This window comes from Tachypleus tridentatus, unplaced genomic scaffold, assembly GCF_004210375.1.
Source record: "Tachypleus tridentatus isolate NWPU-2018 unplaced genomic scaffold, ASM421037v1 Hic_cluster_1, whole genome shotgun sequence".
Lineage (NCBI taxonomy): Eukaryota > Metazoa > Arthropoda > Merostomata > Xiphosura > Limulidae > Tachypleus > Tachypleus tridentatus.
In genome coordinates, this window is record NW_027467777.1 from 14,112,742 (window position 1) to 14,183,835 (window position 71,094).

Sequence of the window (71,094 nt, forward strand, 5' to 3'; positions counted from 1 at the left end):
CTTGTCTATCACTTCAAAACTAAGGACGATAAACGCAGATAGTTCTCGTTATTTGTGTGATTTTCTTGTCTTGACAACATTATGCTGTTTATATAGAATGTTTATTACTATTTTTAGTAATACTTACAATCGTTAATAAGCAATTCTGAGTAAAAGTAAATAATAATATATAATAATGGTCGTTCACACTACATTTCTTATATTCAGTTCCAACGAGATTTTTCGCCCAACACCAGAACTATTCAGTTCAGTTAGGATACAACAAACATTGTGATTCCTGGTGAAGAGAAACCAACTTGAAGTAAAAATGTATTTCAAAACAGCTGGTGTGGGTGTTAAACTTTTATTAAAATAGAGTAGAGAACAATGTTTCGACCTTCCGAGGTCATCTTCAGGTTAACAAAAAGAGTTAACAATAGTTGCAAATTTACAATCTGGTATTCTAAATCAGGTCATTCTGATGCCTTGACTGGATATATCCGATGCGTTGAGATTTCTAAAAAGACCTTAGTGATATGTTGGAGCAAGGGGTGGCCTATTGTCAGCGTGTACACCAACTTACATCTAACTCTTTACCTGTTTTACAACGCACTGCATACTAACATAAAGTATTACCTGTTTTACAACGCACTGTATTACCAGTATATTACCATGTGGTAAATATTTAAACGATTTTTTTCTCTCTAAATAAATCGTATCCAGAGGATAATCGTGTCTTTACCTTCAATTGTATCGTATCAATATGAAAGTATAAGACATTAAATCTGATATGATCTTGCTATCCGAATTTATGGTTTTTAGCCTTTATTTTGTGGAAGTTCTTCCACTAACCCTTCTTATACGTGTCCGACATATATATCTTATCATATATTCAGATTTTCACTTGTTAGCAAGTAAGGCCTATTTAACGTTTTTCTAACACATAGGGCAACGTCTGAAGTTTTCACAATTTAACACACAAAGCTACCTCCACAGTTTTCACACTTTTAACACGTAAAGCCACTTCTACAGTTTTCACAATTTTACACACAAAACTACCACCACAATTTTCACACTTTTAACACGTAAGACAACTTTTACAGTTTTCACATTTTTAACAAGTAAGACAACTTTACAGTTTTCACATTTTAACAAGTAAGGCAACTTTACAGTTTTCACACTTTAACAAGTAAGGCAATTTTACAGTTTTCACACTTTAACAAGTAAGGCAACTTTACAGTTTTCACACTTTAACAAGTTAGGCAACTTTACAGTTTTCACACTTTAACAAGTAAGACAACTTTACAGACTTTAACAAGTAAGGCAACTTTACAGTTTTCACACTTTAACAAGTAAGGCAACTTTATAGTTTTCACACTTTAACAAGTAAAGACAACTTTACAGTTTTCACACTTTAACAAGTAAGGCAACTTTACAGTTTTCACACTTTAACAAGTAAGACAACTTTACAGTTTTCACACTTTAACAAATTAGGCAACTTTACAGTTTTCACACTTTAACAAGTAAGGCAACTTTACAGTTTTCACACTTTAACAAATTAGGCAACTTTACAGTTTTCACACTTTAACAAGTAAGGCAACTTTACAGTTTTCACACTTTAACAAGTAAGGCAACTTTACAGTTTTCACACTTTAACAAGTAAGACAACTTTACAGTTTTCACACTTTAACAAGTAAGGCAACTTTACAGTTTTCACATTTTTAACAAGTAAGGCAACTTTACAGTTTTCACATTTTAACAAGTAAGGCAACTTTACAGTTTTCACACTTTACCAAGTGAGGCAACTTTACAGTTTTCACACTTTAACAAGTTAGGCAACTTTACAGTTTTCACACTTTAACAAGTAAGGCAACTTTACAGTTTTCACACTTTAACAAGTTAGGCAACTTTACAGTTTTCACACTTTAACAAGTAAGACAACTTTACAGACTTTAACAAGTAAGGTAACTTTACAGTTTTCACACTTTAACAAGTAAGGCAACTTTATAGTTTTCACACTTTAACAAGTAAGGCAACTTTACAGTTTTCACACTTTAACAAGTAAGGCAACTTTACAGTTTTCACACTTTAACAAGTAAGACAACTTTACAGTTTTCACACTTTAACAAATTAGGCAACTTTACAGTTTTCACACTTTAACAAGTAAGGCAACTTTACAGTTTTCACACTTTAACAAATTAGGCAACTTTACAGTTTTCACACTTTAACAAGTAAGGCAACTTTACAGTTTTCACACTTTAACAAGTAAGGCAACTTTACAGTTTTCACACTTTGACAAGTAAGACAACTTTACAGTTTTCACACTTTAACAAGTAAGGCAACTTTACAGTTTTCACATTTTTAACAAGTAAGGCAACTTTACAGTTTTCACATTTTAACAAGTAAGGCAACTTTACAGTTTTCACACTTTACCAAGTGAGGCAACTTTACAGTTTTCACACTTTAACAAGTGAGACAACTTTACAGTTTTCACACTTTAACAAATTAGGCAACTTTACAGTTTTCACACTTTAACAAGTAAGACAACTTTACAGTTTTCACACTTTAACAAGTAAGGCAACTTTACAGTTTTCACACTTTAACAAGTAAGACAACTTTACAGTTTTCACACTTTAACAAGTAAGACAACTTTACAGTTTTCACATTTTAACAAGTAAGACAACTTTACAGTTTTCACATTTTAACAAGTAAGCAACTTTACAGTTTTCACACTTTAACAAGTAAGACAACTTTACAGTTTTCACACTTTAACAAGTAAGGCAACTTTACAGTTTTCACACTTTAACAAGTAAGACAACTTTACAGTTTTCACACTTTAACAAATTAGGCAACTTTACAGTTTTCACACTTTAACAAGTAAGGCAACTTTACAGTTTTCACACTTTAACAAATTAGGCAACTTTACAGTTTTCACACTTTAACAAGTAAGGCAACTTTACAGTTTTCACACTTTAACAAGTAAGGCAACTTTACAGTTTTCACACTTTAACAAGTAAGGCAACTTTACAGTTTTCACATTTTTAACAAGTAAGGCAACTTTACAGTTTTCACATTTTAACAAGTTAGGCAACTTTACAGTTTTCACACTTTAACAAATTAGGCAACTTTACAGTTTTCACACTTTAACAAGTAAGGCAACTTTACAGTTTTCACATTTTTAACAAGTAAGGCAACTTTACAGTTTTCACACTTTAACAAGTAAGACAACTTTACAGTTTTCACACTTTAACAAGTAAGGCAACTTTACAGTTTTCACATTTTTAACAAGTAAGGCAACTTTACAGTTTTCACACTTTAACAAGTAAGGCAACTTTACAGTTTTCACATTTTTAACAAGTAAGGCAACTTTACAGTTTTCACATTTTAACAAGTAAGGCAACTTTACAGTTTTCACACTTTAACAAGTTAGGCAACTTTACAGTTTTCACACTTTAACAAGTAAGGCAACTTTACAGTTTTCACACTTTTAATACGTAAAACAACTTTACAGTTTTCACACTTTAACAAGTAAGACAACATTACAGTTTTCACACTTTTAATACGTAGGCCACCTCTGCAGTTTTCACACTTTAACGCTTCAGGATGCTTACTAGCACTTCTTCAGTTCTAGTTGGTGTGAAACAATATGACAGTTTTATTTTATATTCTAAAGTAGCGACCATCATGGCTGCCTCTCGAAATGGTTTGGTTTTACTTCAGACATTTCGCGAAAGTTCCAAAAGAAGCGTATCTTAAATATTCAAATTTACATGTTTTCAAAATCAGATTGTGACAGAATGTGTTTATGATAAATTACAGATCTGTTGTGATAGAATTATGAAAATTAAGCGGGCACCAATCTGTAAATATTTCATTATCATCTAGTATAACACAAGATGTCATTTAGTATCACACATGTAACACAAAAACGTCTAGTATTTCTTGTGTAACAAAAGCTGTCCTTCAATATCACATTTGTAAAAAATATATCTAGTACTTCTACTATAACACAACGTGTTCATCAGTATCACACGTGTAACACAAACATCTGGTACCTCTAGTATAACAAAAGATGTCCTTTAATATCACTTGTGTAACATAAAAACATCTATTACAACTAGTGTAATACAAGATGTCCTTCAGTATTACACATGTAACAAGAAAACATCTAGTACCTCTAGTATACCACAAGATGTCCTTCAGTATCATATGTTTAACACAAAAACATCTACTACCTATAGTATAACACAAAATGTTTTTGTTATCACACATATAACACAAAATGTTCTTTGTTATCACATGTGCAACACAAAATATTCTTCACAACTTTGTATAACCCAAGAAATTCTTCAGTACTGCAGTGTAACACAATAAAATTCTGATATTTATAACACCAGATAACGTCCGTTGTGATATTTATAACACAAGATGACTTCCATTGTGATATTCATAAACCGGAAAATGTCCACTGTCAAACAACAATAGAACATTGACCATTGCCCACGACTAAATATCTTACGTGAAAATAAGAGAAATTTTCTGTTTTAGTCTTAAAAACGTTTCGAGGGTTAAACAATTACCAGAATGCGTGTGGGTTGTTTGGTAAACAATATGGAATAGTCAATGACCACAATACTTGAAATTATTTCAGGCAAGATTAGAGCAAATTGATCTACGAAGCATTTTTTTTTCTTTTCATTAGCTATATTTTTGTGCTCCATTGATATCAAGTGTGTTGCCCGTGTTGTTCAGGTTAACCTGAAGATGACCTAAGAAGGTCGAAACGTTGTTCTGTACTTTATCTTAATTAAAGTTTTAATACCTCTACCAGCCGTCTTGAGGATACATTTTTAATCTCTGAGCCCTTGGGCGTGGTCAAGTACATCAATCGAAAGGGTTTGACCTCCTGAATCCAATGATGTAATTGAATTTCAAAGCAGCCAAGAGATGATGGAGCTGCGACCTAAAAGTTTGCACTTGAAAAACTCGGAGCCGTATATATAAGTCGCTAATAAGCAGCTAAAAAAACGAGAGAGAAAACTTATCAAGAGAGAATGTACTAGAACGATCTAGACATTACAATAAAACGGTTGATTTTACAAAAGATAAAACTAGCTTTAAGTTTCAGTTTTGTACGTTTAATTAACATCGGTGAAATTCATCTCATGTTCTCAAGTTTCGCTGCTTAATTAGTCGGGTTTATTCTGGACTTCATTAATATCAGCAAGTTTTTAATTAAGTTTATCGTGTGGTTTTATGAAGAGATATTAGATACCTTTCTCAAAGACATTAGGTTGGGTGTTGTAGAGTTGAATTTCTTAACACTAATTTATGTTACTATTTGAAATGTATTTTAAATTTATTATGAAAAGGCGAGTATCAGCATACGATTTCACGATACTATTTTTGTTTTATGATGACATGTTCAGATTTACTATTTTTCCAACTGTTTTCAAAACATTTTTTATTAATGATTTACAAAAAGTATCAGCTACTTCTCCCATACCTCGGAAGATCTGTTTATTCGCAATGAAGCACAAAGTTACAAAAAGGGCAACTGGTGCTCTGCTTATCACGGGTATCGAAACACGTTGCTCTGCTTATCACGGGTATCGAAACACGTTGCTCTGCTTATCACGGGTATCGAAACACGTTGCTCTGCTTATCACGGGTATTGAAACACGTTGCTCTGCTTATCACGGGTATCGAAACACGTTGCTCTGCTTATCACGGGTATCGAAACACGTTGCTCTGCTTATCACGGGTATTGAAACACGTTGCTCTGCTTATCACGGGTATCGAAACACGTACCGCTGTTCCACTGGGGAGAAAACTTTAAAATAAATGGTAAGAAGTTAATCTTACTGCTCTGTATTTTGCTAAGCAATCGTATCCGTATATTGTGGCACCTTCCTAAGCCAAATCACATTAATCATAGTTTCCTTATATTGTGGCACTTTGGTAAGCTACATTAAACAGAGTTTCCACATATTGTGGCACATTGGTAAGCCAAAACGCATTAAGAATAATTTTTATATATTGTGGGTTTTTGATAAGCCACAACATATTAAGAATGGTTTCCACTTATTGTGGCACTTTGGTAAGCAACAACATATTAAGCAAAGTTTCCATATATTGTCGTACTTTGGTAAGCCTCATTAAGTGTAATTTAAGCTTCTAAGTGTAATTTACCGAACATTATTGGTCAGCGTTTGTTACTCATTAGATGTTTTTAAATACAAGCTTACACGTTGATTAAAATAAAAATATATTCCTTATTATTTATCTGAAGTGTAAAGGTCAGATTTTATAAACATTTATCAAAACAATTGTCTTCCCCACCATAGCAATTAACTACATCGATTGTCAAAATGTCACGTAGTTTTTGCCAAGTATAAAGCTTTAGAAACTAGAACTTAAGTGCTAAAACGAATCAAGTGTATTACAAAGTGATATTTGATGAAAATGTTTTCATCTTTTAAAAGGGTCCAATATTTTATGAAGAACAGTGTTAGTCGTCATTAAGGTTGTTGCTGCACTTTGTTATAACATGTATGGTATAAGCCAGGCTATTTTTATTCATTCTCAATGGATGTGAAACACACAACCACTCAAGGTTATATTTACTTTTTACATGTTGCATGGCAGTAATGTTAACTGTAATGTGTTTCAGACTAACCAAATCATGCTACTCCAAACATCAGCTCCTTATATTTGTGCAGACAGCTGTAATATCACTAAACATTATGTGGAATAAGTGATTGATCAAGCAGATCTTTTGTGTTAATTTTTACAGTAACTGGATATTTACATTGATTCAATACAGTTGTTTGTTCTACGTATTTTGCCAAGTGTATCTATATTATTGGTATGCGACATGATTTATTCACCATTTTACGAAAATTACAGATCTGATTACTTAACAACTTTCAATGTGCTTTCTGAGGGAGAGATATATTGATGTAACTTAAGTAACCTTATCTTCTGCGATGTCGTGTTTATAGTATCGATAGTTCTTGTGTCATGTCAGTTACTCTTTCAAGAATTGTTTGAACTTGAACCATCTAATGTAATATTTCTATTGAGAATCACAATACCACATGAAAAACAAAAACACGTTCATGTGAACCCACTTACATAGATTATCTGTGGAATTATTCACTGATGATTGGAGCACTAAATGTCGGGATTATTTGTGTAGGCGTTTTTAACTTTTATAGTTATTAAATTGATTTATGTTGTACCAACAACAAAAAATAATACAAGAGATGTTATTTATAATAAAAACATGAGAAATTGATCCTTTGTCTAAGTAAGAGATTTAATTCGAACCTCGCTCTATAAGCCCTCCAACTTACCGCTGAATCAACCGGCAGAGGGCGGATGAAAGTGCAGTAAAGTATTTCTACCAGATAATTATAATCATTTCCAGGTTCCTTAAAAACTCTGCTAGACAAGTAAAGCAGTTTTTCCTGCTTATTATAAGGTTTACTAAAGATGTTTCATATTATTTTATGCTGTTGTCTCTATTTAACCACGTTCTTATACCATTTGAAATATTTTCAGATCTTAGATAAATACAGCAGTCAAAGACGTTTCAGTTACGTTCAGCCTCTTCAGCACAAATTTTGCAATAGAAATGATATAAGTATGTGGAATATATTAAAACGACTGGAGAGCCAGCCACGTGCAGCTCTACACGAGCTAACCTTGGGCCAAGTAAAACTCAAAATAAAGTAAACGTTTACATTTATCTGTCTCTAAAATTCTTACTATCTACTTAGATGCGACGATATTTTTTTATTGACGAATTCTAATTCTTTAACAGATAAACAATTATACATTATCATGTTTGATACTTATTTTAAAAAATCGTGTTAAACGTTTTGACTGACAATTTGAACAACAATAATACTGTGAACATGATAACTAGGTGTGAAATTCTGGATTCTTAGAAATAACAATTCTTCCGAACATTTTTTGGATGCTGTTCATTTATTGGTAAGCACAGAAGTAGGCCCATGGTGGATATTAAAACCCAATACTCTTACATTAAGGGGAAGAAGTTTGTTTAACGCAAAGTTAATCAACGGGATGACTGAATTATGTCTACCCCGGATGATAGAACCCGGAATGTTAATGTTATAAGTTCGGGGAGTTACAGCTGACCCACTGAGAGAAAACTTTTCGAGTTGTGACTGTAGATAATCTTGTTTGAGTTGTGACTGTAGAAAATCTTGTTTGAGTTGTGACTGTAGATAAACTTGTTTGAGTTGTGACTGTGGATAAACTTGTTTGAGTTGTGACTGTACATAAACTTTACTTAAACAATTTTTTGAACACAATTTTGAAAGCATTTAATTATTGGGCCTGGTTATAACTTTTTAAGATAAGTCGACACTGAAAGGTTTGGAATTGTGGCTGTGAAAACACTTCGTTCTGTTTTCGTAACTAAACCACAATTATACCCACATGTCTACAAACATGTCTGTAAAAACACTTCGTTCTGTTTTAGTAACTGAACCACAATTATACCCACATGGCTACGAACCTGTCTGTAAAAACACTTCGTTCTGTTTTAGTAACTAAACCACAATTATACCCACATGGCTTCGAACATGTCTGTAAAAACACTTCGTTCTGTTTTAGTAACTAAACCGCAATCATACCCTCATGACTACGAACATGTCTGTAAAAACACTTCGTTTTGTTTTAGTAACTAAACCACAATTATGCCCACATGGCTACGAACATGTCTGTAAAAACACTTCGTTCTGTTTTAGTAACTAAACCACAATTATGCCCACATGGCTACGAACATGTCTGTAAAAACACTTCGTTCTGTTTTAGTAACTGAACCACAATTATATCCACAGTCAACAAACATGTCTGATATCCTCACTGCTTCCAGATTAAACATGTCTCCCCGCTATTACAGCGGTAAGTCTAGGGATTTACTACGCTAAATTGAAGTGTTCAATTCATTTCGGTGGACACAGTAAATAGCGCGATGTGGCTTTGCTATAAGAAATCACACACAGATTAAACATAATGATGATGTTAGAACGTTGTTATCCGTTTAGAACAAAATATTAAAGAACATCATAAAAACACAAGATATTTCTACACGCGTTTCTACAGAACAGCCTTTTAAGACCAAATATAAACAAGACTGTCATTGTTCATGAATATACTCGTGCAAATTCAACGTATTCGGTGAAAAGATGTTGTTTGTATCATAAAATATCCTTAAAACTAAACAACAGTTGAAGCAATGTTATGTTTGTTTGTTTTTGAATTTCGCACAAAGCTACTCGAAGGCTATCTGTGCTGGCCGTCCCTAATTTAGCAGTGTAAGACTAGAGGGTTTGTTTGTTTTTTGAATTTCGCACAAAGCTACTCGAGGGCTATCTGTGCTAGTCCCTAATTTAGCAGTGTAAGACTAGAGGGAAGGCAGCTAGTCATCACCACCCACCGCCAACTCTTGGGCTACTCTTTTACCACCAACGAATAGTGGGATTGACCGTGACATTATAACGCCCCCACGGCTGGGAGGGCGAGCATGTTTAGCGCGACGCGGGCGCGAACCCGCGACCCTCGGATTACAAGTCGCACGCCTTACGCGCTTAACCATGTTTGGCCTAAGACTAGAGGGAAGGCAGCTACCGTGTTCAAGAATATAAAACTGTCCTTTACAAAGTAACCTGTCTTGGTATAGTAGTTTTTTTGTAATATACAGTTTGTTTGTGTTTCGAATTTAAGCAAAACGACACGAGGACTATCTGTACTAGCCATCCCTAATTTAGCAATGTAAGACTAGAGGGAAGGCAGCTAGTCATCACCACCCACCGCCAACTCTTGGGCTACTCTTTTACCAACGAATAATGGGATTGACCGTCACATTATAACGCCCCCACGGCTGAAAGGGCGAGCATGTTTGAAGCGATGGGGATGCGAACCCGCGACCCTCAGCTTACGAGTCGCACGCCTTAACACGCTTGGCCATGCCGGACCATCAATGTTATGATTATTACTACTGCTCGGCAGGATACCAGTGTTTTCACCTCTGCTTCAGTTTAATGGGTTTAATACGAATATAAAAGCTAATCCTATGGGACATGTTTTCCTGAGCTGACTACAAAGTAAATAGAAATGTTAGATATTCAGTGAACAATTCAGTTCAAGTTTTTATTATATTATTTGAAAGTCAACTTAGATAATTACTTGTTGTTCTTTACGTGACATGATATTAAATGGCGGAAACTTTTACAAAATAGGTTCAGGATTTGATTGTATGTATTTTTATTAATTTTAATTTCCATGCATCACATGTAGAAAATTGAAATAAGTTTAGAATATTATTAAGATTATCTAGTTGATAAGAATATGAAATACCAAAAAGAGAGTTACTTCATTCGTTAAGTTACTTTAAAGAATTGTGTCTAAATTATATCGATTGTCTCAGATGTTTAAAGATTAAACAGACCGATTAAGGTAACTTTATTTATATGTTATTTATTTGAAATATTTTAATATACAATAATCTTTTAGCTATTCTAAAAGATCTACCGGTCGCTTAACCTTGTTTTTTATCCATTAGTAGAATTGCATTGTAATAGAATATGTACTTTAGGTTGAAACTGATGGACAAGAGCTTACAACTTATAATATTGTCTCAATGATAGGTGATAAGTTCGAAAAAATAAGAATTTTTTCTTTTGTTATTTCTAACAATTCTAAGTGCCTTGCAATAAATATAAACTAATATTTTCATTCGTGAAGTTTCCTTTTATTTATATTGTTTACTACAAGTACATTAATTACTGAACATCATGGACTACAACAAGTACTTTAACAACTGTACATCGTGGACTACTGCAAGTACTTTAACTGCTGTACATCATGGACCACAACAAATACTTTAACTAGTGTACGTCATGGACTACAACAAATACTTTAACTAGTGTACGTCATGGACTACAACAAATACTTTAACTAGTGTACGTTATGGACTACTAGATGTACTTTAACTGCTGTACATTATGGACTACAACAAATACTTTAACTAGTGTACGTCATGGATTACAACAAATACTTTAACTAGTGTACGTCATGGACCACAACAAATACTTTAACTTGTGTACGTCATGGACTACTAGATGTACTTTAACTAGTGTACATCATGGACTACTAGATGTACTTTAACTAGTGTACGTCATGGACTACAACAAATACTTTAACTAGTGTACGTCATGGACTACTAGATGTACTTTAACTAGTGTACGTCATGGACTACTAGATGTACTTTAACTAGTGTACGTCATGGACTACTAGATGTACTTTATTTAATGTACTTCGAGTATTACTGCATTTGTGAAGAGGGTTATAAAAATATAAGACTGGCTTTAACTGTCCTGTCGCCATGAATGGACACAGAAGCCCAACGAGATGTTGGAGTTGAAAAGATAGTCTGGTTTCCTAAAAGTAATTTTAGAAAATTTTGGCCAAACAAGATGACAAACGAGGAATTACAAAGAACGTCGTATGAACTGGTTGGTTTGGTTGTATCGGGGAACAAAGGTTGACAAGAAAGGTTGAGAGATGTCATTGTATGACAAAGGATCGAGTGGAAGGCCAATAAGATGGTGAAAAGATGGAGTGAAGACAAGTCAGACTGAAGGACTCAGCTCTGAATTGTCAGAGGAACATGGAAAAGTGGCTGAGTGTGTAGATAACTGTCTAAATTACAAAATAGTACACTTCCTGTATTAACAGCTTCGTGCACTGACTTAATGTAAACTTTTTAAATCTATTTCTTGCTATGTTGATCTCTTGATTATACATAATCTGTGATACTAAAAACCAAGTTCATTGTTAACAAAAACCAGTAGAAGATCCTCGTGGAACGAATGGCTTAACCTTTAACATTTCTTCGTAGCGCATCAAATATCGATGTTACATTGCTAAAAGTTCTTTACAAATATAGGTAAGCTTAGAGTTACAGTTCGAGATGTGTTTGAACTCAGAGTTAAATTTAGAAATTTGGGTAAATTTAGGGTTGTAATGAAAATGAATTTATAAGTACGGTTAGGGATTGGATAGTGATATTTTAAGTAAATTTAGGGTTGTAATGAAAAATGAATTTATAAGTACGGTTAGGGATTGGATAGTGATATTTTAAGTAAATTTAGGGTTGTAATGAAAATGAATTTATAAGTACGGTTAGGGATTGGATAGTGATATTTTAAGTAAATTTAGGGTTGTAATGAAAAATGAATTTATAAGTACGGTTAGGGATTGGATAGTGATATTTTAAGTAAATTTAGGGTTGTAATGAAAAATGAATTTATAAGTACGGTTAGGGATTGGATAGTGATATTTTAAGTAAATTTAGGGTTGTAATGAAAAATGAATTTATAAGTAGGGTTAGGGATTGGATAGTGATATTTTAAGTAAATTTAGGGTTGTAATGAAAAATGAATTTATAAGTAGGGTTAGGGATTGGATAGTGATATTTTAAGTAAATTTAGGGTTGTAATGAAAAATGAATTTATAAGTAGGGTTAGGGATTGGATAGTGATATTTTAAGTAAATTTAGGGTTGTAATGAAAAATGAATTTATAAGTACGGTTAGGGATTGGATTGTGATATTTTATGTAAATTTAGGGTTGTAATGAAAAATGAATTTATAAGTACGGTTAGGGATTGGATAGTGATATTTTAAGTAAATTTAGGGTTGTAATGAAAAATGAATTTATAAGTACGGTTAGGGATTGGATAGTGATATTTTAAGCACAAATGCTTGACAACTTTATTATTCGTCATCAAATTCCTGTACTCTGTTTACTTATTTCTGCCTTTATACCCACGTGGTTTAAGATGTCCATTTTCAGAACCTTTACGTGACGCAAATACTCGTGAGTAAAATAAACGTGCGTTAGAACACAATCTCCATACTTAGTTTTACACTGTATTTATTAACTAGATAAACATATCTGAATTAAGCAAAGTCAATACTGTTTCGAAGAAACAGAATTCTGAGTGCCCGGATGTTTTCATAAACTTCATATAGTGGCGGCCTTTCTACATACGTTTACATTTTCTAATCATTATAAAGTATGTTTCGTTATGATGAAACTGTTTGTTTCTTTACTTTACGGACAAAGTTGCACAAAGGGATTTAGGCCACTAGACATTAAACCACGGATTTATTATAAAGTATGTTTTATTATGATGAAATTGTTTGTTTCTTTACTTTATGGACAAAGTTGCACAAAGGGATTTAGGCCACTAGACATTAAACCACGGATTTATTATAAAGTATGTTTTATTATGATGAAATTGTTTGTTTCTTTACTTTATGGACAAAGTTGCACAAAGGGATTTAGGCCACTAGACATTAAACCACGGATTTATTATAAAGTATGTTTTATTATGATGAAATTGTTTGTTTCTTTACTTTACGGACAAAGTTGCACAAAGGGATTTAGGCCACTAGACATTAAACCACGGATTTATTATAAAGTATGTTTTATTATGATGGAATTGTTTTTTTCTTTACTTTTCGGAGAAAGTTGCACAAAGGTATTTAGGCCACTAGACATTAAACCACGGATTTATTATAAAGTATGTTTTATTATGATGAAATTGTTTGTTTCTTTACTTTACGGACAAAGTTGCACAAAGGGATTTAGGCCACTAGACATTAAACCACGGATTTATTATAAAGTATGTTTTATTATGATGAAATTGTTTTTTTTTTTACTTTATGGACAAAGTTGCACAAAGGGATTTAGGCCACTAGACATTAAACCACGGATTTATTATAAAATATATTTTGTTATGATGAAATTGTTTGTTTCTTTACTTTACGGACAAAGCTACACAAAGGGATTTAGGCCACTAGACATTAAACCACGGATTTATTACAAAGTATGTTTTATTATGATGAAATTGTTTGTTTCTTTACTTTATGGACAAAGTTGCACAAAGGGATTTAGGCCACTAGACATTAAACCACGGATTTATTATAAAGTATGTTTTATTATGATGAAATTGTTTGTTTCTTTACTTTATGGACAAAGTTGCACAAAGAGATTTAGGCCACTAGACATTAAACCACGGATTTATTATAAAGTATGTTTTATTATGATGAAATTGTTTGTTTCTTTACTTTATGGACAAAGTTGCACAAAGGGATTTAGGCCACTAGACATTAAACCACGGATTTATTATAAAGTATGTTTTATTATGATGAAATTGTTTGTTTCTTTACTTTACGGACAAAGTTGCACAAAGGGATTTAGGCCACTAGACATTAAACCACGGATTTATTATAAAGTATGTTTTATTATGATGAAATTGTTTGTTTCTTTACTTTATGGACAAAGTTGCACAAAGGGATTTAGGCCACAAGACATTAAACCACGGATTTATTATAAAGTATATTTTATTATGATGAAATTGTTTGTTTCTTTACTTTACGGACAAAGTTGCACAAAGGGATTTAGACCACTAGACATTAAACCACGGATTTATTATAAAGTATGTTTTATTATGATGAAATTGTTTGTTTCTTTACTTTACGGACAAAGTTGCACAAAGGGATTTAGGCCACTAGACATTAAACCACGGATTTATTATAAAGTATGTTTTATTATGATGAAATTGTTTGTTTCTTTACTTTACGGACAAAGTTGCACAAAGGGATTTAGGCCACTAGACATTAAACCACGGATTTATTATAAAGTATGTTTTATTATGATGAAATTGTTTGTTTCTTTACTTTACGGACAAAGTTGCACAAAGGGATTTAGGCCACTAGACATTAAACCACGGATTTATTATAAAGTATGTTTTATTATGATGAAATTGTTTGTTTCTTTACTTTACGGACAAAGTTGCACAAAGGGATTTAGGCCACTAGACATTAAACCACGGATTTATTATAAAGTATGTTTTATTATGATGGAATTGTTTGTTTCTTTACTTTACGGAGAAAGTTGCACAAAGGGGTTTAGGCCACAAGACATTAAACCACGGATTTATTATAAAGTATATTTTATTATGATGAAATTGTTTGTTTCTTTACTTTACGGACAAAGTTGCACAAAGGGATTTAGGCCACTAGACATTAAATCACGGATTTATTATAAAGTATGTTTTATTATGATGAAATTGTTTGTTTCTTTACTTTACGGACAAAGTTGCACAAAGGGATTTAGGCCACTAGACATTAAACCACGGATTTATTATAAAGTATGTTTTATTATGATGGAATTGTTTGTTTCTTTACTTTACGGACAAAGTTGCACAAAGGGATTTAGGCCACTAGACATTAAACCACGGATTTATTATAAAGTATGTTTTATTATGATGAAATTGTTTGTTTCTTTACTTTATGGACAAAGTTGCACAAAGGGATGTAGGCCACTAGACATTAAACCACGGATTTATTATAAAGTATGTTTTATTATGATTGAATTGTTTGTTTCTTTACTTTACGGACAAAGTTGCACAAAGGGATTTAGGCCACTAGACATTAAACCACGGATTTATTATAAAGTATGTTTTATTATGATGAAATTGTTTGTTTCTTTACTTTATGGACAAAGTTGCACAAAGGGATTTAGGCCACTAGACATTAAACCACGGATTTATTATAAAATATATTTTGTTATGATGAAATTGTTTGTTTCTTTACTTTACGGACAAAGCTACACAAAGGGCTTTAGGCCACTAGACATTAAACCACGGATTTATTATAAAGTATGTTTTATTATGATGGAATTGTTTGTTTCTTTACTTTACGGACAAAGTTGCACAAAGGGATTTTGGCCACTAGACATTAAACCACGGATTTATTATAAAGTATGTTTTATTATGATGAAATTGTTTGTTTCTTTACTTTATGGACAAAGTTGCACAAAGGGATTTAAGCCACTAGACATTAAACCACGGATTTATTATAAAGTATGTTTTATTGTGATGACATTGTAAGCTTGTTGCTGTCATTTAAAGATGACATTATAGTTAACATTGGATATAAATATGACTCGATCTCGAAACATATTTATCCATAATCATCTATTGTGATGTGTATTCCATCAAATTGTTTCATTATTTATCTTACTCCAGGTGGAACTGTTGTTACACTTAGAACTGTCTGATACGGTTTTTCAAGAACGCCTTCTAGGAAGGGGTGGAAATCATTACTGGGTGTCTGTAGTACTGACCAGTGTGATTCTTATTCCATAACGGAAACGTCTCTTCTATAGCAGCGGAAAAACAGCTTGTTGATAAGGTTAACTGTTTCCGCGGTCAACATCCTCTTAACACTCAAAAAACTGTTGGTGTCAGCAGTTGATCCCTGGATCACTTGTTCAGTTTCTTATAATACCCCTTATTCATAGTGTGTTAACATATCTCTCGTCATGTTAATAAAGACTTTGATTAAAGTGTAATATTGTTAATAACAGAAGACTGAAGTAATCACGCCATGAATCATGCAGGTGGGTAAAACATTTCTAACTGTATATCAAGCTATGGCTCACCAGTAATTATGAAGGTGAGCGGAACATTTCTAACTGTAAATAAAGCTATGGCTAAGCAGTAATATGTAGGTGAGTGGAACATTTCTAACTGTATATCAAGCTATGGCTCACCAATAATTATGTAGGTGGGTAAAACATTTCTAACTGTATATCAAGCTATGGCTCACCAGTAATTATGAAGGTGAGTGGAACACTTCTAACTGTAAATCAAGCTATGACTAAGCAGTAATTATGTAGGTGAGTGGAACATTTCTAACTGTAAATTAAGCTATGGCTCAGCAATAATTATATTGGTGAGTGGAACATTTATAACTGTAAATCAAGCTATGGCTCAGTAGTAATTATGTACGTGAGCGGAACATTTCTAACTGTATATCAAGCTATGGCTCAACAGTAATTATGAAGGTGAGCGGAACATTTCTAACTGTAAATTAAGCTATGGCTCAGCAATAATTATATTGGTGAGTGGAACATTTATAACTGTATATCACGCTATGGCTCAGTAGTAATTATGTAGGTAAGTGAAACATTTCTAACTGTAAATTAAGCTATGGCTCAGCAATAATTATATTGGTGAGTGGAACATTTATAACTGTATATCACGCTATGGCTCAGTAGTAATTATGTAGGTAAGTGAAACATTTCTAACTGTATATCACGCTATGGCTCAGTAGTAATTATGTAGGTAAGTGAAACATTTCTAACTGTAAATCAAGCTATTACTCAGCAATAATTATGTAGGTGAGTAGAACATTTCTAACTGTGTTGATAAGCCATAGCTCTGCGATTAAACAGTTTCTAACCCAACTAACTAATACAATAAAGATATTCTATGTTGAACATGGTCACCTAAAATTATGTGGTTGTTAATATGTTTTCTTAGCCTAAAACTCTTTCCATAGTTTGAAACTGACAGGATCAAGATTGGCATGCGTTTTGTGGTGGGTCAGGAAGTTTTCCTATTTTATCTAACAAAATGGTACTAAGGGGGTTAAAACGCAGAAGAAGAATCACCCAGGATTGACAGGAGGTCAGAAGTGGGTTTTTAGAGTCACTGAACCAAAACTTGATTTTGGATTATGTATTTCTGGACCTCATCGGGATCCCAGGGTCATCATATTTTAAACTGTGTTCATATCTCTGACTCACAAAGTAGCAGAACCAAACAGAGTGCATGTGCTCGGGAATCACGGAGATGTCGTAATGAGTTTTGTTTTGGGTACAGATCATGAGGGTGTCGTAATGAGTTTTGTTTTCGGTACAGATCCCGAGGGTGTCGTTATGAGTTTTGTTTTTGGGTACAGATCAGCTGACTTCTTGTGGTAGCTTTTAAAATAATTGTGACTTTTAGAGGAGCTTCACAGAAGCGCGAGAACAAAAACAGACAACATTGAACAAAGAAATCAGCCATACAAATATTTTCCTTTCTTAAACTTTATCTTTGTATCATATATTTATATGGCTAACCAATGTATTCTTACTTCTTTGTTTCACACATATAAAATGGGTTGAGATTGGATAACATTACATTTTTGTTTTTGTTGCAGTTTTTAGCAACACAAAACTTGCATGCAATAAAAACATATTCCTCTGTTTACATAAAGCTTTTGTATTAAATTCGTTTAGAATTATATAATTGGTGCATAAAATATATGTTACTGTATATAGGATTAAAAACTATGAATTATTTCTATATAACAATACACATTGATTTGAACTGATTACAATACACATTGATTTAAACTAATTACAATACACATTGATTTAAACTGATTACAATACACATTGATTTAAACTAATTACAATGCATATTGATTTAAACTGATTACAATACACATTGATTTAAACTAATTACAATACACATTGATTTAAACTAATTACAATACACATTGATTTAAACTAATTACAATACACATTGACTTAAACTGATTACAATACACATTGATTTAAACTGATTACAATACACATTGATTTAAACTGATTACAATACACATTGATTTAAACTAATTACAATGCATATTGATTTAAACTGATTACAATACACATTGATTTAAACTAATTACAATACACATTGATTTAAACTAATTACAATACACATTGATTTAAACTGATTACAATACACATTGATTTAAACTGATTACAATACACATTGATTTAAACTGATTACAATACACATTGATTTAAACTAATTACAATACACATTGATTTAAACTGATTACAATACACATTGATTTAAACTGATTACAATACACATTGATTTAAACTAATTACAATGCATATTGATTTAAACTGATTACAATACACATTGATTTAAACTAATTACAATACACATTGATTTAAACTAATTACAATACACATTGATTTAAACTGATTACAATACACATTGATTTAAACTGATTACAATACACATTGACTTAAACTAATTATAATACACATTGATTTAAATTCCTATTCCAAGATCTACACGTTCTCTATCCAAATCAATTTCTACACGTATATGTTTGTTTTGGGATATTACCAATTTATTTATATTCTGTTTTATTTCCACAATAAGGTGAAAAACAATAGTCATATAATTTCTTCTTTGAAATATTTTTCTCTTAATTTAAAATAGGTGTGAGGTAACTGCTTTTATTGTGACCTCAGATACACAAGAAAAAGTAGATTCCAACATTAGGAGAAGCTGTGGAAATTGTCCAAATATCGGTTTCTATGTATACAGTAAAGGGTAGTGTAATTTGACCTTTGCACCCGCTAACTTGGCAAGACTCATTACCATCCCTCTGGTTAGTTTACACCTAAAAACTAATAATTTTTGTCTACGTATGAATACTGTTAGGTAAACTACGAATACGTTTCTTTTTCTCAACAATCTTTGTCGTATTTCATACAAAAGTGGTTGACAAACATATTTAAGTCCCTTTAAGCATATCAAATTTACTACTGAAAAAAAGAACGAATAGAAAGACAAACTCCAAATCCAGCAATTTTTTTTCCATTTTTGTTGTTTATTTTCCTTCATCCATAGCAGATATAACGATTCTTAATATGATTTGTTATTTTGAAGGATTCGTACCAAAGTAATCAGAAGAGGCTATTAACAGGGCTTCCTAGACTATTAAGTTATTAATATTTTCTAAAGTTCTTATGTTATCTTAGGCCTTTAAGTAATTAGGCCTATTCTAGAGGTTATAAAGAGTAATTAATGACGGAAATTATTAGCAAAATACTTAAACAAAACATAATGCCACAGTAGTCAAGTCAGGGAACATTCTTTTGTTCAGAATAATATTTATCAGATTGCATATCTGTGTTTCGGGTTCTACTTTGTTATTTCAACAATGAGTAAAATAACAATCATGTCAATACTGTTAGAATGATTTTTTTTTAATGTAAACAAATATGAAACTGGTTTTTCAAAGTGCTATCAGAGTTATTAGGTTTATTCATAAAAGGTGAAGCGTTTAGAACAGCTGTGCAGGTATTCAAACCTTAATCCTGTACATAGATAGAATCACGGAATTACTCAGGCTTTCTATCGAGTCACGTATTGTAATAATATTTATATACTTAGCGCATTTCCACTGCTGTTTCTCTTTAAAATACAGCACTTTCATCTCAGTACAAACAATCAGTCGTCAATATGTTAATAAACACAAAATCATATCATTTTGATGAAACTAGGTGTATTGTGTGAAGACAAGCTACGCCACAAATGATCTTCCGTTAGATAGAAATATACACAAATATTTTAGAAGGCTGCTTATGACACCAATGACTGCTGATTGCATAACATAAATGTTAAACATCACCAGTTTATTACCGGTGGACTCAGTAGGGAGTCCAAAACAAGGATAGGAGTTGGTTTGTTAAATAGGCACACACTCCATGCAGATGACAGAAAAGAAAATGTGGTTCAGTTATACAGGTGACAACTCAGTTCACTTGTACTTTTGTAGAGATTACCAAAACTGGCAGCACTCTACGTTCTTCGTTCATTTACCAATGAGTGGTGAATTCGTGGACACCATCACTGAACATCACCTTAGATCTAGTAACACACAATCACTAAATATTGCTTTAGTTTCAGTAAACCACCATCACTGAACATCACTTTAGTTCCAGTAACACACCATCACTAAACATCACTTTAGTTCCAGTAACACACCATCACCAAACGTCACTTTAGTTTCAGTAACACACCATCACTAAACATCACTTTAGTTTCATTTACACACCATCACAAAACAGAACTTCAGTTTTAGAAAACCACCATCACTGAACATCACTTTAGTTCCAGTAACACACCATCACTAAACATTACTTTAGTTTCACTAACACACCATTACGAAACATTACTTTAGTTCCAGTAACACACCATCACTGAACATTACTTTAGTTTCAGTAACACACCATCACTGAACATTAGTTTAATTCCAGTAACACACCATCACTGAACATCACTTTAGTTCCAGTAACACACCATCATTGAACATACTTTAGTTCCAGTAACACACCATTACTAAACATTACTTTAGTTCCAGTAACACACCATCACTGAACAGCACTTTAGTTCCAGTAACACACCATCATTGAACATACTTTAGTTTCAGTAACACATCATCACTAAACATTACTTTAGTTTCAGTAACACACCATCACTAAACAGTACTTTAGTTTCAGCAACACACCATCACTAAACATTACTTTAGTTTCAGCAACACACCATCACTAAACATTACTTTAGTTTCAGTAAACCACCATCACTGAACATCACTTTAGTTTCTCTCACTCACCATCACTGAACATTAATTTAATTCCAGTAACACGCCATTACTGAACATCACTTTAGTTCCAGTGACACACCATCATTGAACATACTTTAGTTCCAGTAACACACCATCATTGAACATACTTTAGTTCCAGTAACACGCCATCATTGAACGTTACTTTAGTTCCAGTAACACACCATCACTGAACATCACTTTAGTTCCAGTAACACACCATCATTAACGTTACTTTAGTTCCAGTAACACACAATCATTAACGTTACTTTAGTTCCAGTAACACACCATTACTAAACATCACTTTAGTTCCAGCAACACACCATTACTAAACATCACTTTAGTTCCAGTAACACACCATCATTGAACATACTTTAGTTTCACTAACACATCATCACTAAACATCACTTTAGTTTCAGTAACACACCATCACTAAACATCACTTTAGTTTCAGTAACACACCATCACTAAACATTACTTTAGTTCCAGTAACATACCATCACTGAACATCACTTTAGTTCCAGTAATACACCATTACTAAACATTACTTTAGTTTCAGTAAACCACCATCAATGAACATCACTTTAGTTCCAGTAACACACCGTCACTGAACATTACTTTAGTTCCAGTAACACACCGTCACTGAACATTACTTTAGTTCCAGTAACACATCACCACTGAACATCACTTTAGTTCCAGTAACACACCATGACTGAACACTACTTTAGTTCCAGTAACACACCATCACTGAACATTCTTTTGGTTCCAGATATTCCTACTGTGAGGGACTTAAAACATGTTTCTACAGCATGACACTAATGTACGTGTTCCTACAATATGACACTAAACTATATGTTTGTACTATATGGCAGCAAACTACATGTGTTTACAGTATGGAACTGACATAAATGTTTCCACATGGTGCTTCTAAGCTAGATGTTCCCATTGTATGTAAGTAAACAATGTGTTCCTACAGTATGGCACTGAACCACATGTTTCTAATGTGTGACACTAAACTAGATGTTCCCATTGTATGACACCAAATTAGATGTTACTACAGTATGGCACTAAACTATATGTTCCTATTGCATGGTATTAAACTAGATGTTACCACAGTATGGCACTAAACTATATGTTCCTATTGCATGGTATTAAACTAGATGTTACCACAGTATGGCACTAAACTAGATGTTCCTGTTGCATGGTATTAAACTAGATGTTCTCCCTGTATGATACTAAATGAGGTGCATCTTCTGTATGGCACTAAACTATATATGATATTAAACTATATGTTCGTAATGTATGTCACTCAACTGCATGTTTCTAGTGTATGATACTAAACTACATGTTCCCACAGTATGTCACTAAACTATACATTCCTGTCTGACATATTGATAATCTGTTATTTTGTCTTCAGACAGGCTGTATTTTCCTTACAGAATATTTTAAACATTAATCAGATGAATCTTATAAGTAGAAATTCTACTTGTAGTTGTTATTATTTAAAATGAATAGGTTATAATTTTCCAACTTCTAAAGATATATGTCATTACCAAATAAACCAATGTTGCTATCTGAAGATTTAAGTATTATTTTCCATGGATTTAGGAGTACCTTCACATATAACCAAGTTTTTTGTTCTTGCAGTTTAAACTTTAGGAACTTCTTGTTAATTAACACAAGTTTCATTTTTTATAACTTTAGGAACTTGTCAATTAACACACATTTTATTTGCTGTTACTTTGGGAACTCCTTATCAGTTAACACAGATCTAATTTTTTTGTAACTTCATTAACTTCTTGTCGGTTAACACAGGTTTGATTTTGTGTAACCTCAGGAACTCCTTGTCACTTAACACAGGTTTTATTTTGTGTAACGTCAGGAATTCCTTGTCAGTTAACACAGGTTTTATTTTGTGTAACCTCAGGAACTCTTTGTCAGTTAACACAGGTTTAATTTTCTGTAACTTCAGGAACTCCTTGTCAGTTAACACAGGTTTAATTTTCTGTAACTTCAGGAACTCCTTGTCAGTTAACACAGGTTTAATTTTCTGTAACTTCAGGAACTCCTTGTCGGTTAACACAGGTTTGATTTTTTGTAACTTCAGGAACCCCTTGTCAGTTAAAACAGGTTTAATTTTTTGTAACTTCAGAAACCCCTTGTCAGTTAACACAGGTTTAATTTTCTGTAACTTCAGGAACTCCTTGTCAGTTAACACAGGTTTGATTTTTTGTAACTTCAGGAACCCCTTGTCAGTTAAAACAGGTTTAATTTTTTGTAACTTCAGAAACCCCTTGTCAGTTAACACAGGTTTAATTTTCTGTAACTTCAGGAACTCCTTGTCAGTTAACACAGGTTTAATTTTCTGTAACTTCAGAAACCCCTTGTCAGTTAACACAGGTTTAATTTTCTGTAACTTCAGGAACTCCTTGTCAGTTAAAACAGGATCTGTTTTTCACAAAATGTATGTAACTTTATGAGTTTTTGTGAGACTGCTAATGTTTATAGTTCTGCATTTTAAGAACGTTTTCTTAAGTTTGCGTAGGTTTTCTTTTTTTTTTTCCAGAGTTACTAAGACCACTTTACGTAAAGTAAAAATAGATGCTTAGAAACTTAGAAAATAGACATTTTTATATTTTCATTACAGTCTATGCTTAAAACTTTTGTGCACGAATGTATGTATTTTTGAAACTGAAAAATAATTTTTAAATTGAAAACTGCTGAAAGAACCGGAATGATTGGGGGTTTTCATTATGAACTCAGAGTATAGATTCCTCTGTTCAAATTAGCACAGGTAATCCATTGCTGAGTTTTATGGTTGTAAATAATGTGCCGCGATGTGACACAAGTAAATCTAATTACAACTCTAAAATCCGGGGATCTTTTTTTTTAAGTTCTGTGTTCGACTCCCCTTGAAGAACAGAGTAGATAGCTCGATGTGGTTTTGCTATAGAAAAAGAAAAACTTACATAAACAACATTTCTTTTCCATCGCAGACAGCTGAATTAGACATGTTATATAATTAATTTCCACATTCGTTCAATGAAGATTTTTTTTTCAAGTTTCATAATAAATAATATGGGAAAAGGTTGATAATTTCACAGAAATATGACATCTTCCTGAAACCAAGTATCAGTCAGTGGGTGATTTATGCTCAGTGTTAAAGAATGGCCTTCAATAATCAGTAGGTGTTGGGAGGTTTTCGGTGAGAACGTGTCTTTACTGTCTTAAAACTCCAGGTAATGAGAAGGAGACCTTTATGGAAGGTGACCTTAGGGAGGGCAGGGTTTTAAAAACGTTCAGCGCGGACGTCAGCAGCCGTTTTCTTGCCAAGGTCAACAGTTGTGGGTGTCCAGCGATTAATGAGCATAAATGAATATCAGCGAGGTGTTCATCGACAAATTTGTTGAGAAATAGCTTTGTATGTTTACCCAAGATACCCACTCTCGATTCTAGATAATGGGACACAGACATTTCACAGTAACTATATCAACTATATAATGTGATGTTTTTAATGATGTAATCGTCTCTTCAACAACTACTATATTAACACTTGTAACTAAGCGTCGTTAATACCCTGTTTTAAATATATCACATCATAATTACGTTTTATCAGAAAGATGCTGTTAGCTGTTCATGACTAGCATATCACCTTTTATAACTAGGCTTGATCAGAACTATGTTATTAACTCTTCATGACTACTATATTATCTTCTGTAACCAGGCTTCATCAGAACTACGTTATTAACTCTTCATGACTACTATATTATCCTCTGTAACTAGGCTTCATAAGAACTACGTTATTAACTCTTCATGACTACTATATTATCCTCTGTAACTAGGTTTCATCAGAACTATGTCATTAACTCTTCATGACTACTATATTATCCTCTGTAACTAGGCTTCATCAGAACTATGTCATTAACTCTTCATGATTATTATATTATCTTCTGTAACCAGGCTTCATCAGAACTACGTTATTAACTCTTCATGACTACTATATTATCCTCTGTAACTAGGCTTCATCAGAACTATGTTATTAACTCTTCATGACTACTATATTATCCTATCCTAAAACCTATCCCAAGGACAATACTAACATGAATTTAAAAACAAAAACCTATCATAAAGATAATACCAACATGAATTTAAAACCAAAAACCTATCACAAGGATAATACCAACATGAATTTAAAACAAAACCTATCACAAGGATAATACCAACATGAATTTAAAACCAAAAACCTATCACAAGGATAATACCAACATGAATTTAAAAACAAAAACCTATCACATGGATAATACCAACATGAATCTAAAACCAAAAACCTATCACAAGGATAATACCAACATGAATTTAAAAACAAATTTTGTCACAAAGATAATACCAACATGAATCTAAAAACAAAAACCTATCACAAGGATAATATTAAACGGTATAAAGAATAAGAAGAAAAACAACAACAATGTAAACATAGAGTTTAGAAATGAAATCCAAGAAAGTCCTGACCTGAATGTGTTATTAGAGTGAAATAACTGATGACTAAAGACCTAGCTCTGGTAATGTTAACGTATTATAAAAGACGGAAAGAATCAGAGACAGCTCTGGCGGTCTTACTGTTTCATATGAGTGTGAAAACTTTAAAACCACAGATATGATAAGTTAACTCTAAAGATATAACTGTGGCTTTCATACATTGTTACATATAAAGATCCAACACCTGTAGACTTACTGTGCTAACTACAAAAGCAAAGCTTTGGTTGACTCACTGTGTTTCCTGTAAATAAACTTCACTGAATGAATTCCATTGTTATTAATAAAGATCCAACATTCATGGCCCTGCTTTTAACTGTAAATATATAATACTGGCTGTCTACTGTATTAGATTCAAGGTACACATTTCATTGACACACTGTGTTATCTGTAACGATACAACACTGACTATTTTACTGTGTTATATTGATATGTTAACTAAAACATAACAACTCTATTTTACTGTGCTATATTGATATGTTAACTAAAATGTAACAACTCTATTTTACTGTGTTATATTGATATGCTAATTGTAAAAACACATCTTTGATTATCATACCGTGTTATATTGTTATATTACTATAAAGGCATATCTCGAACTATCTTAATTTTATATTGATATGTTAATTGTAAAAACACATCTGTGAATTTCATACCGTAAGATATTGGTATATTACTCTACGTTATATTAATGTTTTAACTCCAAAGGTACAACTCTGACTATTTTACAGTGTTATATTATTGTTTTAACTCTAAAGGTACAACTATGACTATTTTACTGTGTTATATTATTGTTTTAACTCTAAAGGTACAACTATGACTACTTTACTGTGATATATTATTGTTTTATTTTAACTCTAAAGGTACAGTTCTGGCTATTTTACTGTGTTATATTATTGTTTTGTTTTGACTCTAAAGGTACAGTTCTGGCTATTTTACTGTGTTATATTATTGTTTTATTTTGACTCTAAAGGTACAGTTTTGGCTATTTTACTGTGTTATATTATTGTTTTGTTTTGACTCTAAAGGTACGGTTCTGGCTATTTTACTGTGTTATATTATTGTTTTGTTTTGACTCTAAAGGTACAGTTCTGGCTATTTTACTGTGCTATATTATTGTTTTATTTTAACTCTAAAGGTACAGTTCTGGCTATTTTACTGTGTTATTTTATTGTTTTGTTTTGACTCTAAAGGTACAGTTCTGGCTATTTTACTGTGTTATATTATTGTTTTGTTTTGACTCTAAAGGAACAGTTCTGGCTATTTTACTGTGTTATATTATTGTTATGTTTTGACTCTAAAGGTACAGTTCTGGCTATTTTACTGTGTTATATTATTGTTTTGTTTTGACTCTAAAGGTATAGTTCTGACTATTTTACTGTGTTATATTATTGTTTTGTTTTGACTCTAAAGGTATAGTTCTGACTATTTTACTGTGTTATATCGCTTTCATAACTTTAAATATTTATTTTTGACGATATTGTTTTGTTATATTCATATATAAATATAATTACAGATTCCGACAATTTTAATGTGTCAAACATGTGTGAAACCTTAATGTACCACACTAGCATGATAACCTGACTTGCATAGCTTTAATTATTTTAATGCTTTGAAACGGAGAGACAAAGATAAAATCTCAACCGTAACGTTTCTACTTGCATCATACAACACAGACCGTAACGTCTTAGAAATGCTTTTAAAGCGAATACTGACAAAGGAGATTCATAGTTACGTGTTCCATACTTACGAAGTTCGTGTTTATTTAATCAACAGCAAAACCGTTAAAGTTTGCTGTTTCTATAATCTGACTCTGCTTTGTCGAACGGAAGTATAATGCACGTGCAAAACGTTTGCAGTAGGAAAACAGCTGCGGAAGTGAAACTGAAAGCCTTACATTATATGGACGCACGCGTTAAGACAAACACACACATATCGATATGTCTTGCGTACTTTAAAACTTCCAAGGGATTTTTCCCTCTCTTACGAGTGAAGAGAACTTTACGCATAAAAGACGATTACGCCCGCCCCAAATATTCGAACTTTCTAAGGAGAAATTAATTATATTTTAAAGATCCAATTTCTCCTGGTCAGACAATTTAACATATTATATCCGTTTACCACTGAATTTTCTAAGACCTTCAATGTAATAAATCAGTAATTACCATCTCCAAGGGGATCTCTATGGTAAAATAACAAGTGTCTTACTTTTCTTTTAATGGAAAATCAACACTCCATAGTTCATGTTAATATTTATAGCTCGTGAGTGGATTAATCAATAGATAAGGTTATCACGTTTTAAGATAAGTACTTGTCCAGTTTCTTAAAACTCCTTGTTACGACAGACCCCTCGAAATACCACGCTTAATTTTGAAGTATTGTGTCTCAGAATGTGCTAGTTGATAGAAATAAACTACTTGACTCTACTGTTCATAATCTTTTATCAAATTCAAAGTCTGTGAAATATGTAAAACAATACAGCTGTATATATACCATCTCTACAATTAGTATCACACGCCGTGCTTTCTTCTAATCTAATTATATGTTAACCTCTCAGAACTCTTGTCCTGCTCATAACTGATCTTTCAGCATCATTTCTTTGCTTTCTGTTGATATGATTTACTTTGTTATACCATGAATCCAAAGGTTAACAGCATATACAAACACTACTGTCTTCTTTATTTCTATGTTTATGTTACTGTACATATACAAACACTACTGTCTTCTTTATTTCTATGTTTATGTTACTGTACATATACAAACAGCAAAGTCATCTTTATTTCTATGTTTATGTTACTGTACATATACAAACACTACTGTCTTCTTTATTTCTATGTTTATGTTACTGTACGTATACAAACACTACTGTCTTCTTTATTTCTATGTTTATGTTACTGTTCATATACAAACACTACAGTCTTCTTTATTTCTATGTTTATGTTACTGTACAAATAGTTTACAGATTTCACTTATGAGTATATTTTGTAATTTACAAGAGGAAACATTTTGTTACATTATATTATTAGATTACTCTTATGCCTCCAATCCATTTCTTAGCCTTCACGTGCCCACCTCTTAAATTTGAACCGGTTTTTCGCGACTGGGGGTCTCAAATTAAAACTCGCTATCCGTCGTTACAGTAACACGTGCGTTTTGACTGGAACTGAACGTGCAACATTTAAATAGCACTTCACAGGTACAACAATGACGGCGTCCTTATTAAACATTGTTGCAGGATAAATACAGTTTTAATATGTCATCAGTTATAAATTAAAGTCTAATTATTGGATACTTTATATTCATTAACTATTTTATAATGTAGATACTTTTGTATTGGTTTCTAACTTTATATTTTATCAAAATTTAGAGGGCAAACCGTGATACTCTTGGTAGAGAAACCTCAGACATAAATTAACCACTAGTCTTTTCTTATAACCCTTCACTACACGTAACATTCCAACCATCACTTTAGATAAACCTCAGACATAAATTAACCACTAGTCTTTTCTTATAACCTTTCACTACACGTGACATTCCAACCATCACTTTAGAGAAACCTCAGACATAAATTAACCACTAGTCTTTTCTTATAACCTTTCACTACACGTGACATTCCAACCATCGCTTTAAATGTACATTAACTTCCTATAACAAACTATTGTGTAAGTCAAAAGTCACTATAGTTACGCCCCACTTGTATAATCTTTCACTCCTCGTAACACTTCAGTCAACTCTCTTCTCTCACTTTACATAACCTAGCAGCCATCTTTTTTTTTTATTCCTTATTTATTAAAACTATGACCGTCCGACGAAAACAATGTGAATTTTTAACAGTAAACGTTTATTAAAAACAAAGTGAATTTTTGACCGAACGTTTATTTGGCACAATGTCCATCTTAACCGTAATAATACTATTTATGAAGATTAAAATGTAACTGTGAGGTCGAAAACTCTTACAAAACAATAGTGTATCGTTTAAAAAACTTCAACACGCTTACACTAAAAAGTCGAATAAATAAAGACTGGAAGACCAAAACTGTTAGCACGACACACGAGATTTCTCAGACCAATTGATATTTTTCTTATCAGAGGCTGTTTATATCTTAGTTCTTAGTCACCTTTCGAAACATACGTCACCAAACCGGGGTATGAATAAGCTTAGGTTTAGTAATCAGTTTCTTTCCCTTTACATCTGCTTCTTGCGACGCTCATTTGTAGATCAAAACATTTGTTTGTTTTTTCGAAACGTTAAATTATACAACTGTCCCGCTATGCTTTGTTCATCAATAGAGCCAATCCTCGAGCCTTAGCGTTATAATTCTGTTAACATTACGTCAAAACGTAAAATGACGAGTTGATTATTTGTTTCTGATTTCCTTTCACAATGATCTAAAGCGGGAGAGATTTTGTCATTTTCGTATTTTCATGTAAAGCTATACAAAAGTCCCTAACTTTGACATATTCCGTCAATTGTTGGGTTGCTTTTAATGAACAAGTCATGGCCCCAAAGTGCACACCCCGTTTTCAGGTAACGAGACGAAAGCAATAGAGCCTCTATTTCAAAGGTAACTACTGGGACACTTCTTTACCAGGAATGTGTATATAGGTTTACGTATATTTATTTAATAGAAGATGATTCACACTTACATCAACATTCCGCTCTTACAAAAACAAGACAATTTCAACTTTCGGAGGGGCGTTACTTCTACTTAGCAGGTCAACCTGACGTTCTGGTGCTAATAATATTGCTTCTCCATGTTCTGGTGCTAATAATATTGCTTCTCCATGTTCTGGTGCTTGTAATACTGTCTCTCAACGTTTTGGTGCTTTTAATACTGTCTCTCCACGTCCTGGTACTGGTAATACTGTTTCTCCACGTTCTGTTACTTGTAATACTGTTTCTCCACGCTCTGGTACTGGTAATACTGCTTCTCCACGTCCTGGTACTGGTAATACTGTTTCTCAACGTTCTGGTACTGATAATACTGTTTCTCCACGCTCTGGTACTGGTAATACTGTTTCTCCACGCTCTGGTACTGGTAATACTGTTTCTCCACGTTCTGGTACTGATAATACTGTTTCTCCACGCTCTGGTACTGGTAATACTGTTTCTCCACGCTCTGGTACTGGTAATACTGTTTCTCCACGCTCTGGTACTGGTAATACTGTTTCTCAACGTTCTGGTACTGATAATACTGTTTCTCCACGCTCTGGTACTGGTAATACTGTTTCTCCACGCTCTGGTACTGGTAATACTGTTTCTCCACGTTCTGGTACTGATAATACTGTTTCTCCACGCTCTGGTACTGGTAATACTGTTTCTCCACGCTCTGGTACTGGTAATACTGTTTCTCCACGTTCTGGTACTGGTAATACTGTCTCTCCACGTCCTGGTACTGGTAATACTGTTTCTCCACGCTCTGGTACTGGTAATACTGTTTCTCCACGTTCTGGTACTGGTAATACTGTTTCTCCACGTTCTGTTACTTGTAATACTGCTTCTCCACGTCCTGGTACTGGTAATACTGTTTCTCAACGTTCTGGTACTGATAATACTGTTTCTCCACGCTCTGGTACTGGTAATACTGTTTCTCCACGCTCTGGTACTGGTAATACTGTTTCTCCACGTTCTGGTACTGATAATACTGTTTCTCCACGCTCTGGTACTGGTAATACTGTTTCTCCACGCTCTGGTACTGGTAATACTGTTTCTCCACGCTCTGGTACTGGTAATACTGTTTCTCAACGTTCTGGTACTGATAATACTGTTTCTCCACGCTCTGGTACTGGTAATACTGTTTCTCCACGCTCTGGTACTGGTAATACTGTTTCTCCACGTTCTGGTACTGATAATACTGTTTCTCCACGCTCTGGTGCTGGTAATACTGTTTCTCCACGCTCTGGTGCTGGTAATACTGTTTCTCCACGTTCTGGTACTGGTAATACTGTCTCTCCACGTCCTGGTACTGGTAATACTGTTTCTCCACGCTCTGGTACTGGTAATACTGTTTCTCCACGCTCTGGTACTGGTAATACTGTTTCTCTACGTTCTGGTGCTTGTAATACTGTTTCTCTACGCTCTGGTACTGGTAATACTGTTTCTCCACGCTCTGGTACTGGTAATACTGTTTCTCCACGTTCTGGTACTGATAATACTGTTTCTCTACGCTCTGGTACTGGTAATACTGTTTCTCAACGTTCTGGTACTGATAATACTGTTTCTCCACGCTCTGGTACTGGTAATACTGTTTCTCCACGCTCTGGTACTGGTAATACTGTTTCTCCACGTTCTGGTACTGATAATACTGTTTCTCCACGCTCTGGTACTGGTAATACTGTTTCTCCACGCTCTGGTACTGGTAATACTGTTTCTCCACGTTCTGGTACTGGTAATACTGTTTCTCCACGTTCTGGTACTGGTAATACTGTTTCTCCACGTCCTGGTACTGGTAATACTGTTTCTCCACGCTCTGGTACTGGTAATACTGTTTCTCCACGCTCTGGTACTGGTAATACTGTTTCTCTACGTTCTGGTGCTTGTAATACTGTTTCTCTACGCTCTGGTACTGGTAATACTGTTTCTCTACGTTCTGGTGCTTGTAATACTGTTTCTCTACGTTCTGGCGCTTGTAATACTGTTTCTCCACGCTCTGGTACTGGTAATACTGTTTCTCCACGCTCTGGTACTGGTAATACTGTTTCTCTACGCTCTGGTACTGGTAATACTGTTTCTCTACGTTCTGGTGCTTGTAATACTGTTTCTCTACGTTCTGGCGCTTGTAATACTGTTTCTCCACGTTTTGGTGCTTTTAATACTGTTTCTCCACGCTCTGGTACTGGTAATACTGTTTCTCCACGCTCTGGTACTGGTAATACTGTTTCTCCACGCTCTGGTACTGGTAATACTGTCTCTCCACGCTCTGGTACTGGTAATACTGTTTCTCCATGTTCTGGTACTGGTAATACTGTTTCTCCACGTCCTGGTACTGGTAATACTGTTTCTCTACGTTCTGGTGCTTGTAATACTGTTTCTCTACGTTCTGGCGCTTGTAATACTGTTTCTCCACGTTCTGGTGCTGATAATACTGTTTCTCCACGTTTTGGTGCTTTTATTACTGTTTCTCCACGCTCTGGTACTGGTAATACTGTTTCTCCACGCTCTGGTACTGGTAATACTGTTTCTCCACGCTCTGGTACTGGTAATACTGTCTCTCCACGCTCTGGTACTGGTAATACTGTTTCTCCACGTTCTGGTACTGGTAATACTGTTTCTCCACGTCCTGGTACTGGTAATACTGTTTCTCTACGTTCTGGTGCTTGTAATACTGTTTCTCTACGTTCTGGCGCTTGTAATACTGTTTCTCCACGCTCTGGTACTGGTAATACTGTTTCTCCACGCTCTGGTACTGGTAATACTGTTTCTCTACGCTCTGGTACTGGTAATACTGTTTCTCTACGTTCTGGTGCTTGTAATACTGTTTCTCTACGTTCTGGCGCTTGTAATACTCTTTCTCCACGTTTTGGTGCTTTTAATACTGTTTCTCCACGCTCTGGTACTGGTAATACTGTTTCTCCACGTCCTGGTACTGGTAATACTGTTTCTCCACGCTCTGGTACTGGTAATACTGTCTCTCCACGCTCTGGTACTGGTAATACTGTTTCTCCACGTTCTGGTACTGGTAATACTGTTTCTCCACGTCCTGGTACTGGTAATACTGTTTCTCTACGTTCTGGTGCTTGTAATACTGTTTCTCTACGTTCTGGCGCTTGTAATACTGTTTCTCCACGTTCTGGTGCTGATAATACTGTTTCTCCACGTTCTGTTACTTGTAATACTGCTTCTCCACATCTGTTTCTCCACGTTCTGGTGCTAATAATACTGTTTCTCCACGTTCTGGTACTTGTAATACTGTCTCTCCACGTCCTGGTACTGGTAATACTGTTTCTCTACGTTCTGGTGCTTGTAATACTGTTTCTCTACGTTCTGGCGCTTGTAATACTGTTTCTCCACGTTCTGGTGCTGATAATACTGTTTCTCCACGTTCTGTTACTTGTAATACTGCTTCTCCACATCTGTTTCTCCACGTTCTGGTGCTAATAATACTGTTTCTCCACGTTCTGGCGCTTGTAATACTGTCTCTCCACGTCCTGGTACTGGTAATACTGTTTCTCCACGCTCTGGTACTGGTAATACTGTTTCTCCACGCTCTGGTACTGGTAATACTGTTTCTCTACGTTCTGGTGCTTGTAATACTGTTTCTCTACGCTCTGGTACTGGTAATACTGTTTCTCTACGTTCTGGTGCTTGTAATACTGTTTCTCTACGTTCTGGCGCTTGTAATACTGTTTCTCCACGTTCTGGTGCTGATAATACTGTTTCTCCACGTTCTGTTACTTGTAATACTGCTTCTCCACATCTGTTTCTCCACGTTCTGGTGCTAATAATACTGTTTCTCCACGTTCTGGCGCTTGTAATACTGTCTCTCCACGTCCTGGTACTGGTAATACTGTTTCTCCACGCTCTGGTACTGGTAATACTGTTTCTCCACGCTCTGGTACTGGTAATACTGTTTCTCTACGTTCTGGTGCTTGTAATACTGTTTCTCTACGCTCTGGTACTGGTAATACTGTTTCTCTACGTTCTGGTGCTTGTAATACTGTTTCTCTACGTTCTGGTGCTTGTAATACTGTTTCTCTACGTTCTGGTGCTTGTAATACTGTTTCTCTACGTTCTGGTGCTTGTAATACTGTTTCTCCACGTTCTGGTGCTGATAATACTGTTTCTCCACGTTCTGTTACTTGTAATACTGCTTCTCCACATCTGTTTCTCTACGTTCTGGTGCTAATAATACTGTTTCTCCACGTTCTGGTACTGGTAATACTGTTTCTCCACGTCCTGGTACTGGTAATACTGTTTCTCTACGTTCTGGTGCTTGTAATACTGTTTCTCTACGTTCTGGCGCTTGTAATACTGTTTCTCCACGTTCTGGTGCTGATAATACTGTTTCTCCACGTTCTGTTATTTGTAATACTGCTTCTCCACATCTGTTTCTCTACGTTCTGGTGCTTGTAATACTGTTTCTCTACGTTCTGGTGCTTGTAATACTGTTTCTCTACGTTCTGGTGCTTGTAATACTGTTTCTCTACGTTCTGGTGCTTGTAATACTGTTTCTCCACGTTCTGGTGCTGATAATACTGTTTCTCCACGTTCTGTTACTTGTAATACTGCTTCTCCACATCTGTTTCTCTACGTTCTGGTGCTAATAATACTGTTTCTCCACGTTCTGGTACTGGTAATACTGTCTCTCCACGTCCTGGTACTGGTAATACTGTTTCTCCACGCTCTGGTACTGGTAATACTGTTTCTCCACGTTCTGGTGCTTGTAATACTGTTTCTCTACGCTCTGGTACTGGTAATACTGTTTCTCTACGTTCTGGTGCTTGTAATACTGTTTCTCTACGCTCTGGTACTGGTAATACTGTTTCTCTACGTTCTGGTGCTTGTAATACTGTTTCTCTACGTTCTGGTGCTTGTAATACTGTTTCTCTACGTTCTGGTGCTTTTAATACTGTTTCTCTACGTTCTGGTGCTTGTAATACTGTTTCTCTACTCTCTGGTACTGGTAATACTGTTTCTCTACGTTCTGGTGCTTGTAATACTGTTTCTCTACGTTCTGGCGCTTGTAATACTGTTTCTCCACGTTCTGGCGCTTGTAATACTGTCTCTCCACGTCCTGGTACTGGTAATACTGTTTCTCCACGCTCTGGTACTGGTAATACTGTTTCTCCACGCTCTGGTACTGGTAATACTGTTTCTCTACGTTCTGGTGCTTGTAATACTGTTTCTCACGCTCTGGTACTGGTAATACTGTTTCTCTACGTTCTGGTGCTTGTAATACTGTTTCTCTACGCTCTGGTACTGGTAATACTGTTTCTCTACGTTCTGGTGCTTGTAATACTGTTTCTCTACGTTCTGGTGCTTGTAATACTGTTTCTCTACGTTCTGGTGCTTTTAATACTGTTTCTCTACGTTCTGGTGCTTGTAATACTGTTTCTCTACTCTCTGGTACTGGTAATACTGTTTCTCTACGTTCTGGTGCTTGTAATACTGTTTCTCTACGTTCTGGCGCTTGTAATACTGTTTCTCCACGTTCTGGCGCTTGTAATACTGTCTCTCCACGTCCTGGTACTGGTAATACTGTTTCTCCACGCTCTGGTACTGGTAATACTGTTTCTCCACGCTCTGGTACTGGTAATACTGTTTCTCTACGTTCTGGTGCTTGTAATACTGTTTCTCTACGCTCTGGTACTGGTAATACTGTTTCTCTACGTTCTGGTGCTTGTAATACTGTTTCTCTACGTTCTGGCGCTTGTAATACTGTTTCTCCACGTTCTGGCGCTTGTAATACTGTTTCTCCACGTCCTGGTACTGGTAATACTGTTTCTCCATGCTCTGGTACTTGTAATACTGTTTCTCTACGTTCTGGTACTGGTAATACTGTTTCTCCATGCTCTGGATGCTAGCAATGCTTCTTTATTTTACGTTTTGCTACTTTTCCACCTTCAGATGCTGTGATCTGCTTCTCCACGTCTAAATCCAAGGAATTTGGTTCCAGACACTTAATGGTAAATCCAAAGTCTTATAACGTTAAAAAATGAATTTCTGTACCCGGGAATCACACCTGTATTTTACATTGTTTTTAACAACAATGAAACTTGACATTATTTCTCTATATATTCTGATGTTGCTTCAGTTTCCAGTTTTACGACGGTCGTTTATCGAAATAACTGTGTGGTGGTTGCTATTAGTCACTCAAATGCACAACACCAACAAGAAAATACACAATTTACATTGAAATTCCTTGTTCACTACGTGTAAATATACATTATTATTTATTTATTAGTAAGTAGTTGTTGGATATGGTAAATATTTTAATATGTTTTACTGCCTTTTCCCAATGGTGAGATCACATTTCTGGTTCTCTTCTGAGTTCTCTATGAAACTTTGATCGGGAGTCAGCATTATATTATTAAAGCGCCACCTACGAAGCAAGAAAGAGTTCATGGTAACGTCGTGTTTATGTCGCTATTATAAAGATGCTCTATTGTATATTAATATCTCCGTTATTAATTTATTTTACTTTACGCTCTGGGTCGAAGTCAAACTAATCTATGAAAACTATTTTTTCCATTTTTGTTAGTTTTATTGTGCATCATGTGGTACTCGTAAACCTGATTCGATTTTGTTACTTATCAGAATTTGTACCAACTTACCTACAAATTTAATTTTTCTAGGTAGAATTAGATTAAATTAATCTGTAGACCTTTAACGTAGCCAAATACATCAATCGAAAAGGTTTGACCTCCTGAGTCCAAAACTGTAATTAGATTTTAAATCGCTTGAGAGGTGACGGAGCCATGAGTTAAAGTTTGTACTTGAAAAACAAACAAGAAATCAGAGCCACCCTATGAGACGCTATGCCGCGGCTGAAAAAGATGTTTAAATCAATATATGGTTTATTCTATGGATGATCGTCCATGCAGAATAGCATATACATAACGTAACAGGTGAGAACTGCATCTAGTCTGCCATCATTAAGACATCATTCAATCGGTAATGAAAGTTTGATGAACATTTGTAGATCTGATGAAACTTTCCATTCAGCCTTTGAACTTTGTCACAGCTTTTAGCTTCCATCCTCGTCAAACGAAACATTACTGAGACAAGTCATTTCTGTCTCCAATCTAAATATCTTGATTAGGTCATTGCTCTCTATCCACCCTACCCTGTAATTAAAGTAACTTTCCTTCCGTTAGATCCTGGTTGAATCACAATACATATACGATTTAGATTAAAAATGAACAATTTCTGTGAAAACTGTTTGACTAACATATAAGTAAGTGACAAAGGAGTCCATCAAACCCTCGTGATGTTATTACTACTTCAGGCACGTTCTGATAATTTTGATGATGTCAGTAGTTCAACTCTGCTGGTAAGCAAGTAAAGAACACTCAGTTCCTTCAACATCCAGTTTTCCTTTCTGTTTATCACGTGCTCAGTGACGTGAATATCAGACTTGCTATGGTTTTTCGTTCTGTGGTTCTGGAGAGGTACACAAAAGGCTCATTTCTGTCATTCTAAAATTTGTTGTTTGCATTTATGTATTTCAGGTAAAGAAACTGTACGAATTCTGCGATCCTGATAGCCTCAAAAGATATGTTGTTTTTTTAATCTTCGAAATGAAATTCTCGGAATGAAACTTAATATACAGTACTGTAAAGATACAGACGTAATAGAACATCTTAACATTAATTATAGGATGAAGAGAAACTCTAACGCATTATCCTGTGCAGCATTATACTCTTAACATACCATTTACTTTGGATTTAATGCATGGTAGGCATGTACTCTTAATTGTGATAAAAGGCCAATAAAACGTCTTGTATTCTCGTCTTTTATTTTATCCTTCAAATTTTGAAGAACAAAATATAAATATAAAATTAGATCCATTTGTCATTTTTAAAGTAAGTTTAGAGAAAAACATTTCTTTAATTATCTCAAAATAAACTATTAAAGAATTTGAAGGAAATACATCAGAACTGAATTTTTAAATGAGTTTTTTATTATTTTAACTGGTTTATTTACCATGAATATTATTTTTCACGAGACAGTGAATATTTAGATATAAATAGGAAATGTAAAACATACAAAACGACCTGAAATGACACAGAATATAATTCCATCCTTTGAAAAGAAGATTACGTATCAAAACAGCAAAGAAAGTTTCTATATTACCAAATATGTTGTGATAAAGTTATATGCAAAGATGTTCTTTCTTTTCTGAGAAGCACTGTATGAAACGACATCTTAGGAAACAGATTTTATTAAATAAAATCTTGAGAAACAATAATATAAAAAGAATGTATGATACAATACCTTGGTCCATAAACAGCAGAAAACAATACCTACAGTAAAAAATAACACAAAACAATACCTTGGTCCATAAACAGCAGAAAACAATACCTACAGTAAAAAATAACATGAAACAATACCTTGGTCCATAAACAGCAGAACACAATACCTACAGTAAAAAATAACATGAAACAATACCTTGGTCCATAAAAAGCAGAAAACAATACCTACAGTAAAAAATAACATGAAACAATACCTTGGTCCATAAACAGCAGGACACAATACCTACAGTAAAAAAATAACATGAAACAATACCTTGGTCCATAAACAACAGAACACAATACCTACAGTAAAAAATAACATGAAACAATACCTTGGTCCATAAACAGCAGAACACAATACATACAGTAAAAAATAACATGAAACAATACCTTGGTCCATAAACAGCAGAACACAATACCTACAGTAAAAAATAACACAAAACAATACCTTGGTCCATAAATAGCAGAAAACAATACCTACAGTAAAAAATAACACAAAACAATACCTTGGTCCATAAACAGCAGAAAACAATACCTACAGTAAAAAATAACATGAAACAATACCTTGGTCCATAAACAGCAGAACACAATACCTACAGTAAAAAAAACACAAAACAATACCTTGGTCCATAAATAGCAGAAAACAATACCTACAGTAAAAAATAACACAAAACAATACCTTGGTCCATAAACAACAGAAAACAATACCTACAGTAAAAAATGACACAAAACAATATCTTGGTCCATAAACAGCAGAACACAATACCTACAGTAAAAAATAACATAAAACAATACCTTGGTCCATAAACAGCAGAACACAATACCTACAGTAAAAAATGACACAAAACAATATCTTAGGAAAGGAGATGAAGTAATATTTTTATAGAAGAATGCTTCACAACAATATTTTATGAAACGTATTGTGTGAAACAATATCTTAAAAATCTTACTGTATCAAGCAACATCTTTTCCAAAGACAGCAGGAAAAAATACTTTATAAAAATAACAGTATGATATAATATCTTACTCCAAAAACACTGACACAGTATCTTAGCAAAATAATAGTGTGAACCAGTCTTACTCCAAAAACACTATGAAACAATGCCGTAGAAAATAGCAGTATGAAACAATGCCGTAGAAAATAGCAGTATGAAACAATGCCATAGAAAATAGCAGTATGAAACAATATTTTCTCCAGAGACAGCAAGAAACAGTATCTTAGAAAACTAACTGTATGAAACAATGTTTTATCCAGAGACAGGAAGACACCATATCTTATAAAACTTATTGTAGCTCTGTCTTATGAAATGTATTGTGTATATTTATATATTAAATTTTATGATGTCATTATATGTTGTAAAATGTATTTTGTGTAACTACATCATGCTTAATCATGTAAATGCGTCTTGTGAGTTCTGGTATATATTGCAGTAAATGTAATTTAATGCAATTTGTTTGTTAGCTAGAAGAGCCTGAGGGTGAAAACGAAGACGTTAAGTTTGAAAAGTTTATTAATAAAGACTATTAAATTATAAAAACATTGGGATCACATAGTTTGGTATATTTGAATGTAGGTTAAAAATACAGAGAAAAGAGCTAAAAAGAGACAGAGTTAATGTAGTGAATCAACGTGTGTTTTTATTGGAATACTTAGATCTGTTTTAATAATCGTGCATACTGAAGTTTTTTTACAAGTTTATTTTTTTACGTTAGTGTAGTACAGTTAGCGTGGCTGTGCACTTCGCCTACAATTTACTCTGATTTTTAAACCTCTAGATACGTTACAGGTAGAAATAAACTAATTTATTATCGTTACGTAGTGTGGACGATTGGATTATTTTCATCAGGAGCCCGGCATGGCCAAGCGTGTTAAAGCGTTCGACTCGTAATCCGAGGGTCGCGGGTTCGAATCCCGGTAGCACCAAACATGCTCGCCCTTTCAGCCGTAGGGGCGTTATAATGTGACTGTCAGTCCTACTATTCGTTGGTAAAAGAGTAGCCCAAGAGTTGGCGGTGGGTGGTGATGACTAACTGCCTTCTCTCTAGTCTTACACTGCTAAATTAGGGACGGTTAGCGCAGATAGCCCTCTAATTGCTTTGCGCGAAATTCAAAACAAACGAACAAACAAACAAATTTTCATCAGATATTGTAAAATAACTTGGCAACGAAAGAATATTATGACAACGTTCAAAATGGTCACAATGGTACAAAATGAGATCTGTTAGATGGTTACAATGGTACAAAATGAGATTTGCTAGATGGTCACAATGGTACAGAATGAGATCTGCGAGACGGTCACAATGGTACAGAATGAGATTTGCTGGATGGTCACAATGGTACAAAATGAGATTTGCTAGATGGTCACAATGGTACAGAATGATATCTGCTAGATGGTCACAATGGTACAAAATGAGATCTGCTAGATGGTCACAATGGTACAGAATGAGATCTGTTAGATGTTCACAATGGTACAGAATGAGATCTGCTAGATATGATAAAACAGTTGAAAGAAGAATGGACAGAATTTAAATAATATGAAGAAGAACCGGACAGCAATTAAAATAACAATACATTGTACTTATTGCAATACGTTGTACATATCGCTAAGAATTACTAACAAAATATATTAGTGAATAAGAGCTCTTCCTAAAGGATATCACAAAAAAGAAATTATTATAGACGTACAAAACCTGGCCATTAAAGCCAAGACAATAATGGATGAACATCTGTTAAGACTCCTTTAGAACCAGTAGTTAAAGAATTAGTGTTAGAGTCCAACCATATCACAGAAATAACAAAGGGCTAACCAGACATTAAGAAATGTATATTAGTTGGACTTACGAGACATCGTTCAGCTGAAAATACCCTGTCTGCTCCAAACGAAAGAAGTAGAACTTGATTGTTTAAAGAAACCTATGTTATTGATGGGAAATCCTGCAGTTGGATATAAAGATAATAATGCGACTATGGATTGACCAGATCTTTTATTCTTAACCTTTCGACTACAAGTCTTCTTCTGGAGATTATCCTTACAACACCTTGATCGACCATCATTCTACAGTTACAAGATTTAAAGACGATAAACTACCACTAGATATGAAGAGAACTTGTGCAAGTGAACATAAAGACCTGACAAGAAGAAAATTGAGGTTACTTTTGCTACAAGAAACTTATCTATCCTCATTATGTATATCCAACTGAAATCAAGAACGAGTGCATATTGGGAATTGGCTTCTTGGGGAGAAATAAATGTGAGGTTAGGCGAGCTTTGAATAGTTCTGTCCCCCGCTAGTGCAGTGGTAAGTCTACGGATTTGCAACGTTAAAATCAGGGGTTCGATTCCCCTTGGTGGTCTCAGCACATAGCCCAATGTGGCTTTGCTATAAGAAAACACACATACAAACACGAATAGCTCTACAGTCTATGACCGTGAAATCCATCTGCAGTACATGGAAATTCCTAGACCTGATATTAAACTTCCTACGACAACGAATAGGAGTCATTGTACCATCAAGAAGCAACTTACTTACATAGGGACTTCTTAACAACGTATGCACTTCTAATGATTGCATTATAATATAACCAAACACCTCTGCATCTCTTGATGGATCTGAAAAATAAAGATGTCATCATCGGACCCATGGACACAACAAACTGGACAATTTCAATGAAGGGCTTGTGAGTGGAACTCCAAGCAGTGGAAGAACCAAGAATTATCAAGTATGGAACCGCCAGTGGATTCACTTCACCACCTTCTCAGGTCTAAGACACCATCCCACCTGTATGCTATGGATCTCGAAAAAGAAAACCATAAATAAGATTTAGTTAATGCAAAATGTAGTGTAGGAGTTTATTTCCGTGTTGAAACTGTTTAAAATACTTCAGACCCATATGTTGATATTATAATTTATTTGTCAGCAAGAGGGAGATGCAGGTCGTAATGATGTCGTTAAGAGCTAAGGGTTCATAACAATACTGTGATATCACGTTTTCTAGAAAGTTCGAGGTTTGGTGATGAATACGAGGCTGGGATGTGATAGAGAATAAGATAGTTGTCAGCCGACAGAGTGAACCAGTCAGTGTATATTTAGTGAAGTATTTGAATCTGTATCAGCACAGTGTTTAAGCTGGTAGAAACGTTAGAGAGAATAAATTAATATGTTATCGTTTTGTAAACTGGACGTTGGGTTATTTCACCAAATAATGTCAAAGAACAAAAGAACAACACCACAACAACATCAATGTTAAATAGCCTAGAATTTTGATGTTCAAGTCAAGCCTTGTTACTCGACTTTGGTAAAAGAGACTTCCATTATAAAAACTATAATGTAAACAATGTGTTTAGTAATTTTGAGGGATATTCTACAGACGTTTCTTTCTCACTGCTGTACGTCATATCCGATGCACGTGATAGTTATGTTGATTCCTCTGATCCTGCACGTTTCCCGATGTTGTTGACTAACGCTCGTATATTATTTGTATTCAAGCGCAGACAGACGGTCTAGTTGGTAGAGTCTTTTCGCTGTCATAGCAACAAGAAACACAAGGCTACGCCCTACTACTTATGCGAGAAGCATGACGTCAAACGTGGGTCAACGGATTTTGATAATACTCGGATGTCCGTTCTGGGATCCAGGGCCGTTTTAAACACTCGATAAAGTACTGTGTATGAACAGCAGATCTGCAGCTGTCTAAGCAGAAACTGATCACCTTTGGGGCTGGCTCAAGGCAACAAATTAAGCCTAGTTGTGGTAAATACAGTTCAGCGTCAGTGTTGACCTTGTCCGTCAGGACTCAGCTTTGGAACACGGAAACGCAAACTTCACTTGTTGTAAGCACCAAGTCATGAGGGTGGACTGATAGCCTAGTCGCGCGGTAAACGCTGTGAAAGCACGCGAGCTCAGACGGTAAAGATATCACGTTTGTTTAACGCTTTTCAAGAGGATCACTTTAAGTCTGTTGTTGCGTATCAGCTATCTTTAAGCAATCTACTATTTAAAATAGACTTGTTCCATAACAATGTTGTTGTCTGGTTCTTCGTGGGCAGTTTTCACCCTGTCCTTGTCTCTCAAGATGAAATCATACACTGCAAATCTTCTGGTAAGTTCATTCACATGTTCACTATCATTGTCTCAGTTTTAATTCGTATACTTCTTCTTGGGTGATTTTTATACCAAGTGGGTTGCGAACATTGTTATACTCTCGCTCTTTAGAAGTTTAGTACAATAATATCATGTGCTCGTGATAGTGTTAGCTTGAATTTCTATAACATCCAACTAGTGGTTGTTTTGAAGCTAATTAGCAACCCCAAGAAGTTAGGACTGGCTCGTTTGTTATTTTAAAGCAAAGCCATTAGGTTATCGGTTGTGGCTACCGTGGATAATCGAACCCTGGATTTTAGCGTTGCAAGTCCATAAACATATCGCTGTCCCACCAGGGACCGGAAGCTTTGAAATAACAGTGCTCGGTTGTTCACGTTAGTAAAGGTAAATGCTTTCTAAATGTGTTATCTTCTAACACACTGCATATGCTTCACTTCACTGATGAAATGTACAGTAAAACTGTGTTTTTTCTGGAAGCTTTTGATTTGGTTACGAGTTAAAAATATCAAAGAGATTATTTTAAAAATATGATATCCCTAACTCCATGTGCACTCACTAAATGTTTCGACATCACTAGCTTTAGGTAAATTAACCACACGTGTTATATGTGTTGATAAACTGACATAACTGGATTGGAGATATTTTGTTGACAAATAAATAAACATTTCTATTAATATAGGCATGTGACTTGAAATGATAAAATGTCATAATAAGCCAGTCACTACAAAATAAAATAACCTAATTTTGTTTAGATTGCAGTCACTATGGATTTAAAACATAACCTGAAGGTTAACAACTAATAACGAGATAAAGAAAAGTCATGAAAAGGAAGAATTCTGTCCAGTATAAACTCACATGTAAACTTGTACCACTCTTCCATATAAATGTATCCATTTTATAGATTTAATCATATTTTTGTTTGACGAATGATTCTATGATGACACCATACGATACAAGGATTTTTAATGTGCTGTGTGTCTGTGTTTGTGGTTAAATTTTTAGCTCACTTATTTTCCAGTTTAGAAAATAATAATTGATTGGTTGTAATTAGGCACAAACTACACAATAGTCTATTAGTTCTCTGTTCACCACGGGTATCAAAACCCAGTTTCTACCGTCGTAAGTTCGCAGCTATACCAGCGTACCATTGAAGAGGGGCAGACAATAATGAAATAACAAATAAACAACAGCACGAGGAAACTTACATTCTAGAAGAATGTACAGGTCCACGTGCTTTATTCTGTAAATTTTGACGTCATGAACATTGTGCAGTTTTAGTAAATTAGGAATGATAAAACTTTGAACATTTACTTTAAGAAAAGAAAATGTCTTATGAAATAAAACTAAAGGTCCGACATGGCCACGTGGTTAGGGCGCTGAACTCGAAAACTGAGAGTCGCGGGTTCGAATACTCGTCACACCAAACATGCTCGTCCTTTCAGCCGTGGGGGCGTTATAAGGTAACGCCAATCTCACTATTCATTGATAAAATAGTAGCCCAAGAGTTAACAGTAGGTGGTGATGACTAGCTGGCTTATCTTTAGTCTTACAGTGTTGAACTAGGAACGGATAGCGCAGATAGTGTTGAACTAGGGATGGATAGCACAGATAGTGTTGAACTAGGGACGGATAGCACAGACAGTGTTGAACTAGGGACGAATAGCACAGATAGTGTTGAACTAGGGACGGATAGCACAGACAGTGTTGAACTAGGGACGGATAGCACAGACAGTGTTGAACTAGGGACGAATAGCACAGACAGTGTTGAACTAGGGACGGATAGCACAGATAGTGTTGAACTAGGGACGGATAGCACAGATAGTGTTGAACTAGGGACGGATAGCACAGACAGTGTTGAACTAGGGACAGATAGCACAGATAGTGTTGAACTAGGGACGGATAGCACAGATAGTGTTGAACTAGCGACGGATAGCACAGACAGTGTTGAACTAGGGACGGATAGCACAGACAGTGTTGAACTAGGGACGGATAGCACAGATAACTCTAGTGTAGCTGTGCGCGAAATTCATTAACAAACAAATTGTTTATTCTCCTGTTAAGCTCTTTACCGAATAATCGTTGATTCTTCGAGTTACTTTATAAATCACTGAGTATATTATGCATTCAAACTAAAATATATTTTTGTTCAGTTTTCAGAATGTTCATGTCACATTCAGAATGTTTGATTTCGATCTTTCCCTGACATTTCGAAAATATAAAAGAAAAAACAAAAAACATGAATGTGTCTCGAAGCGTTACGTGTATATAATCCAGTTAAGGTAATTAAATTATGAGTTTTCTCTAGTGTACTTGAGTCTAGGAAGAAGCCAACACTATTTTATACTAGTGTAACATCTGAATCCTGTTGGCTGCAAGCTTGGGCCTTGTTTGCACATTATTGTAGACTTACCCACTGCCTTCTTCTGCAGCCAATTTTTAGGCCTTAAGTTACATGATTGTATTTAGAAATGGGTTCAAATCAAAGCAGGGAAGAAAAGGATCCCCCTGAGAATTGTGGAAGGAGTTTGGATGTACAGGATGTTTCATTTCAACAATCCACAGAAACATGTAACGTGTCCAGTAATAAAGATGGCAGTGACAATGAACATGGTTGTCAGGTTTGTTTACTTTATTCAAGATCATTTAGTAATTAATAAATGTTTAATGTGGAAAAAGTAACAATTATTGAATATCTTTTGATACAGGCCACTGGTAATGAGGATGCTATAAAGGCAGAACCGACCAAAATTATCAAACACAACGAAGACAACCAGAATGAGAAGAACAAGAAAATTGTGGGGAAGAGATGGAAGCAGATTGCCAGGAAAGCCTTCCGCGGAAGTAAACAGAAAATGAAACTTAATGAAAGTACAGACAGCGGTGTGTCACTCGGGTTTGACTTTCTGGAAAAGGCCAGATCGATTGAAAACCTGGATGTAGAAGGCTTGACACTACTACAGATTCTTGCAGTTGTAAGTACAGGTGTAGTTTAAACAAATTTACCAGTCTCCACCTGGTGGTGTAAACATCTTCCAGGTCGTGATAAACGGTATAATGTCAAGGTAGTGTTAATTTAGTAACGAAGTTTTCATTCAGGTGTAAATTATATATATTGACGTATGCAATAATAATAAAAACCTAAACTTGAAATTAGAAATGTATTTACGCTCAAGTAGAAAATTGCAAATCGATCTTGTCTCGGGTAATATTTTAATACAAGTTATACTGTGATGTTTGATGTGCGTATAAACACACACTGAGGTTTATAAACACTATATAGTCTCGTAGGTTCATCACTTTCTGAAATATAGGAATACAACATGTACGCAGTAGGTATGAATAGGGCTTAGCTTCATCACATTCAAAATGAGGTCAACTAATTTTCTTTGTTTTACCCAGAATGCTTTGGAATTGAGTGCGCCTGCCAGTGACGTATTACTGAGGAATAAAAACAACAACTGGATACAACTCTCTGGTCATGAGGGTAAGTCTTGTTTTAATTATAAAAACTAAACATTAGTCAGTAAAAAAAAAAGACGAAAGAAAAAAGTTGGACACTCTAGAGAACTTTGTTTTATTCATTACAGAAAACTAGTAAACAATGAAAATATCTGAAGTAATAACATAAAACGTTATTTTGTTCGCAACTATTAAAAATGTCGCTACGATACTATAATAATAATAATAAGTTGCAAAAAAGTGTTTTCTCTCTTATTTTTACTCATAGGCTTGATACCGATTTCAGTAAATTTAACTCCCCTCTTTCATATGATAAACTTTATTTATATTTTTTAGCTTTATCTACATTGCATGTTTCTTTTAATAGGCCTTTTAAAGTCACTTCATATTTTACACGACTTCAATCTTTTTTTCCAATTAATGTACCCACACCACGTAAAACAGTTACACTTCATCAATATCTTTATTTGGCACCTCGTATTCATAATTTTATTCCTTATAGTATAAGATCTTCTATTAATCGTGTTAATCAAAAGAAATACTTAAAACAATGGATCTTAAATACTGATGATAATATTCTGGGAACTTTATATTGATTTTGTAAGTTTTGATTTTACATTATTATGTGTTTAACCATCACAGGACGAGTTAACTCTTTGTTGATGGTTTTATATTGATATTTGATTTTTTGTGTCTAATTTATTGCTTAATAAATTTATTATTATTATTATTATATTATACTAGTGTTAGTTTTAGCTCGTACAGTGTAGTTAAGAAGTGAACAACAATAGTTACCCGGCACTAGTGCTAGTTTCAGTTCAAACAGTGTAGTTAGTAAGAAGTGAACAACAATAGTTACCTGGCACTAGTGTTAGTTTCAGTTCAAACAGTGTAGTTAGTAAGAAGTGAACAACAATAGTTACCTGGCACTAGTGTTAGTTTCAGTTCAAACAATGTAGTTAAGAAGTGAACAACAATAGTTACCCGGCACTAGTGTTAGTTTCAGTTCAAACAGTGTAGTTAGTAAGAAGTGAACAACAATAGTTACCTGGCACTAGTGTTAGTTTCAGTTCAAACAGTGTAGTTAGTAAAAAGTGAACAACAATAGTTATCCGGCACTAGTGTTAGTTTCAGTTCAAACAGTGTAGTTAGTAAGAAGTGAACAACAATAGTTACCTGGCACTAGTGTTAGTTTCAGTTCAAACAATGTAGTTAAGAAGTGAACAACAATAGTTACCCGGCACTAGTGTTAGTTTCAGTTCAAACAGTGTAGTTAGTAAGAAGTGAACAACAATAGTTACCTGGCACTAGTGTTAGTTTCAGTTCAAACAGTGTAGTTAGTAAAAGTGAACAACAATAGTTATCCGGCACTAGTGTTAGTTTCAGTTCAAACAGTGTAGTTAGTAAGAAGTGAACAACAATAGTTACCTATATTTTTCATATTTGTAGGATCCTTAGCTCCTGCAGGACCTGGAACTATATGGAAGAAGAGAAACTCCGATGACAGTGAAGTTCAGGCTTATAAAAAATTAATGCAAGATAACATGGCGGACGTGGTTCCAAAGTTTTACCGAGATGTTGAATATAACGGAGACGGTATCCTTTAATTCACAGGTTTAACACGTTGTTAAAAGAGAAACGTAACCACGTGAGTCGACTTTACTGAAAACCTCATCACGTATATCACGTTAAATTTAATATTCATGAGATGAATAGTAAATGATTGCGTTATGAATACCGTTTGTCAACCCCCTGAGACAATTCAAGATTTTACTGTTGAAAATAAACTTATATTTTCTGTTGTTATCTTAAATAAAAATATCAAACTATAATTTTATTAAATATTATGTCTTTCTAAGTATGTTTTTGATCATATTAAGGCTATGACTTTTTAACTATTTGTAATCAGATTTTATAGAAATACAAGATCTGCTATATGATTTCACAAACCCTTCTGTCATGGATATCAAGATGGGGACAAGGTATGTAATTAGAAGTAGTGGTTATGTACTGTTCATATTCTGTAGCTCTAGACCTCTGTCTTTATAATATTGTGATTCTGCATCTATAGTTCTGTAGAAAAACTGTATTTAGCTTTATTATAGTGTACTCTTCCGCCCCCTAGTAAAATGTACTTTAGGTCCATAGAGGGAGTCAGTAGCTCGAAAGCAAAGTGTTGTATATCCCTATAATAATAAGTAGCTCCATAGCAAAGAGCTCAATTTCTCTATAACAAAGTACTCTATATCTTTACAACAAAGTACTCTATATCTTTACAACAAAGTGCTCTATATCTTTACAACAAACTACTCTATATCTTTACAACAAAGTGCTCTATATCTCTATAGCAGGGGTGGCCAAACTTGCTTAACGTAAGAACCACATAAGATAAACTTCAGATGTTTGAGAGCAGTAAGACATGAACAAATATTAAACACACATTTTTATTGTTACGTTTTGTTACATAAGTTCTATATAAATATTAAGAAGTACATGTACGTGATAATATTTATTCATGTATGTGGTTTTTAAACCGTTAATTTGTATTAGTTTCAATAACCACAAAGTACATATATATATATACCAAATGTTTTCAAAGCACTGACTGATTATTGTATATTGAGCGTATTTAATACGGTAATAAACTACGGAAACATTTAAGAAAAACATGCAAATTTGCATTTCTTTAACATTAAATGAAACTGCCACACACAAAAGGGATAAAACAGATATTTTTAATGATAGTTATTTATTTTTATAAATATGTGGTCAAAATATGTAAAACTATAAAATTAGAGATATTTTAATCAGAAACCACCTTACAAAGTTTTAGTTTTGTCATATTATTTTTCTCACACAAACAAACATTGATAGAATTATCAGGTTATTTACTGCTAGTAGAGGTCGTGTGAGTTTCCATCCTGGTTGTGAGTCGTTGAAATTCAGGCTGATATGTTGTCAAGGCTGTACGAATTAGCTCCGTTAGGTGTTGGTTTGTAAGGACTGCATTATGCTTCGGCTTCACAAATTTCATTACAGAGTACAGTGATTCACAGCAGTATGTTGTGCTGAAAATTGAGATGAGTCGCACACTGGTTTTCTTCAGTTCATTAAAATTTATTTCTGTAATTTGCTCCCAGAACTCAATTGTAGAATGGAATTTATGGTTCATCTTTAGATCCGGGTCCTCCAGTAGTTCTATTAGTTCCATTTCCACAACAGATGATTCTGTACCCAGAAGTTCGAGAATTGGACAACCATCATTGGTCACATCAATCATGAATGGATTTACAAGAAAGGAGAAACAGGACTTCAGCTTCTGCAAGTCCTCAAACCTGTGTAGGAAATTATCAAGCAGTCCTTGTAACTTATATTTGTATTCTTCTAGTTTGTGGTCTTTTATTTCAATATCAGGGAAGGTATTTACTCTCCTTTTGAGACTGGGAAAGCAACTGAATTTTCTTCACAATATGTCTCTTTCAAAAAGCCTTATTTTATTCTGAAAACTGAAAATTGTCTGAGAAAGGTCAGAAACAATCTTATCCTTTCCCTGGGTGCCATGTTGAGAGCTTGTAGATGATTCATTACATCAGTAATGAACATTAGATCTTGCATCCATTCGTTTCCAAGTTGTGGATAGAATCTTTTCTTTTCTTCAAGAAAAGTAATAATAAACTCCAACAGATCCACAAACTTATTTAAGGCATTGCTGGTTGACAGTCACCTCACAATGCAGTAAAAAGAGACATCATTGGGTTTATCTTCAAGCTGCAATTCTTCAATAAAATTTTTGAACTATCGGTGGATCTTCCCATTTAAGTGTATGAAATTTACAATTTCAAGAACAAATTTCATAACATCTTCATACTTGAAGTATCTGGCTGCCAGGTGTTCATGATGAACAATGCAATGAACAGGGAAAACTCTGGAAAGCTGGAATCACTTTTCATAAGTGTAATTAATCCTGCATTTTTCCTACCATTGGAAGTGCTCCGTCTACTGCAACACTGACGAGTTTATCCAGTGGAATATTAGCATTTGTTAAGGCTCTGTCAAGTGCATTTTAATGTCAACACCAAAGGTTGTTTCTTTTAGTGCCAGTGAGTCCAACATCTCTTCTTCCACAGTTACATTAGAGGAAACATAACAAACAAATACTGCCAGTTGTGGGTTGTCTTGTATGTCTGTAGATTCGTCAGGGACGAAGCTGAATGCAGAGGAATTCTTTAAATCATTTTGCATTTTGCCTGTAACATTAGCACTGATCTGGTAGATACGTCTCTCTGTAGTGTGGTGTGAAGCTACTGGTTGTTCTATTAGTTGCTGAAGTTTTGTGTTGTTTGGATCTAACACTGCAACAACTTCAGCTATATTCTTGTCAACAAATTCACCATTATAATAAGAGCGTTTAGCACGAGCAGTATTTCACGATATAACAGAACTAGCTTCAGTCGTTGTATCAACTTCCTTACTGGACGTTGTCAAAAGTGTCTGCTAGCTATTTAGTGATGATTTTAACACAATTAACTTGTTTTTCCGTAATTTTGATTTAGCTGGATAATCAGATGAAACGTTTTTATGATTTATTTCATTGTGACATTTCCAGTTACTGGCTTTGTAATGACTGAGTAACACATTGTAGATAAGACACAAAGGTTTACCTTCTATAATGGTGAATGCAAAATCTTCCTCCCACTCTGACTTAAAATTTCTCTTTTCATCTTCATACTTTCGCTTCTTACAATTTGATGACGTATTCTTCCGTCACAAACTTTTCACAGACACTTCTAAAAAATTAAAATGAAAATAAACAATAACCTCCAACACGCGCAACGCAACCAACTATACAACGCCCAGGATCACACTAACATTCCGCTAATTTCACTACCCGCAAAACACCCACACATGCCACAATCATGCGATCACAAGCCACGTCTACTAAAACTAACATTGTCAGCGCTGGCTTGTACAATTACTGATTCTCTAGCATAATTTCTCTGTAATCCTTGTTTGTATGATTACTGAATCTCCAGCACAATTGCTTTGTAATCTTTGTTTGTATGATTACTGATCTAATACAATTCCTCTGTAATCCTTGCTGATCTGAAATTTCTTTAAACTCTGATTCATATCTAACATTAAAATTAGGATTTAAATTCTTAAATATATTTACTCACCATGAACATTAAATTTACGTTTTAATCCAATGGACTCTCAGATTATCCCCGGTAAATAATTATAAAGGTTGAAACTAGCTGGCCCAGCATTGCCAGGTGAGTTAAGGCGTTCGACTCGTAATCTGAGGGTCATGGGCTCGAATCCCCATCGCACCAAATATGCTCGCCCTTTCAGCCGTGGGGGGCCTTATAATGTTACGGTCAATCCCACTATTCGTAGGTAAAAGAGTAGCCCAAGAATCGGCGGTGGGTGGTAATGACTAGCTGCCTTCCCTCTAGTCTTACACTGCTAAATTAGGGACGGCTAGCGCAGGTAGCTCTCGAGTAGCACATTATATGTCAAACAGCCGCATGTGGCCCGCGGTTTGGCCACCACTGACTCTGTAGTAAAATACTCTATATTTCTGTAAAGATACTCGATATCTCTATAATAAATTATTCGATATCTCTATAATAAATTACTCTATATCTCTCTAACAATTTACTCAGTCTCTCTATAATAAATTGTTTGTCAGTTCTTTATGAAAGTGTTTTATGATACTATAGCTCAAGGAACCAAATAATATTTATAAATAATAATTATTTTATATCAACTCTGTTAATTCATATTAAACATATTTTAGAATTCCTAGTAATTTTTTCTTAATTTAACAGACGATTCTCCCCATGTTGTAAACATTTCTTTTACTTAATATTAAGCCTAGTCATAAAGTAAGGTACCGCAAGTGAATTTTCTCTTCTGTTTTTTGGGTGGGAATTTGTTAAGTTGCGTCGCGAATGATAAATGATTTGACGTGTTTCACAAAATAACGTTATTCAATATTTCAAATGATTATATATTTGAACATACCAGTCATTTAATATATAAACGCTGCGTTTATTCTATGCTAGAACGTTTCTCGAGATCGAAGTGCAAAACACCAAGGCCAGAGCAGATCTATACCAGAAAATGGTTAGAGTTGACCCTCACTCCCCAACAGCGGAAGAAAGAGAATCTGGAACAATAACTAAACTAAGATATATGCAGGTGAGAAACACGATGAATAAATCAGTTTAATAAATAAAATAATATTGCCAATACAGCTTGTCCTACTTACTTCTTTCATACTTAATGCACTATCTGCGTTTTACTTCCAGTTCATTACGTAGATTCCTCGGGCTGCCATCTATTGAGAGATTTAGAAACCTAGTTTAATAAATATCTAAGTTTTCGTGTGTGGACAAGATTATTTAGTTTTGATGGAGGGAAGAAACAAACAATCATTTAGTTTTGCAGATTCCCTCTTGTGTTGTACTTTAACTCGATGTTTCATTTCCATCAGCTCGCGATCCACACTTTGAAGTAATATATGCAAGTCAAATCCCACTGTTCGATTACAGTAGTTCAAAAGTTCACGGTTGGTGCTGTTGACCATCCGCATTCACTGAGTATGGTTGGTCAATAGCACCAACCGTGATCTTTTGAACTACTAGCTATGGCTTGCCCAGATAGTCCTTGTACAGCTTTCCTCGGATATCCTAAAACTAACTCTTTTAGTTTGCTACACAAGTATGACAGTGAGTGAGCTGCTTTCTCTAGATGCTACGTTTAGTATTTGATGTGAAATAACAAGGAAATGCTTATAATCTTTAATTTGACGAAAGTTTAAACACTTGTTTAAACAGTGTTAAACAGTTGTGCAAGTTAAACAGACTTTATGTTTTCATATAAAATGAACCAGTGAAATAGTAGAATTAATCTTTATAACAAGACTATGTCGTTGCTTCCATGAATAAAATTCATATAAAGTTATAAGTAACCAGTCTCTTCTTGTTTTCCAGTTTCGAGAAAATCTCAGTTCCTCATCCACTCTGGGATTTAGAATCGAAGGATTTAAGGTAAGATAATAACAATTTCATTCTTTCCACTGATTAAATCTAAAACAACTAACATATATTTAACTATGTCGTTTAAAGTCGTAATGATCAGTTGGTTCTATCATTTACTAAATCTCAAGAAATAATATTAAAACCTAACATATATTTAAAGTTGATTGTTGGAAGATTTAATGTAGTTAATTGGCCCAGTTATTGACTTAATCAAAATAAGTTATTTTAAGCCTAACGTGTATCTAAATTGTTTTTGGAAGATGCTTGGTGGTTAATGGGTCCAATCACTAACTAAATCTGAAGGAAATATTTTGAAAACTAACACTTATTTAAACTTGGCTGCTGGGTGATTTAACGTGGTTGATTGATCTAATCATTGTCTAAAATTAGCAGTGACAGTTAAGGCTTATATCCACTCAAGGTTGTCATGTCTTATCCGATCCGACATGGGAGTTGTAATGTTGTGATCTCTTAATCACTTGAGTAATGTAAGAACCTAGAGGACTTTTCTGCACTTTAAACTGTTTCATTATATGATGTTAAATGCAATAAAACTTAAAAAGAAAATAGGTGTTGATAACAAACGTCTTGAATTACTGTTGTTCTAGAAACGTCTGTTATTATTGTTTGGTGATAACCATTTAGGGTCACGTAGTTTGTGTTTCTGTGTTGTTGTTTTTTTTGTTTTTCTTGGTAGAGGAAAGGGATTTATCTTCCTTTTCGTTAGGCCCGACATGGCCAGGTAGTTAGGACGTTAGACTCGTAATTCGAGAGTTGAGGGATCGAATTCCTGTCATACCAAACATGCTCACCATTTCAGCCGTGAGGGCCTTATAATGTTTTTGTCAATCCCATTATTCGTTGGTAAATGAGTAGCCCAAGAGTTGTCGGTGGGTGGTGGTGACTAGTTGCCTTCCCTCTAGCCTTACACTACTAAATTACGGACGGTTAGCGCAGATAACCCTTGTGTAGCTTTATGCAAAATTAAAAAAAAAACAAAGAGGAACGTTTTCGTTAAATGTGTCGGTTGGTTTTCAGACACAACAGAAGACGCAGACCAAAGATCTGAAACTGGTTAAAACAACAGAGGACGTTAAAGCTACCATGAGGCTCTTCCTTAAAGGTAACGAGAAAGTTTCGGTCAACTTATAGACAGACTGAAGGTCATAAGGAAGAAATGTGAAAAATCTTCCTTCTTTAATTCTCATGAGGTAAGTTTATTATAATTTTAAGGTCGTTTAAAGCTGAGAAAAACCTTGATGTGTAAGAGTAAACAATTTAAAATTATTATATACAGCAGAGACACCTATACTACGTCACCGGACATAAAGTAAGGTTTAAACTAATAAGCTCTACATATTTTATTCCACACCTAATGTATTGACTCCTACTTTATTTAAAGCTTGAACTAATAAATTAAATCAACAATTTGTACTTATATGTAGAAGTTATTTCACACCTAATTTATTCCACTCTTCAAAAATTGTGTTACAGTGTGTTGTTAGTTTTACTAACACCTCTCTACAGTCTCAGTATCTGTTGACACTCAGAGTGTTTCTTAATGTTGTGAGTTCTTCTATTTTTCTGGGCTAGAATAATGAAATTTTTAGAAGATGACACCAAACATAGAATTATCCAGATATAGCCCTGCCACTGTGAGGGATCTAACATTGTATTTTGGTTGTTATTTATTTGTCTTAGCAAATATTTGAATGTTTTAAAATTTGAATATGAAAATAAATTTCTCAAGACACCAAAATATTTTAAAGGAATAGTTCAACAAAAAATCTTAGAACACAATAATCAATCCCAGATTTTGGAGTGATGAGATAAACAAACATATGTTTGGCGTGGGCGTGGCCTGAGGTGAGGGATTCGGGTAATAATCACTTCTAGACATATCACTTAGTTTAGGTAATAATCACTTCTAGACATATCACTTAGTTTAGGTAATAATCACTTCTAGACATATCACTTAGTTTAGATTATCATTCTACAAAGTTTGCTGAGGTTTGTCTAAAGATCAAGGAGCAATAAGTGGACAAACGAAGACGTTTCTTACATTTATAAGTATACATATAAGACACCACAATATTCAGACAATTGAAGAAGTTTTTTATTTTTATTTTTATAAATATATATATAGGACACTACGATATAATCGCTTGTTGGGAAATATTTGAAGCAAGTTAATGGAACAGAATTTTTTGTGTTCTATCATTTGTTAGATACAAACAAGATATAAAATACAGGATCAGTGATAGCGAAAACTATGTATGGAAATGTTATGTTGAGATAAGGTAATCAGAATTGTAATGTTATGATAAGATAAGGTAATCAGAATTGTAATGTTATGATGAGATAAGGTAATCAGAATTGTATTGTTATGATGAGATAAGGTAATCAGAATTGTAATATTATGATAAGATAAGGTAATCAGAATTAAAACATTTATATAACACTTCAGTTATCAACTGCGTATGTTCTTTTTAGGTGATAGGTAGCAGTATATTGCTGGTTCACGACGCGAGAAAAGCCAGTGCCTGGCTTATCGACTTTGCTAAGACTAAGCCAATACCAGAAGGTGTTGTAATTAATCATAGGAAACCTTGGACTGTTGGAAACCATGAAGATGGCTACCTTTACGGACTAGACAACCTTATTTCGGTACATATATATAGTAAAATTTAGAGTATTAAATAATAGACGCTCTTATTACAGGTTCATTTAGAAGAAAGATTATATTTATTTTATATTTCATTATATTATGAAAGACAATTTCTTAAAGGGTTAAACATTATTTTGTTATCTTATTTATTATTACAGTTTTCTCACAGTGAGAATGAAGCAACACCTTGTTTAAAACATTAAAAGGTGTTACTATGACTACAAGTTGCAAACAGAATATTTCAGAATAATTAAGACTATGTAAAAATGTTCCATTGTTTTCTAATTAATGTGATATACAATTAACACATTTACAGCACGTACAGTTGTGTATGTATTGTATGAAAATGAATATTTCAAACCTTAGATACATTTATATATTTGTAATTTAATTAACAATTTGTAATTGTTTTCGATATAGGTCTTAGAAGAAAGTTTTCCAAGTAATGCATCTTCCCCACTTGTTGAATGACGCGCCATCTAGTGCAGATAATGAGTAATGCTAAGAGTAGACCTCTAGGGATGACGTTATTTAGTCGACTAATGGAGTTGTCGCCTAGTCTCCTGTTTTGACCCATCTACATCCAACAGATAGACGTTTATATGGAGTTTCGAATCCTGTGCGCAGTAGGTTGTGAAGTAGAGAGATACTCAAAAGTAATTTAACTGGAGTAATGACGAAGACGAGAAACTGGTGCGAAATGTACAGAGTAGCATCTAATAGTTTAGTTTGTATTATGAAGCATCGGCCGAAGTAAAACGCTTGGTCTTTAAACCCACCAATTCTAGCTTTTCCAAAGACTTCGAGAACCTCGTAGATAAAAATTACGTTTCACTCTGAAGCGACATACTTGAGCAGATCTCGAAACAGAAACAATTATTTTCTTAATTTCTTCGGCTCAAGAGAAATGTTGCACTAACATTCCAACTTGTAAAGGATTTTCAAGGTCTCTATTACTGGCTTTGGGCCATAACTTTGAAGTTTTGTTTTGTTCTTTTTTCATTTTTTGTTAATTAAAGTTACTTACACCGAGCTTTTATCTTCAGATAATGTATTCCATTTTACAAACGTATTTACAGCTGGTTTTTCTTTACTTGAAGTGTTGATATTCGGTTATTTAATTTGAACATTTTTGAGCCGTATCTTGTTTTACGTGTGATAAGTTGAATATTTGTAAACCATATTATATTTTACTTTCAAATTAAGGCGTTTCTGCAACCTAGCGGCTGGAACAAAAATCAGCATCCTCTTAGGCTTACGTTGTAGTTTAATATAACGTTCAGGTTTAGCTTACAAAGACTTCTTTTAATATTTATAAAGAGGTGACATTTTTTAATCTGATGTGACTTATTTTGAATTTCAAACATAAAAGTAGGTGAAGTGAAGGCAATCAATTTCTCGTATACGAATTAGGTTAAGATTTAGATTAGATTAAGACAGAATTATAAAATCTATTTATGTTGTTTGTTTTAGTTCTTCTGTATTGAGTTGTTCTAAATCTCAATCACGGATGCCCTTAAGACAAAAACGAATAGTTTGCATGAACCTTATCATCAGTGTGATATTAATTAATTATATTTTAGATTATTCTTTACTAGAGCTGTTCAAAGAATACTCGCAATTGTACTTATAAAACAACAATTTATATTTTTGTCATGAAATAAAATACTCAAATATTTATCTATCGGGAACATGTTTTATAGTGTTAGAAACGTGAGGTTCGTATTGATGCAAGACCTAACGTGGAACTTCAGGTAGAGTAGACTTTATAGGTTTGAGAAAGAACTTAATGGACTGCAACTGTCTGTTGAAAGAACAGGAAACAACACTTCGACTTCTGTTATGTATAAAAGCTCAAATGACTTCTTCTCCTCTTAGAACATACAGTTATGATTCTGACAAACGTTATTGGGTGTGCAAAATGTGGAAGATGATGACGACCTTACCAAACGACAACTAAACATAACTCTTCTTCAATGTAACTGTAACTGATGTGTTCTCTGAGATGATACAATCTGAGATTAGATTGTTTTCTGATGCGTAAATTGTGTTATTAATATATCTTATTTTCTTATGTGTTATTTGACCAGCTGTTACGAGCTTGTAGTAACAAGTAATTACAAATAGTAGAGATAACCCGATCAGTTGCTTACTAAGTTCTATTAGAAGAGAATCAGTAATAAAGATAAACCTGATCAGTTGCTCACCGAAGGTTCATCTTAGTTCTGTACTGTTTATATTGGTACCAGTTAATGTTATAGTTGATTAATAAATTATTCTAGGTAATTCTTAGAAATAACAGTAAATTCTGATACTTTACCAAAAATTACCTGTTCTATTATGAACATACCTATAAGTATAAAATTTTTTTTATGAATAACAATAACGCATTATTTAATAAATAAGTTGCGAGTCGAAGATGAATGGTAAAACGAGTTAAGTATCTCAAAACGTGTAAGATAGACGTATTTATTTATGTGTAAATATATATTGTAGTGTAGTTATTCCTATTTTGTTGCTGTTTACTAAACATTACAAATTAGTATTAAACAACAGGCTGCTTGTATATTTTAAACTAGTATTAAACAACCGGCTGCCTGCATATTTTACAAACTAGTATTAAACAACAGGCTGCCTGCATATTTTAAACTAGTATTAAACAATAGGCTGCCTGCATATTTTACAAACTAGGTAAACAACAGGCTGCCTGCATGTTTTAAACTAGTATTAAACAACAGGTTAGAAAGAGACAAGTAAAATTCAGTATGGTAGCTGATACAAACAAAAAGATAGATCTTGATAAAACAGGCTTTAAAAATAGATGTTGAAATTTGTTATAACTTACCGATTTTTTGTTAAGCTGATAAATAGTTGAAAAATATAACAGGAAGCAGTGGTAAAAATATAGGTGTGTACAAGCATGTCTTAATAAAGAATAACACCTAATAATTATTTCCGTTCATAATTGTTTATTTAGTATTCTACAACAAAACACTAAATGCGTCAATTTATCACGTGTTAATAAATATGATGGTGTTATTTTCTACACTAATCAAACTTGAAGAATAATTCGTCTATCACGTTTGGTACTACAAGTGGCCACACGATGGCACTATGTAATATTTTATTTGATATAAAACTACGAATAAAAAAATTCTAAATGCTTAATTATCAACATTGACTACAATTACCACTGAAATTTAAAAGTAGTTTACTATTTATCAGTCCTCACATGGACAATGGTAAGTTTACGAACTTGTAACACTAAAATCTAGGGTTTAATTCTCATTACATAACCAAACGAACAGTGTATCTAATTCTGCAAACTGTTGTGAGCCACGAATGTAGGAAAACATGTAGCTTTCTTATTCCTCTTACCCGAAAGGAATCTAAAATCGTTGATGTCTAAAAGAAAACGCCCTCCCCCCGACCTACAGCTGTAAGTCTACGGATTTACAAAGCTAAAATCAGCGGTTCGATTCCCCTCGGTGAGCTAAACAGACAGTCCGATGTAGCTTTGTTGTAAGAAACACAAACTGAAAGATAAATAAATTATTACAATTGGTTTTTTAATCATTTCTTGGCAAAGTGCTATTTCTGGGGGTTCCATGTTATAGGCGTTAAAATTGAGAATGATGCGGTTATAATGGTGTTTAGACTAATAGAACTGCTTTACCGTAGGTTATTAATGAAGTAATTCATGCTGTTAAACTGACGCTTTGTTACTATATATCACTTTTTAAAGCTTTTCAATAATATTTTGGAAAATTTTATATCTCAATTTTTCCATTTCTTTTGTGGTTGAAATTGATTACTTCTTTTAAATTTTTCAAATAAAAATGGGCGTGGCGCTAATGCTAGTATGTCAAATTACAGATCAGAATATTTAGGCTTAAAACCGTGATTTCGCGCTGAACAAGTTGCACATATTTTATAACCATGACAGTTTATCTCGCTATTCGTGTAAGCTTGTCTTATTTAGCATCAGAATCAGTGCTTGAAACCTAAGGATTTCTCCTGTGGCCATTTCAAAATGGCAAATTCTATTTGAAAATGTTTCAAATTTTCGAACATTTTACGCCCTCAGCTGAGATCCTCAAACGTGTAATCTTGAGAACAATAAATAATTGGAAATTGGTAAAATAATTATTTGCTGCGTAACACACGTTGTACGGTTTCAACCAATAGCAGAAGACTTTCAACAGAGTACGACGCAACATAGCGCAATATCTCCACGTTCACACATAATTTGTAAAGTGAACGGCCTTGGCATAGGAAAATAATATAAGGAGTTTCGTTTGTGGGTGCAAACGTGGGACGTTCTAAGAAAAGGGTTGTTCTTAAACTTTCCTCTTATGAAAGATAACTTTGGCAAGGTTATTGTTACCGCCTATTATAACAAAGATGAAATAGATAATTAACAAAATATTGCTGACAAACGCCTTTAACGTTTCAGGACTTAAATATATTCTCAGTGAGAATCCAATATATGAAATAATTATAAAATAAAACAACTCAATTTATCCTAACTCCAGAATCACAAGTGTTTTTTTAAAAGAAACGACTTAACAATGAAGATCATTTCACCGTCTTTTTTATACTACAAATAAATAATATTTAAAATGAACGACTTAACAATGGAGACCAGTTCACTGTTTTGTGCTACAAACAAGTATTGTTTTAAATGAACGATCTAACAATGAAGATCACTTCACTGTCTTGTTGTGCCACAAACAAGTATTGTTTTAAATGAACGATCTAACAATGAAGATCACTTAACTGTCTTGTGCTACAAACAAGCATTGTTTTAAATGAACGATCTAACAATGAAGATCACTTCACTGTCTTGTGCTACAAACAAGCATTGTTTTAAATGAACGATCTAACAATGAAGATCACTTCACTGTCTTGTGCCACAAACAAGTATTGTTTTAAATGAACGATCTAACAATGAAGATCACTTCACTGTCTTGTGCTACAAACAAGCATTGTTTTAAATGAACGACTTATCAATGAAGATCACTTCACTGTCTTGTTGTTTTTTGTTTGTTTGTTTTGGAATTTCGCACAAAGCTACTCGAGGGCTATCTGTGCTAGCCGTCCCTAATTTAGCAGTGTAAGACTAGAGGGAAGGCAGCTAGCCATCACCACCCACCGCCAACTCTTGGGCTACTCTTTTACCAACGAATAGTGGGATTGATCGTAACATTATACGCCCCCACGGCTGGGAGGGCGAGCATGTTTAGCGCAACGCGGGCGCGAACCCGCGTCCCTCAGATGACGAGTCGCACGCCTTACGCGCTTGGCCATGCATCTTGTTGTGCCACAAACAAGTATTGTTTTAAATGAACGATCTAACAATGAAGATCACTTCACTGTCTTGTTGTGCCACAAACAAGTATTGTTTTAAATGAACGATCTAACAATGAAGATCACTTAACTGTCTTGTGCTACAAACAAGCATTGTTTTAAATGAACGATCTAACAATGAAGATCACTTCACTGTCTTGTGCCACAAACAAGTATTGTTTTAAATGAACGATCTAACAATGAAGATCACTTCACTGTCTTGTGCTACAAACAAGCATTGTTTTAAATGAACGACTTATCAATGAAGATCACTTCACTGTCTTGTTGTTTTTTGTTTGTTTGTTTTGGAATTTCGCACAAAGCTACTCGAGGGCTATCTGTGCTAGCCGTCCCTAATTTAGCAGTGTAAGACTAGAGGGAAGGCAGCTAGCCATCACCACCCACCGCCAACTCTTGGGCTACTCTTTTACCAACGAATAGTGGGATTGATCGTAACATTATACGCCCCCACGGCTGGGAGGGCGAGCATGTTTAGCGCGACGCGGGCGCGAACCCGCGTCCCTCAGATGACGAGTCGCACGCCTTACGCGCTTGGCCATGCATCTTGTTGTGCCACAAACAAGTATTTCTTAAAATGAACGATCTAACAATGAAGATTATTTCACCGTCTTCTTGTGCTACAAATAAATAATATTTAAAAGAAACGATGTAACAGTTAAGATCATGTTATAAATTTATAACTCATGTAAAAATAATTGTTACTGCTTTTAGTAACTAAAATTCATGACATTTAAAGGAAGAATTTCAACAGGTAAAGAAATATCAGATACTTGAAATAATTAAACTGATAGACGAAATCGTGCAGTTTTGATAGTACTGAGCGTGATAGCAGAAACCTAATATTTATTACAGTACTTGACCTGACAGATTAAACTATGTAGTTGTGAAAGTATTAAAACTGTTAAAGGAAATAGCGTAGATTGGACAGACGAATCTGTCATAGGAAATTTTATAGTAATAACAATAGCTATACATGATATAAACAATTGTAAAGTTTTCCAATATCTCATTGTAGGAGAGCTGTAAGTTTAGGTAATTACAGCAATGGTTCCATGTTGCTTTGATCTGAAACAAACAAGCAAGTTTACACAGTAACTAAAACAGACAATGGAAACAACGTACTCATGATATTGTTTGTTTGTTTGTTTTGAATTTTGCAGAAAGCTACTCGAGGGCTATCTGTGCTGGCCGTCACTAATTTAGCAGTGTAAGACTAGAGGGAAGGCAGCTAGTCATTACCACCCACCGCCAACTCTTGGGTTACCTTTTTTACCAACGAATAGTTGGATTGACCGTCACATTATAACGCCCTCACGGCTGAAAGGGCGAGCATGTTTGGGGCGACGGGGATGCGAACCCGCGACCTTCAGATTATGAGTATGCCGGGCTCACTCATGATATATAAATTCGATTATGCTCATAAAAAATTAAATTATATACCTAATATTACAGACTGGATCTTTAAACCAATTAACACACGGAAAAAGAAACTACAAAGAAATATTTAAAATATAAGTTGAGTTCTTCAGAAATTCGTTATTTTTTTTTGTTCCTTAGCAAATATAGTTGTTTAAACCACGTGGTTACGCAGGATTTAAAAGATTGAAGATGGAACAGAAAAAATACAACATATGGTCTAAAGATATCTGTTTGTTTTACTTATAAATACAGATATTCTGAAAGATGTTTTCTTCTTTTCAAGCTTTTTGCTATCTGCTTCTGATACAGGTGCAGCTTGTTTCAGCTGTTCGAGCCGCCTAGTGGCGCAGTTATATGTCTGCTGACCTACGCTACTAGAAACCCGGTTTCGATATCCGTAGTGAGCAAAGCACAAGTAGCCCATTGAATAAGCTTTGTGTTTAACTACAAACATCAATTTTTTTGCCCAAAGCTACAAATGATGTAATCTGGGCTTAACTGTTCTAATTTTAAAATGATGGACTAAAGAGAAGACAGTTCTTCGGTTACTGTTACCTGTCCGGATCTATTATCCCTCGGATTCACAGTCCAGATACGCTATTATTTAGGCCACAATCGGCCTCTCATGTAGTATTGTAAATGTTTAGTAACTGAGTGTTTTAAAATCGTGAAATACCTTTGCAAAGACTCTTCGAGTCAATCAGACCAGATAATAACAATAAAATAAGCGCAGATAGTGCTTGGGACTTCATGTTATTTTCTTGGTTATCATCGGTCGATGTCCACCTTATGGTTAGTTTGTCTGGTTATAGGTCGAAGGATCTTAGATTCGAGACATGACATAGTCCCATTGTCAGCTGTGAGTGATAAAACTATTTATTATTCTCAAGCCAGCTGAACAAATCCTCTGTGATACTGGGTGTAATATCCTATATAGTCCTTATACCATAATCATAATGGTATCTCATCTGGCTCTTTAGTTTCCATGCAAAATAAGTATCGCTCAGGATGAATATTCCGATTAAAAGGTTTTATTTCTGACTGCAGAAAATATTCATTGAAATATATCTCATACACTCGCAAACATCACAGACACAGGACCAAGCTTAAAGTTATAACATTTCACTGTCTTATTACAAATCTCGGGCCCAGGTGGTTAGAGCTCTCGACTTGTTATTTGAAGGTTGCGAGTTCGAATCCATGTCACACTAAACATCCTTGCATTTTCAGCCGTGGAGTTATTATAATGTAACCGTCAATCCCACTATTCATTGGTAAAAAAGATTAGCTCAAGAGTTGGCGGTGGGTGGTGATGACTAGCTGCCTTCTCTCTAGTCTACACTGCTAAATTATGGATGGCTAGCGTAGATAGCCTTTGTGCAGCTTTGAATGGACTACTGAAGAAAACCATGCAGTCTTGTATGAAGATTATGTGTTGTTATGCAGGAAAACAAAAAACGATTATGTGTTGTTATGCAGGAAAACAAAAAACGATTATGCCGGTGTGTTTAGAGAATTCAGAAAATAACTAGGATGTTATAATACTCATAACTAGGATGTTATGATACTCATTACTAGGATGTTATGATACTCATGACTAGGATCTTATGATAGTCATGACTAGGATGTTATGATACTCATAACTAGGATGTTATGATACTCATGGCTAGGATGTTATGATACTCATGGCTAGGATGTTATGATACTCATGACTAGGATGTTATGATACTCATGGCTACGATGTTATGATACTCATGGCTAGGATGTTATGATACTCATTGCTAGGATGTTATGATACTCATAACTAGGATATTATGATACTCATGGCTAGGATGTTATGATACTCATGGCTAGGATGTTATGATACTCATGACTAGGATGTTATGATACTCATAACTAGGATGTTATGATAGTCATGACTAGGATGTTATGATAGTCATGGCTAGGATGTTATGATACTCATAACTAGGATATTATGATACTCATTGCTAGGATGTTATGATACTCATGGCTAGGATGTTATGATACTCATAACTAGGATATTATGATACTCATGGCTAGGATGTTATGATACTCATGACTAGGATGTTATGATACTCATGGCTAGGATGTTATGATACTCATGGCTAGGATGTTATGATACTCATGACTGCCCCCCGCTAGTACAGCTGTAAGTCTATGGATTTACAACGCTAAAATCAGGGGTTCGATTCCCCTCGTTGGGCTCACCAGATAGCCCGTTGTGGCTTTGTTAAAAGAAAAACACATACTCATGACTAGAAAGTCGGCTAAACTACTATATGTTTCACGTGTCATCGTAAAGTACATGATAAGAGAGATGTACAAATACAATATGAATAGCTAGTGCTATCAGATGTACAAATACTATCTGAATAGCTAGTGCTATCAGATGTACGAATACAATACGAATAGCTAGTGCTATCAGATGTACAAATACAATGCGAATAGCTAGTGCTATTAGATGTACAAATACTATCTGAATAGCTAGTGCTATTAGATGTACAAATACTATCCGAATAGCTAGTGCTATCAGATGTACGAATACGATACGAATAGCTAGTGCTATCAGATGTACAAATACTATCTGAATAGCTAGTGCTATCAGATGTACGAATACAATACGAATAGCTAGTGCTATCAGATGTACAAATACAATACGAATAGCTAGTGCTATTAGATGTACAAATACTATCTGAATAGCTAGTGCTATCAGATGTACGAATACAATACGAATAGCTAGTGCTATCAGATGTACAAATACTATCTGAATAGCTAGTGCTATCAGATGTACGAATACAATCCGAATAGCTAGTGCTATCAGATGTACAAATACTATCCGAATAGCTAGTGCTATCAGATGTACAAATACTATCTGAATAGTTAGTGTTATCAGATGTGCGAATACAATACGAATAGCTAGTGCTATCAGATGTACAAATACTATCTGAATAGCTAGTGCTATCAGATGTACAAATACAATACGAATAGCTAGTGCTATCAGATGTGCGAATACAATACGAATAGCTAGTGCTATCAGATGTACAAATACTATCCGAATAGCTAAGTGCTATCAGATGTACAAATACTATCTGAATAGCTAGTGCTATCAGATGTGCGAATACAATACGAACAGCTAGTGCTATCAGATGTACAAATACTATCCGAATAGCTAAGTGTTATCAGATGTACAAATACTATCTGAATAGCTAGTGCTATCGGATGTACAAATACTATCTGAATAGCTAGTGCTATCGGATGTACAAATACTATCTGAATAGCTACTGCTATCGGATGTACAAATACTATCTGAATAGCTAAGTGCTATCAGTAACGTTCAAGACATTTCAAACAGTAACTTAACGATTTTAAATCTCAGTAAGTGAAATACAAGAGTCTATTATTGACCAGGTTCGTTTGGATTATTTTGTAAAAAGAAGAATAAAAACTCCTAAACGCATTTTATTTCTTAACCTTTAAAGAACGTTTGACACATGTAAGCCGCGTTCAACATGTTATTTTTTTTAACTTCTCTTTGGACAAACAACAATAGAAGTAATTTGAAACATCTAGAAGCTCTAAACTAACAACATTTGCTATAATTTAGTTCGTGAACCTGTTATGTAGATATGTTAGTCCTTCGTTGTGTAGATATGTTAGTCCTTCATTGTGCAGATATGTTAGTCCTTCATTATGTAGATATTTTAGTCCTTCATTGTGTAGATATATTAGTCCTTCATTATGTAGATATTTTAGTACTTCATTGTGTAGATACGTTAGTCCTTCATTGTGTAGATATGTTAGTCCTTCATTATGTAGATATTTTAGTCCTTCATTATGTAGATATTTTAGTCCTTCATTATGTAGATATTTTAGTCCTTCATTGTGTAGATACGTTAGTCCTTCATTGTGCAAATACATTAGTCCTTCATTGTGTAGATATGTTAGTCCTTCGTTGTGTAGATATGTTAGCCCTTCGTTGTGTAGATATGTTAGTCCTTCATTGTGTAGATACGTTTGTCCTTCGTTGTGTGTATATGTTAGTCTTTCATTGTGTAGATATGTTAGTCCTTCATTATGTAGATATATTGGTCCTTCAACCCACTATGTAGATATGTTAATCCCTTCATTATATAGATATGTTAGTCCTTCATTGTGTAGATACGTTAGTCCTTCATTATATAGATATTTTAGTCCTTCGACCCACTATATAGATATGTTAATCCCTCAACGTTTTGTGTAGATATGTTAGTCCTTCATTGTGTAGATATGTTAGTCCTTCATTGTGTAGATATATTAGTCCTTCATTGTGTAGATATGTTAGTCCTCTCATTGTGTAGATATATTAGTCCTTCATTGTGTAGATATGTTAGTCCTTCATTGTGTAGATACGTTAGTCCTTCATTATATAGATATTTTAGTCCTTCGACCCACTATATAGATATGTTAATCCCTCAACGTTTTGTGTAGATATGTTAGTCCTTCATTGTGTAGATATGTTAGTCCTTCATTGTGTAGATATATTAGTCCTTCATTGTGTAGATATGTTAGTCCCTCATTGTGTAGATACGTTAGTCCTTCATTGTGTAGATATGTTAGTCCCTCATTGTGTAGATACGTTAGTCCCTCGTTGTAATTGATATGTTGGTCTCTCATTGTGTAGATATGTTAGTCCTTCATTCTGTAGATATGTTTGTCCTTCATTGTGTAGATATATTAGTCCTTCATTGTGTAGATATGTTAGTCCCTCATTGTGTAGATATGTTAGTTCCTCATTGTGTAGATACGTTAGTCCTTCATTGTGTAGAGATATGTTAGTTCCTCATTGTGTAGATACGTTAGTCCTTCATTGTGTAGATATGTTAGTTTTAAATAAAACACATTTATTTATTTGTTTTAGAACAGAGCAGAATGGTTTATTTGTATTGCATCCACCGAACTTTAGGGCCTTGAAATATAGTTATAAGCTGTCAAAGAGATTTCCATATTTTGTCAAACTTACGGTTATTTATTACCATCCAAGAAGACTATAATTTACGCTATGATTCACCTCTGATATAACATTAAATGAACCATAAATATATCCGAAGTGAAATGGACGAAAATGTAAATATGAAAACGGGAACATTGATTAATTTATTACAATAATATTTAAGTAAATGTGGCGTAGTTTTCTATCCAAACTATTTTAACTAATGTCCCCTATGTACAGAGACATCTTACGGAGAAAACAAGCTACAATCTAATGAAATCAGCTTACGTCTGAATTTGTTGTTATAATTTAAGGTATCAAATTAACAGAAAGAAACCTGTTTGTTTATTCGAACCCTGACAAGTACAACCAAGTTGAACAAGTGTTATATTCCACAAGAAAACTAGTGACTCATTCAACATTTTTTTAAATTATTATATTACGAAAATTAAAAACACATACTAAGGAACAAGATCTGAGCTATTACTGAAATTCTAACTGATTCAACTGTCTCCGTATCGCAGTAATCAGACTCAATAATCACGAGGCACAAATGCCATCTATGAGCAGTAAAATATACTAACATTGTCAAAAAGTTAAATTAATATTTAACGAAAATGGCATGAGGTTCCTGAGTCCTTACGTTAGCACAATAATTGCAACTTGAAAGAAACCAGCTATTATTGGTAGTCTGACTGAATCACTCGTTTCGTATTCTTTTCGAGATAACTGTTTTGACTTACCTCTTTTCACAGTATACAGTACTTTAGTTTGCTTGATATCACCCATTGTCGCTTTCCCTCGGCGTTACACTAGCGTTATCTGACCGTCATTAGCTAATTTTGCCTAAGATTGGCATTCTATAACCTGATTTTCCTATTGGCATCGTGCTAACATCCACTGACTTGAGTTTCATCTACTGACATCATGTTAGTATTATCTGGTCTTGTTTAGTCAACCTTTGACATAATCTAATATGGGTTAGTTTCTCTAACATCACTCTCACAGCTTATAGTATGTTTTTTTAAGTTTATTTATGAGTTTTAATTTATGTTACTGTCTTATGACTCGGTTCCTACGAGTTCGTTCATTTCTTTGATATAACATACTATCTTATTACTTCGTTTCTTCGGTTGAACTGCTGTACACATACCTAAGATATGTAATCAACTGAAAGTTAACTTATATAGCTTGAAACTTTGTAGTTTTCTATTGAAGATTAGGGTTGGTGAAACTATATATATATATATATACAACGAAGCTTGTTTTAAGGATAAGAAATCGGCTACAATACTTTAAATGAAAGTCAAGAGAGACGGATTTTCAGTATTGTACTTATTATTTATTCATATTTCTTTTAGTCTGATTACAACTTTTAGACCACTAGTGTTACCATTATTATGTAACGCTGCACGTGGTCGAAACGTTGTAATAAAGATAAACGAATATAAATTATAAACAAATAATCTACTCAACAACTGCGTCATTTACATAATGCAGCTGTTTAATAATACGAACCAGGACCATGTGAGAAAAAAAAAACACAGATGTGAGTGCCAATGTTTACACCAATGCAAACTTAGGGTGTTTTCCTTTGTTTATTATTGAAACTATACTACCTTATGCGGGTTGAGATACGAATCCAGTCTCGTGTGCAGGGGGCGCAGGGATATCTCTTGTAGGGTAAAAACAAGAAATGCTCCCCAACCGGTGTGAGCGTCAGTTATGTTCAAGAGGAAGAAAGAAAACGTCCTTAGCATCCAAATTACACCAGACGTTAATCTTAGAGCAAGATGATATAGAATACCGAAAAGAGTATGCAGTTATAACTTTTCAAGAGTTATTAAAAGGTACATAATTTAATAGCGAGGTGAAAGCTACTCAGAAGGAGCATATCAATCACGTTGTTAACTTACCCAGTTCAAACAACAAACTAACCAAAGAGTAAGCTATCGGTGTCGTCATATTCAGATCTTTTTAATCAGAGTTGACTGTAATCATAATCAGATCAGTCAGTAACACTGAGCAATCAGAACTTTACTTCAATCAGCTCAGTTAATATCAATCAGAGCTCAGTTAAAGTACATACTCAGCCTCAGACGTATGCATAAAGAAATAATTGTAAATGTTATAAAGAGCTCAGAGCTCAGTTAAAAGAGTATATATCAATCAGAACTCAGTTAAAAAAGAGTACATATCCAATCAGGCTCAGTTAAAAAAGTACATATCCAATCAA

The 71,094-nt window shown here is 34.3% G+C and overlaps 1 protein-coding gene and 1 pseudogene across 2 annotated transcripts; one reads left to right on the plus strand and one right to left on the minus strand.

Moving 5' to 3' along the window:
* The first annotated feature begins 46,242 nt into the window (after positions 1 to 46,242).
* On the plus strand, positions 46,243 to 60,031 carry LOC143241785 (inositol-trisphosphate 3-kinase homolog; annotated as a pseudogene). Its single transcript, XR_013022276.1, has 10 exons — positions 46,243 to 46,524; positions 46,612 to 46,878; positions 47,306 to 47,390; positions 48,815 to 48,961; positions 49,275 to 49,347; positions 53,434 to 53,569; positions 54,364 to 54,420; positions 55,450 to 55,622; positions 56,905 to 57,078; positions 57,500 to 60,031. The product of XR_013022276.1 is annotated as an inositol-trisphosphate 3-kinase homolog (transcript).
* Positions 49,428 to 50,897, minus strand: LOC143241786 (SCAN domain-containing protein 3-like). The gene has a single exon (XM_076485015.1). The coding sequence runs from the start codon at positions 50,643 to 50,645 to the stop codon at positions 50,250 to 50,252; it is 396 nt and encodes a 131-aa protein (XP_076341130.1). The 5' UTR covers positions 50,646 to 50,897; the 3' UTR covers positions 49,428 to 50,249.
* Positions 60,032 to 71,094: the final 11,063 nt, after the last annotated feature.

Coding starts and splice junctions, on each gene's coding strand:
- LOC143241786 (XM_076485015.1), bottom strand. CDS start 50,645: ATGATTGATGTGACCAATGATGGTTGTCCAATTCTCGAACTTCTGGGT.